This window comes from Neolamprologus brichardi, chromosome 17, assembly GCF_056152115.1.
Source record: "Neolamprologus brichardi isolate AB-2024 chromosome 17, ASM5615211v1, whole genome shotgun sequence".
Lineage (NCBI taxonomy): Eukaryota > Metazoa > Chordata > Actinopteri > Cichliformes > Cichlidae > Neolamprologus > Neolamprologus brichardi.
In genome coordinates, this window is record NC_142120.1 from 38172442 (window position 1) to 38244530 (window position 72089).

The 72089-nt window shown below is 45.6% G+C and overlaps 1 protein-coding gene, 1 long non-coding RNA gene and 1 pseudogene across 4 annotated transcripts; 2 read left to right on the forward strand and 1 right to left on the reverse strand.

Annotated features, from left to right (window-relative positions):
- The first annotated feature begins 13960 nt into the window (after window positions 1-13960).
- On the forward strand, window positions 13961-17921 carry LOC148098042 (uncharacterized). Of its 2 annotated transcripts, XR_015716635.1 has the most exons (3): window positions 13961-14118; window positions 15015-15347; window positions 17390-17921. It is a non-coding gene; the product is annotated as an uncharacterized LOC148098042 (long non-coding RNA). The 2 variants fall into 2 exon arrangements; XR_015716636.1 differs by lacking the exon at window positions 17390-17921 and having other exon boundaries at window positions 15015-16412.
- Window positions 17922-36717: 18796 nt separating this feature from the next.
- Window positions 36718-54086, reverse strand: LOC102779623 (gap junction alpha-6 protein-like). Of its 2 annotated transcripts, none has more exons than XM_035915780.2 (2): window positions 53957-54086; window positions 36718-38453 (listed from the first exon to the last, which is right to left on the reverse strand). In XM_035915780.2, exon 2 carries the CDS (start codon window positions 38435-38437, stop codon window positions 37526-37528), a length of 912 nt encoding a protein of 303 aa, XP_035771673.2. In that variant the 5' UTR covers window positions 38438-38453; window positions 53957-54086; the 3' UTR covers window positions 36718-37525. The 2 variants fall into 2 exon arrangements, with proteins under 2 accessions (XP_035771673.2, XP_006808718.2); XM_006808655.3 differs by having other exon boundaries at window positions 53939-54066.
- LOC148098043 (uncharacterized) lies at window positions 41299-46943 on the forward strand (annotated as a pseudogene).
- Window positions 54087-72089: the final 18003 nt, after the last annotated feature.

Sequence of the window (72089 nt, forward strand, 5' to 3'; positions counted from 1 at the left end):
CCAGGCGTATGAAAGAAAGAAGAAAAAACCCGGACCGGGACGCCTGGCCACCCTTTGTGCGGGTGTCCGCTCCCCAGGCTCCGAAAGCCTTGCCAGCCCTTGTGATCGGGTGGCACCGCCCACCAGGCGTGTGAAAGAAAGAAGAAAAGACGAAAAAACCCGGACCGGGCCGCCAGGCCACCCTTTGTGCGGGTGTCCGCTCCCCAGGCTCCGAAAGCCTTGCCAGCCCTTGTGATCGGGTGGCACCGCCCACCAGGCGTATGAAAGAAAGAAGAAAAAACCCGGACCGGGACGCCTGGCCACCCTTTGTGCGGGTGTCCGCTCCCACGGCTCCGAAAGCCTTGCCAGCCCTTGTGATCGGGTGGCACCGCCCACCAGGCGTGTGAAAGAAAGAAGAAAAAACCCGGACCGGGCCGCCTGGCCACCCTTTGTGCGGGTGTCCGCTCCCCAGGCTCCGAAAGCCTTGCCAGCCCTTGTGATCGGGTGGCACCGCCCACCAGGCGTGTGAAAGAAAGAAGAAAAGACGAAAAAACCCGGACCGGGCCGCCAGGCCACCCTTTGTGCGGGTGTCCGCTCCCCAGGCTCCGAAAGCCTTGCCAGCCCTTGTGATCGGGTGGCACCGCCCACCAGGCGTATGAAAGAAAGAAGAAAAAACCCGGACCGGGACGCCTGGCCACCCTTTGTGCGGGTGTCCGCTCCCCAGGCTCCGAAAGCCTTGCCAGCCCTTGTGATCGGGTGGCACCGCCCACCAGGCGTGTGAAAGAAAGAAGAAAAAACCCGGACCGGGCCGCCTGGCCACCCTTTTTGCGGGTGTCCGCTCCCAAGGCTCCGAAAGCCTTGCCAGTCCTTGTGATCGGGTGGCACCGCCCACCAGGCGTGTGAAAGAAAGAAGAAAAAACCCGGACCGGGCCGCCTGGCCACCTTTTGTGCGGGTGTCCGCTCCCCAGGCTCCGAAAGCCTTGCCATCCCTTGTGATCGGGTGGCACCGCCCACCAGGCGTGTGAAAGAAAGAAGAAAAGACGAAAAAACCCGGACCGGGCCGCCTGGCCACCCTTTGTGCGGGTGTCTGCTCCCCAGGCTCCGAAAGCCTTGCCAGCCCTTGTGATCGGGTGGCACCGCCCACCAGGCGTGTGAAAGAAAGAAGAAAAAACCCGGACCGGGCCGCCTGGCCACCCTTTGTGCGGGTGTCCGCTCCCCAGGCTCCGAAAGCCTTGCCAGCCCTTGTGATCGGGTGGCACCGCCCACCAGGCGTGTGAAAGAAAGAAGAAAAGACGAAAAAACCCGGACCGGGCCGCCAGGCCACCCTTTGTGCGGGTGTCCGCTCCCCAGGCTCCGAAAGCCTTGCCAGCCCTTGTGATCGGGTGGCACCGCCCACCAGGCGTGTGAAAGAAAGAAGAAAAAACCCGGACCGGGCCGCCTGGCCACCCTTTGTGCGGGTGTCCGCTCCCCAGGCTCCGAAAGCCTTGCCAGCCCTTGTGATCGGGTGGCACCGCCCACCAGGCGTGTGAGAGAAAGAAAAAAAACCCCGGACCGGGCCGCCTGGCCACCCTTTGTGCGGGCGTCCGCTCCCAAGAATCCGAAAGCCTTGCCAGCCCTTGTGATCGGGTGGCACCGCCCACCAGGCGTGTGAAAGAAAGAAGAAAAAACCCAGACCGGGCCGCCTGGTCACCCTTTGTGGGGGTGTCCGCTCCCCAGGCTCCGAAAGCCTTGCCAGCCCTTGTGATCGGGTGGCACCGCCCACCAGGCGTGTGAAAGAAAGAAGAAAAAACCCGGACCGGGCCGCCTGGCCACCCTTTGTGCGGGTGTCCGCTCCCCAGGCTCCGAAAGCCTTGCCAGCCCTTGTGATCGGGTGGCACCGCCCACCAGGCGTGTGAAAGAAAGAAGAAAAAACCCGGACCGGGCCGCCTGGCCACCCTTTGTGCGGGTGTCCGCTCCCCAGGCTCCGAAAGCCTTGCCAGCCCTTGTGATCGGGTGGCACCGACCACCAGGCGTGTGAAAGAAAGAAGAAAAGACGAAAAAACCCGGACCGGGCCGCCTGGCCACCCTTTGTGCGGGTGTCCGCTCCCCAGGCTCCGAAAGCCTTGCCAGCCCTTGTGATCGGGTGGCACCGCCCACCAGGCGTGTGAAAGAAAGAAGAAAAAACCCGGACCGGGCCGCCTGGCCACCCTTTGTGCGGGTGTCCGCTCCCCAGGCTCCGAAAGCCTTGCCAGCCCTTGTGATCGGGTGGCACCGCCCACAAGGCGTGTGAAAGAAAGAAGAAAAAACCCGGACCGGGCCGCCTGGCCACCCTTTGTGCGGGTGTCCGCTCCCCAGGCTCCGAAGGCCTTGCCAGCCCTTGTGATCGGGTGGCACCGCCCACCAGGCGTGTGAAAGAAAGAAGAAAAAACCCGGACTGGTCCGCCTGGCCACCCTGTGTGCGGGTGTCCGCTCCCCAGGCTCCGAAAGCCTTGCCAGCCCTTGTGATCGGGTGGCACCGCCCACCAGGCGTGTGAAAGAAAGAAGAAAAGACGAAAAAACCCGGACCGGGCCGCCAGGCCACCCTTTGTGCGGGTGTCCGCTCCCCAGGCTCCGAAAGCCTTGCCAGCCCTCGTGATCGGGTGGCACCGCCCACCAGGCGTGTGAAAGAAAGAAGAAAAAACCCGGACCGGGCCGCCTGGCCACCCTTTGTGCGGGTGTCCGCACCCCAGGCTCCGAAAGCCTTGCCAGCCCTTGTGATCGGGTGGCACCGCCCACCAGGCGTGTGAAAGAAAGAAGAAAAAACCCGGACCGGGCCGCCTGGCCACCCTTTGTGCGGGTGTCCGCTCCCCAGGCTCCGAAAGCCTTGCCAGCCCTTGTGATCGTGTGGCACCGCCCACCAGGCGTGTGAAAGAAAGAAGAAAAAACCCGGACCGGGCCGCCTGGCCACCCTTTGTGCGGGTGTCCGCTCCCCAGGCTCCGAAAGCCTTGCCAGCCCTTGTGATCGGGTGGCACCGCCCACCAGGCGTGTGAAAGAAAGAAGAAAAAACCCGGACCGGGCCGCCTGGCCACCCTTTGTGCGGGTGTCCGCTCCCCAGGCTCCGAAAGCCTTGCCAGCCCTTGTGATCGGGTGGCACCGCCCACCAGGCGTGTGAAAGAAAGAAGAAAAAACCCGGACCGGGCCGCCTGGCCACCCTTTGTGCGGGTGTCCGCTCCCCAGGCTCCGAAAGCCTTGCCAGCCCTTGTGATCGGGTGGCACCGCCCACCAGGCGTGTGAAAGAAAGAAAAAAAACCCCGGACCGGGCCGCCTGGCCACCCTTTGTGCGGGCGTCCGCTCCCAAGAATCCGAAAGCCTTGCCAGCCCTTGTGATCGGGTGGCACCGCCCACCAGGCGTGTGAAAGAAAGAAGAAAAAACCCGGACCGGGCCGCCTGGCCACCCTTTGTGCGGGTGTCCGCTCCCACGGCTCCGAAAGCCTTGCCAGCCCTTGTGATCGGGTGGCACCGCCCACCAGGCGTGTGAAAGAAAGAAGAAAAGACGAAAAAACCCGGACCGGGCCGCCAGGCCACCCTTTGTGCGGGTGTCCGCTCCCCAGGCTCTGAAAGCCTTGCCAGCCCTTGTGATCGGGTGGCACCGCCCACCAGGCGTGTGAAAGAAAGAAGAAAAAACCCGGACCGGGCCGCCTGGCCACCCTTTGTGCGGGTGTCCGCTCCCCAGGCTCCGAAAGCCTTGCCAGCCCTTGTGATCGGGTGGCACCGCCCACCAGGCGTGTGAAAGAAAGAAGAAAAAACCCGGACCGGGCCGCCTGGCCACCCTTTGTGCGGGTGTCCGCTCCCCAGGCTCCGAAAGCCTTGCCAGCCCTTGTGATCGGGTGGCACCGCCCACCAGGCGTGTGAAAGAAAGAAGAAAAAACCCGGACCGGGCCGCCTGGCCACCCTTTGTGCGGGTGTCCGCTCCCCAGGCTCCGAAAGCCTTGCCAGCCCTTGTGATCGGGTGGCACCGCCCACCAGGCGTGTGAAAGAAAGAAGAAAAGACGTAAAAACCCGGACCGGGCCGCCTGGCCACCCTTTGTGCGGGTGTCCGCTCCCACGGCTCCGAAAGCCTTGCCAGCCCTTGTGATCGGGTGGCACCGCCCACCAGGCGTGTGAAAGAAAGAAGAAAAAACCCGGACCGGGCCAACTGGCCACCCTTTGTGCGGGTGTCCGCTCCCCAGGCTCCGAAAGCCTTGCCAGCCCTTGTGATCGGGTGGCACCGCCCACCAGGCGTGTGAAAGAAAGAAGAAAAAACCCGGACCGGGCCGCCTGGCCACCCTTTGTGCGGGTGTCCGCTCCCCAGGTTCCGAAAGCCTTGCCAGCCCTTGTGATCGGGTGGCACCGTCCACCAGGCGTGTGAAAGAAAAGACGAAAAAACCCGGACCGGGCCGCCTGGCCACCCTTTGTGCGGGTGTCCGCTCCCCAGGCTCCGAAAGCCTTGCCAGCCCTTGTGATCGGGTGGCACCGCCCACCAGGCGTGTGAAAGAAAGAAGAAAAAACCCGGACCGGGCCGCCTGGCCACCCTTTGTGCGGGTGTCCGCTCCCACGGCTCCGAAAGCCTTGCCAGCCCTTGTGATCGGGTGGCACCGCCCACCAGGCGTGTGAAAGAAAGAAGAAAAAACCCGGACCGGGCCGCCTGGCCACCCTTTGTGCGGGTGTCCGCTCCCCAGGCTCCGAAAGCCTTGCCAGCCCTTGTGATCGGGTGGCACCGCCCACCAGGCTTGTGAAAGAAAGAAGAAAAAACCCGGACCGGGCCGCCTGGCCACCCTTTGTGCGGGTGTCCGCTCCCCAGGCTCCGAAAGCCTTGCCAGCCCTTGTGATCGGGTGGCACCGCCCACCAGGCGTGTGAAAGAAAGAAGAAAAAACCCGGACCGGGCCGCCTGGCCACCCTTTGTGCGGGTGTCCGCTCCCACGGCTCCGAAAGCCTTGCCAGCCCTTGTGATCGGGTGGCACCGCCCACCAGGCGTGTGAAAGAAAGAAGAAAAAACCCAGACCGGGCCGCCTGGCCACCCTTTGTGCGGGTGTCCGCTCCCCAGGTTCCGAAAGCCTTGCCAGCCCTTGTGATCGGGTGGCACCGACCACCAGGCGTGTGAAAGAAAGAAGAAAAAACCCGGACCAGGCCGCCTTGCCACCCTTTGTGCGGGTGTCCGCTCCCCAGGCTCCGAAAGCCTTGCCAGCCCTTGTGATCGGGTGGCACCGCCCACCAGGCGTGTGAAAGAAAGAAGAAAAAACCCGGACCGGGCCGCCTGGCCACCCTTTGTGCGGGTGTCCGCTCCCCAGGCTCCGAAAGCCTTGCCAGCCCTTGTGATCGGGTGGCACCGCCCACCAGGCGTGTGAAAGAAAGAAGAAAAAACCCGGACCGGGCCGCCTGGCCACCCTTTGTGCGGGTGTCAGCTCCCCAGGCTCCGAAGGCCTTGCCAGCCCTTGTGATCGGGTGGCACCGCCCACCAGGCGTGTGAAAGAAAGAAGAAAAAACCCGGACCGGGCCGCCTGGCCACCCTTTGTGCGGGTGTCCGCTCCCCAGGCTCCGAAAACCTTGCCAGCCCTTGTGATCGGGTGGCACCGCCCACCAGGCGTGTGAAAGAAAGAAAAAAAACCCCGGACCGGGCCGCCTGGCCACCCTTTGTGCGGGCGTCCGCTCCCAAGAATCCGAAAGCCTTGCCAGCCCTTGTGATCGGGTGGCACCGCCCACCAGGCGTGTGAAAGAAAGAAGAAAAAACCCGGACCGGGCCGCCTGGCCACCCTTTGTGCGGGTGTCCGCTCCCACGGCTCCGAAAGCCTTGCCAGCCCTTGTGATCGGGTGGCACCGCCCACCAGGCGTGTGAAAGAAAGAAGAAAAAACCCGGACCGGGCCGCCTGGCCACCCTTTGTGCGGGTGTCCGCTCCCCAGGCTCCGAAAGCCTTGCCAGCCCTTGTGATCGGGTGGCACCGCCCACCAGGCGTGTGAAAGAAAGAAGAAAAAACCCGGACCGGGCCGCCAGGCCACCCTTTGTGCGGGTGTCCGCTCCCCAGGCTCCGAAAGCCTTGCCAGCCCTTGTGATCGGGTGGCACCGCCCACCAGGCGTGTGAAAGAAAGAAGAAAAAACCCGGACCGGGCCGCCTGGCCACCCTTTGTGCGGGTGTCCGCTCCCACGGCTCCGAAAGCCTTGCCAGCCCTTGTGATCGGGTGGCACCGCCCACCAGGCGTGTGAAAGAAAGAAGAAAAAACCCGGACCGGGCCGCCTGGCCACCCTTTGTGCGGGTGTCCGCTCCCCAGGCTCCGAAAGCCTTGCCAGCCCTTGTGATCGGGTGGCACCGCCCACCAGGCGTGTGAAAGAAAGAAGAAAAAACCCGGACCGGGCCGCCTGGCCACCCTTTGTGCGGGTGTCCGCTCCCACGGCTCCGAAAGCCTTGCCAGCCCTTGTGATCGGGTGGCACCGCCCACCAGGCGTGTGAAAGAAAGAAGAAAAAACCCAGACCGGGCCGCCTGGCCACCCTTTGTGCGGGTGTCCGCTCCCCAGGTTCCGAAAGCCTTTCCAGCCCTTGTGATCGGGTGGCACCGACCACCAGGCGTGTGAAAGAAAGAAGAAAAAACCCGGACCAGGCCGCCTTGCCACCCTTTGTGCGGGTGTCCGCTCCCCAGGCTCCGAAAGCCTTGCCAGCCCTTGTGATCGGGTGGCACCGCCCACCAGGCGTGTGAAAGAAAGAAGAAAAAACCCGGACCGGGCCGCCTGGCCACCCTTTGTGCGGGTGTCCGCTCCCCAGGCTCCGAAAGCCTTGCCAGCCCTTGTGATCGGGTGGCACCGCCCACCAGGCGTGTGAAAGAAAGAAGAAAAAACCCGGACCGGGCCGCCTGGCCACCCTTTGTGCGGGTGTCCGCTCCCCAGGCTCCGAAGGCCTTGCCAGCCCTTGTGATCGGGTGGCACCGCCCACCAGGCGTGTGAAAGAAAGAAGAAAAGACGTAAAAACCCGGACCGGGCCGCCTGGCCACCCTTTGTGCGGGTGTCCGCTCCCACGGCTCCGAAAGCCTTGCCAGCCCTTGTGATCGGGTGGCACCGCCCACCAGGCGTGTGAAAGAAAGAAGAAAAAACCCGGACCGGGCCAACTGGCCACCCTTTGTGCGGGTGTCCGCTCCCCAGGCTCCGAAAGCCTTGCCAGCCCTTGTGATCGGGTGGCACCGCCCACCAGGCGTGTGAAAGAAAGAAGAAAAAACCCGGACCGGGCCGCCTGGCCACCCTTTGTGCGGGTGTCCGCTCCCACGGCTCCGAAAGCCTTGCCAGCCCTTGTGATCGGGTGGCACCGCCCACCAGGCGTGTGAAAGAAAGAAGAAAAAACCCGGACCGGGCCGCCTGGCCACCCTTTGTGCGGGTGTCCGCTCCCCAGGCTCCGAAAGCCTTGCCAGCCCTTGTGATCGGGTGGCACCGCCCACCAGGCGTGTGAAAGAAAGAAGAAAAAACCCGGACCGGGCCGCCTGGCCACCCTTTGTGCGGGTGTCCGCTCCCACGGCTCCGAAAGCCTTGCCAGCCCTTGTGATCGGGTGGCACCGCCCACCAGGCGTGTGAAAGAAAGAAGAAAAAACCCGGACCGGGCCGCCTGGCCACCCTTTGTGCGGGTGTCCGCTCCCCAGGCTCCGAAGGCCTTGCCAGCCCTTGTGATCGGGTGGCACCGCCCACCAGGCGTGTGAAAGAAAGAAGAAAAGACGTAAAAACCCGGACCGGGCCGCCTGGCCACCCTTTGTGCGGGTGTCCGCTCCCACGGCTCCGAAAGCCTTGCCAGCCCTTGTGATCGGGTGGCACCGCCCACCAGGCGTGTGAAAGAAAGAAGAAAAAACCCGGACCGGGCCAACTGGCCACCCTTTGTGCGGGTGTCCGCTCCCCAGGCTCCGAAAGCCTTGCCAGCCCTTGTGATCGGGTGGCACCGCCCACCAGGCGTGTGAAAGAAAGAAGAAAAAACCCGGACCGGGCCGCCTGGCCACCCTTTGTGCGGGTGTCCGCTCCCCAGGTTCCGAAAGCCTTGCCAGCCCTTGTGATCGGGTGGCACCGTCCACCAGGCGTGTGAAAGAAAAGACGAAAAAACCCGGACCGGGCCGCCTGGCCACCCTTTGTGCGGGTGTCCGCTCCCCAGGTTCCGAAAGCCTTGCCAGCCCTTGTGATCGGGTGGCACCGTCCACCAGGCGTGTGAAAGAAAAGACGAAAAAACCCGGACCGGGCCGCCTGGCCACCCTTTGTGCGGGTGTCCGCTCCCCAGGCTCCGAAAGCCTTGCCAGCCCTTGTGATCAGGTGGCACCGCCCACCAGGCGTGTGAAAGAAAGAAGAAAAAACCCGGACCGGGCCGCCTGGCCACCCTTTGTGCGGGTGTCCGCTCCCACGGCTCCGAAAGCCTTGCCAGCCCTTGTGATCGGGTGGCACCGCCCACCAGGCGTGTGAAAGAAAGAAGAAAAAACCCGGACCGGGCCGCCTGGCCACCCTTTGTGCGGGTGTCCGCTCCCCAGGCTCCGAAAGCCTTGCCAGCCCTTGTGATCGGGTGGCACCGCCCACCAGGCGTGTGAAAGAAAGAAGAAAAAACCCGGACCGGGCCGCCTGGCCACCCTTTGTGCGGGTGTCCGCTCCCCAGGTTCCGAAAGCCTTGCCAGCCCTTGTGATCGGGTGGCACCGCCCACCAGGCGTGTGAAAGAAAAGACGAAAAAACCCGGACCGGGCCGCCTGGCCACCCTTTGTGCGGGTGTCCGCTCCCCAGGCTCCGAAAGCCTTGCCAGCCCTTGTGATCGGGTGGCACCGCCCACCAGGCGTGTGAAAGAAAGAAGAAAAAACCCGGACCGGGCCGCCTGGCCACCCTTTGTGCGGGTGTCCGCTCCCACGGCTCCGAAAGCCTTGCCAGCCCTTGTGATCGGGTGGCACCGCCCACCAGGCGTGTGAAATAAAGAAGAAAAAACCCGGACCGGGCCGCCTGGCCACCCTTTGTGCGGGTGTCCGCTCCCCAGGCTCCGAAAGCCTTGCCAGCCCTTGTGATCGGGTGGCACCGCCCACCAGGCGTGTGAAAGAAAGAAGAAAAAACCCAGACCGGGCCGCCTGGCCACCCTTTGTGCGGGTGTCCGCTCCCCAGGCTCCGAAAGCCTTGCCAGCCCTTGTGATCGGGTGGCACCGACCACCAGGCGTGTGAAAGAAAGAAGAAAAAACCCGGACCGGGCCGCCTGGCCACCCTTTGTGCGGGTGTCCGCTCCCAAGGCTCCGAAAGCCTTGCCAGCCCTTGTGATCGGGTGGCACCGCCCACCAGGCGTGTGAAAGAAAGAAGAAAAAACCCGGACCGGGCCGCCTGGCCACCCTTTGTGCGGGTGTCCGCTCCCCAGGCTCCGAAAGCCTTGCCAGCCCTTGTGATCGGGTGGCACCGCCCACCAGGCGTGTGAAAGAAAGAAGAAAAAACCCGGACCGGGCCGCCTGGCCACCCTTTGTGCGGGTGTCCGCTCCCCAGGCTCCGAAGGCCTTGCCAGCCCTTGTGATCGGGTGGAACCGCCCACCAGGCGTGTGAAAGAAAGAAGAAAAAACCCGGACCGGTCCGCCTGGCCACCCTGTGTGCTGGTGTCCGCTCCCCAGGCTCCGAAAGCCTTGCCAGCCCTTGTGATCGGGTGGCACCGCCCACCAGGCGTGTGAAAGAAAGAAGAAAAGACGAAAAAACCCGGACCGGGCCGCCAGGCCACCCTTTGTGCGGGTGTCCGCTCCCCAGGCTCCGAAAGCCTTGCCAGCCCTTGTGATCGGGTGGCACCGCCCACCAGGCGTGTGAAAGAAAGAAGAAAAAACCCGGACCGGGCCGCCTGGCCACCCTTTGTGCGGGTGTCCGCTCCCCAGGCTCCGAAAGCCTTGCCAGCCCTTGTGATCGGGTGGCACCGCCCACCAGGCGTGTGAAAGAAAAAAGAAAAAACCCGGACCGGGCCGCCTGGCCACCCTTTGTGCGGGTGTCCGCTCCCCAGGCTCCGAAAGCCTTGCCAGCCCTTGTGATCGGGTGGCACCGCCCACCAGGCGTGTGAAAGAAAGAAGAAAAAACCCGGACCGGGCCGCCTGGCCACCCTTTGTGCGGGTGTCCGCTCCCCAGGCTCCGAAAGCCTTGCCAGCCCTTGTGATCGGGTGGCACCGCCCACCAGGCGTGTGAAAGAAAGAAGAAAAAACCCGGACCGGGCCGCCTGGCCACCCTTTGTGCGGGTGTCTGCTCCCCAGGCTCCGAAAGCCTTGCCAGCCCTTGTGATCGGGTGGCACCGCCCACCAGGCGTGTGAAAGAAAGAAGAAAAAACCCGGACCGGGCCGCCTGGCCACCCTTTGTGCGGGTGTCCGCTCCCCAGGCTCCGAAAGCCTTGCCAGCCCTTGTGATCGGGTGGCACCGCCCACCAGGCGTGTGAAAGAAAGAAGAAAAGACGAAAAAACCCGGACCGGGCCGCCAGGCCACCCTTTGTGCGGGTGTCCGCTCCCCAGGCTCTGAAAGCCTTGCCAGCCCTCATGATGGGGTGGCACCGCCCCCAGGCGTGGAAAAGAATGGTAAAAATATGGTAAATGGCACTTTACTAGTCCCTAAGGACCCCAAAGTGCTTTACACATTCAGTCATCCACCCATTCACACACTGGTGAGGACAAGCTACATTGTAGCCACAGCCACCCTGGGGCGCACTGACAGAGGTGAGGCTGCCTAACACTGGCGCCACCGGGCCCTCTGACCACCACCATTAGGCAACGGGTGAAGTGTCTTGCCCAAGGACACAACAACCGGAACTGTCCGAGCTGGGGCTCGAACTGGCAATCTTCCGATTACAAGGCGAACTCCCAACTCTTGAGCCACGATCGCCACAAAAGAAAGCAGAAAAAACCTGGACCGGGCCTCCTGGCCACGCTTTATATTGGTGGACCTCCCCCAGGCCTCACTGCCTTCCCCTTGCTTCTCAGAGAAACCCTCTACAGAAGAGTTTAGAAAGACAAAACTAGTGAGTTCTGAATGTCCTGGTGAGTCTCCACCTGTTACAGGTGGGTGCAGCCTGCACTGTCTCGAGACAGACCAGACCAGCTGCACCACAGACACTTCAAACATTATCTCAAGACAAACACTGAAAGAACAACATCAAAAAGAAGAAAACAAACCCTAGAAACATGCCGGGTTACAGGAGACGGTAGCCGTGTCGAGATTGAGTCTGTGTGAGTCTTTTTTCTGTTTATGAACAACAGAAAAAAGAAAGAAAACTTACCTTAGAAATCTGTAGGGTTGTTTTCTCTGAGAGATGTTGGAATCTGTAAACAGTTACTCCGAAAAAGATCCAGATGTTTCGAAATACTTCCCTGGCGAATGTTTCAATTCTGCAAGCATAATTGCTGCAATTAATGGACTACAAGTCGTCACTTTTCACCCCTATTTATGGATTTAAGGATCAAAGGATCAAACTGGTGGTAAGATTCTAAATATATGTGATGTCATTATCCCGTAATGACATCACATATATAGGTTGTCACATTTATCAGTAAAGTTTCAATCACTGCCCCGCCACCGCCCCCCAAAAAAAGTGCTTTTGCAATAACCAATGTTTTCTACAGTCATTTGTGCTAACAGATGGCAGCATTTTAAAGCTGGGTCTTACTCTGCCCAGGCTGCTCTACCATAGAAGAAGAAGAATGTTGACCTACAGTACCTTGAAAAACTTTCACACATTTTGTCACTTTACAACAACAAACGTAAATGGAATTTTTCTTAGATCTTCTGTGACAGACCAACACAAGTTACCACATAACTGTAAAGTGGTATGAAAATGATACATGTCAAAGGAGCTTGCAAAGAAAAGCGTCTGGACTTCTTTAAGTTGCTTGAAGACGTTTCACCTCTCATCCGAGAAGCTTCTTCAGTTCTAAGGTCAAATGGTGGGGAGTCCCAGATTTAAACCTAGTGGGAGTACCCCCCCGCAGAGGGACAAAAGGACCCCCTGATGATCCTCTAATCGCCTGATCCAAGTCTGGGAAATCTGGGACTCCCCACCATTTGACCTTAGAACTGAAGAAGCTTCTCGGATGAGAGGTGAAACATCTTCAAGTAACTTAAAGAAGTCCAGACGCTTTTCTTTGCAAGCTCCTTTGACTACGATGACCTGGATGACTGAGAACCTTCACAGACAAAATGATACATGGTTTTCAGAATATCAAGCAAATAAAATCTGAAAAGTGTCATGTTGATTAGCATTCAGTTCCCTGTACTCTGATACCCCTAAACAAAATCCAGTGATATCAATTGCCTTTAGAAGTCAACCAAATTAGACAAGTTTACCTGTGTGTAATTTAGTCTCATTATAAATACAACTGCTCTGTGACGGCCTCAGTAGTTTGTTAAAGAACATTAATGAACAAACAACTTCATGAAAACCAAGGAACTCACCAGGCAGGTCAGTGATAAAGTTGTAGATAAGTTTAAAGCAGGGATAGGTTATAAAAAAATATCCTGAGCTTTGAACATCTCAAGGAGCCCTGTTCAATCCATCATCCAAAAATAGAAAAGGTTTCCTACAACTGCAAACCTACCAAGATATGACCGTCCACCTAAACCGACAGACTGAGCAAGAAGAGCACTGGTCAGAGAAGCTTCCAAGAGGCACCTGGTCACTCTGGAGGAGCTGCAGAATTCCACAGCTCAGGTGGGAGAATCTGTCCACAGGACAACTGTAAGTTGTGTACTCCACAAATCTGGCTTACATGGAAGAGTGGAAGACTGAAGAATCCCATTGAGCATCTATGGCAAGAGTTGAACATTGCTGTTCAGACACGCTTTCTGTCCAATCTGTCTGAGCTTGAGCTGTTTTACAATGAAGAATGGGCAAATATTTCAGTCTCTAGATGTGCAAAGCTGGTAGAGACATACTCCAAAAGACTTGCAGGTGTAACTGTGGCAAAAGGTGGCTCTATGAAGAGCAGGGGTTTGAATAGAAATGCATGCCACACATTTTCCAAATTGTGTGTACATGCAACTTCAAAAGTTAAAGTAGAGAAAGACTGCAAACCTTAGGAACAATATGGAATGAGTGATAATGTCAGCACCATTCCATGATTTGGAAATATTTGTTTCACTTTAAATCTGTTTTTTTTTTTTTTTCTTAATTGCAAAAACTGTAAAATTTGAATGATCTTTTGTGTCACTTCAGTGTTCTGTCACTTCAATGACTCCCTCTTGTATCTTTGTTACACATTGGATATAATTTTTCTTACCACGATGATGCATGATCTTTACTCTCAAATCATTTTAATGGCTTCTGAGGAAGTTGCCCCTCTGCTCCAAATTACTGTTTAATAGGCAATTTGTTCTTTACTCTAGTTTGTTCCTTGATTGTAAAATCTGGTATTTTTGCAAATTTGGCTCAGGGGGACCTGAAAGCCAGGAGACAATTTATTGTATTGGCCACAAACAATCTAATAGAGGCCCATTTCCCATAAATATTAATAAAGATTTCTATCAGAGCAAAAATATCTCTCTCTCTTAAGTATTTGCTCCTAACCACGTCCTAACCTAGCAGTCATATATAGCCTTTAATTAATCCTGCATTTTTTGTCAAAGATATTTGTCACCATGAAATTAATAGCTTAAAACGGCAACATATGAACAGATTCACTGAGTAATCAGAAAAGTTTAGCATGAATCTGGACATTAGATTTAAGCTTGAAGTTTTAACCTTATCAGATATCACTTTGTAGAAGCTCCTTACCGTTTGAAGAAATCTCCTCAATCTGCTGTCCTCTTCTGCTTACATCTTTTTTTTTTCCATCTGAGACTGACGTTATTCCATGTTAATTATTTTTTCTCCGTGAAAAACACAGCAGCTAATCTGATCCCGGGGTGCCAGGGCGTCGAGCTCCGGATCTCAGCAGAAAAGTGCCAATAAAAGTTGCAGGCTGATCCAGGTATCAGTGACATAGGTTCTCCTCCGTGACGTCACAGTTGGAACACTGTTACGCCTCTGCGTAACCATGGTTACAGGGGACGCTTTGGAGCTCTGCTGCTCAGCAGCAAAAGATTTCAGGTTAAACTCTAAAACCAAATAAAATCCATATACTGTATATGTGTATAGTGTACCGCGTAAGCGTTCGTTTTCTGGAAGAGGCTGTAAAACGGACAGTTAAAATGTGACCGATGGCAGCCATACTGAGGTGAGTTGTTGAGGATATGTCGAGCTGTCGATAAGCACGGCTGTTTTTGTGCTGTTATTTACTGTTAGCCTGTTTTGGCTGGCGTTACTGAAGCTGTTTTCAACTGGATGTCACATTGTTGAACTCTGATGATTAATGAATAAACTCTCGATGTGACGATGGTAGAATGTAATTGTAACCCTGTGTTAATTTAGTCGTTTGATACCGTTTAATATCCAGTCCATCTGTTTGGTGTTTTGTTTTTAACATGCCCTGGAATAATTTAAAGTATTACAATGCCGGTGATTTACGACTCTTTCGCGCCAGTCAGCTGGGGAGTAAACTGTGGGGTTCTCAGAGGTAGCTCATGTGAGCCAGCAGTGACATCTGTACATGCAGTAGCCTTAAAATACTGATTATTTATTCTCCTGCTAGGTAAGAATTTGTGTTTTATACGTACATTGTTTCTTTCTATATGTTATCGTTTGGTTATGTTATGATGTGTGGTTAATGATGGTTATTAGTGTGCTAATCGTGAATAAGCTAGTAAGCTTGAAAATTAGCAGCCATGTTAAGATGATTTCGGTGATCAAGTTCGTGTCACTGTTTGGAATATAAACCCATATGGCTGGCACTACTTTCAAGATGTAAGCTAAAGGGGTGTGTTTTAAAAAAGGTGCAAGAATGACCTAACTCAGTGAGCGATGTGTGTTCATTGTAGAGTAAGTTGTAATTTATGTTGTGCATTTGAACTAGCAGACTGCACTGTTGTTTAGGGGCTATGAGTACTCAGGAGCGTGCGGTCGCTGGATTGGGACACAGCCAAAGTCTGTAGCTGTGTCAGAGCAAGCTTGTGTGAGCCAGCGGTGATATCTGTACACGCAGTACCTTTAAAATACTCATGTGTCATTCTCCAGTGGAGGAGACTTCTGCTGAGGAAGAGGCCCTGCTGTCCTGCTGTCCTGCCGTCTTACTGGTGCCATTGAGGGATCAGCGGCTGCTATATATTCTTCTCGACCTCGAGTATTTGGACTGAAGGACTCACAGACACGTTTCATATTTAGCTCTATACATTTTAAAAAGATTATTTACAAATATTTTCTTATTCACAAAGGCTGTATGGAGACATTTTGGTTATTGCCACAGACGCTTTCTCTTACTACGGATGGAGGATGTTGTGGTTTTACAACCCGTGGACTGAGAAAGGACTCAATAAGTAAAATGTTCACATATTCCAGTGTTAAAAACAAGTGAGTCTCAGTTGAGTGAAGTGTTGGTAACTGATGCCAACATTTTTCTTCTTTCTCCCTGTTTAAATCCCATCATATAAGGGACCCTAATGTTATCCTGCTACAAACATATTCAGCCAGTGTTATTTAAGTTTCCTGTAAACTACACATGTAAAGTGGATGTGAGAGAGGCTGTGATGAAGTCCTGGAGTTTTTAACGATGTACGTGCTCCAGTCCAGAAATGTGTATGATATGTTGGACACAGGTGGTAAAGTGCTGCCACACCCTGAATAAACTGTCCTCTGTTCTTTGGTAAGCTGACATATTTGTTACATGATCATGTGGTTTATCAGAGGGGAAGTGCCAGTTTTAGAATACTGGAGCCTAAGGTTAGGTTAATATTCAACCGTAATATTAGCTTTTAACTAGGTCTTGTCAGTTAGCTGGTGTTGTGTCAAAAAGTCATATCTGCCATAAACTCATTTTCGGTATTTGTCAAAAACCAGTTGATCATATTTAACCCTCCTGTTATGTTGGTTTCCAGGACACCAATTATGCTCCTGGGTTCATTTGACCCGGGGCACATTTACTCATCCAAAAGTGTCAGAAACACTGGCATTGATTATTTTACAATTTTCTTTTAGAATTTAGATTTTTTTCGTTTTCTGTAGTGATGCAGATGACATGTGACATCTCTTCTGTTCTGGGTCAATCTGACCGCAACATAACAGGAGGGATAAACTGCTATAGACAACTTTTTGGTCTCTAATATGTGAAACATGTCACATGTATCCCTCATGAGTGATATTGAGTCATCTTGTGCCACAAGATAGTTAGTGTTAGCCCCAGTGTTTTAAGATCCCAGCAGCGCTCGTATTTATGGCCACATTTTTCAAAGAGACGAGCTTTCTGGGTGCTGACTCAGAGGGACCACTTTAGTTCATTGAAGCTTTAATGCCAGTTTAAGACAATAAACTGGACACGTTTGAATCAAATTGATAATAACAGAGCGATGCTGGACATAAGCAGCTGTGTTAGTGTGACGCCCTGCATATTTGAAGGAATAAACTTCTGTTCTTACTGAATCTGTAACATTGCCTTGATCTGCCTGCATCATTTTTTAAATAGTTTATGTTGTTAAATGAGTTTTGTGTCACTGTGCACAGAGAAAAGCTCACCTGATGTAGTGGTAATGCGTTATTCACCACTAGATGGAGACAACCTGGCACAGGTGTTTTCTCTACACACTAAATTTCACACTGAAAAGCCTTGGTGGGAATTTTTGTTTACATAGAAAGCAAAAGAAAAAATGTCTCGAGGTCTTTCCAGTGTTTTCAAAATTGTGTTTTTCAGATACGTCAAAACTTCACACAGACAAACACACAAAACAACAAAATATGTTAAATTACACGTCTCATTCATTTTTGAGAATTTCACCACTTTTCGATTTCATGGAAAATAACTTGTGTTATTCATGACATGATATCATTTAAAATAACTTTGTCAGGCCAGTGAATAGCTGCCACATAAGTATAAATCTAAATCATGCAAGTGTAATATAGAAAAAACCACAAACAGTTGTGCTGTTAGTTCATAATAAATGGGTAGGGGTGTACAGTCAGTAAAAGCCACCAAGGCTCTGCAGAGCTCCAAACCTCCTCTGCCACAGACAGAAGCATCAAAAATGTGCGCTGGGAGCTTCATGGCAGGATTTCTACAGACACACAAATCTATATGTATGTGACCAAGAACCTTAGTCCATGTAGGGCATCTTAGCACAGTTTACTTGTGTCAGTTAGGTCAGCTAGTGGGAGGGCAGAGAGGGCAGCCTTTACATTGTTTTATTGTAGAGTGACAGGAAGTGCCTACGAGCTTCTAACCAGGCAGAAATAAAAAAAAAAAAAAAAAAAAATTAAATTTCAAAGGAAATACATTGATGAAAATCAAAGAAGAGAAAATGTATGTGATGTTCCATTTTCCTGAGAGCTGATTGGCTGTGATGACTCCTTCAAGTACTACATGCTACTTTGTCCTGCTAGTTAAGCCTGCTGTCTGTTCTCAGGCCTCCTCCTGTTTCACTGGCATAAATCCATCACCAGAGGGCTCCACTGACCTGCCTGCTGACATCAGAGCAAACCCCTGTGTCATGTGACCTGGCTGGAGTTGCAAAGCTGGACTCAGACCTGGCCCAGGCAAGTTCAAAGGCAGTTGTGGTAGAGAGAGCAGGGAGTATAGTAGAGCACTGGAAGGATGAGGTGGAAACAGGAAGCGTGTAGATTCAGTGGATTTGGCGTCCTCCATCTGTCTCCATGCTCTCTTTACTGGCCTTCTAGAAATCACTTCTAAAAACTTCTCCTGTAGCTGCTTTTGTTTAAATGTTTAGGATTTAGAATCAACTTTACTGTCATACATGTCTGAATACAGGGTAACAAAATACAGTTTGCATCTTATCAGTAAGTGCAATAAGAGCAAATATACAGATGTGTCGGTGTGAGGTAAACAGATCTACAGAGTGCTATGAATATATCTACAGCAGTGGAAGCGTAGCTCTCTGAACAGACTACAATAGTGAACAGTGTAGGGTGACAGCTGTGGGGGAGGAGCTGTTCCTAAACCTGCTGATTTTAGTCTGAAGGCTCCTGTAGCGCCTTCTGGAGGGGAGGAGCTGGAGGCAGGATGAGAGGAGTCCCTGAGAATGATGCGTGCTCGGCATAGACATCTCTTCTTGTGGACATCCTCAATGGCAGGAAGTGGGAAGGAAGGAAGGAAGCCCAGGATGCGTTGGGCGGCTTTCACCACCCGCTGCAGTTCCCACACCACACTGTGACACAGTTGGTCAGGATGCTCTCTATCACACAGCGGTAGAAGTTACCCAGTATGTCAGCAGACAGGTGGTTCTTCTTCAGGGTCCTAAAGAAAAAAAGGCGCTGATGGGCCTTCTTGACCAGGCTGGAGGTGTTAGTTGACCAGGACAGATTCTCAGAGATGTGGGTCCCCAAGAACTTGAAGCTGGAGACCCGTTCAACAGCTGTGCCATTTATGTAGATGGGGACATGGGGGTCTCTGTTCTCCCTCCTGAAGTCCACAATGAGCTCTTTGGTTTTGCTGGTACTCAGGAGCAGGTTATTGTCAGACCACACAGCTAGGTGCTTTACCTGTAGCAGACTCATCGTTGTCACTGATGAGACAGTCACCGTGGTGTCATCTGCAGACTGGATGATGGAGTTGGATCCATACCCAGGTCTGCAGTCATAGAGGAACTCAGCACACAGCCTGTGGAGCGCCAGTGTTGAGTGTGATGGTGGTAGAGCAGTTATGGCCTGACCTAACATGCTGGGGTCTGTTGGTCAGAAAGTCCATGATCCAGGTACAGATGGAGTTGCTGAGTCTAAGAGCCACAAGTTTGGTGATCAGCTTGGAGGGAATGACTGTACTGAATGCTGAGCTGAAGTCAACAAACAGCATTCTTACATAAGTATTGCATAAATATCTGAGTACACGTTGCAAGAAACTACATTCCCAGATCACATCCAGTGTGTGCTGGAAAATTTGCAACGATTCTACAAAAATGTTCCACGTGGTGTTTTTTTTTTTTTTTCCTTCTGGTGATGATCCAGTGGGGCTCCAGTCACTGCAGGCTCCCATGTGGTGCCACAAAACAAACAAATTTGTGCGTCCATGACTGATCCTGCTGCTTCACTTCTGTATGAATTGATCTTTTCATGACTGTTCACTTTGGACAAGCAGGAAACAGAGGTGACACTGACTTGTGGCTTCGCAGGATGATTCCCTTTAACAACAGGAGCACACAGTTTGTTTAGGCCACCATGAACAGCTCACACTGTAAATGACAAAGAGCCAGTATATGATACTGTAGCTTCCACTCACTGTGACAGGATGGCTCGTAGGAGGTGATCACACTCTGCTTCATTGGGTTCCAGTTCAGATTAAGGGACAACACATGGAAAGAAACTGGGAACAAATGTTTGAAAAATATTTACTGTTAGAAAACATTCAGTGAAAACATCGATTTTTCTGTTTGGCTTCAAATCTGAGTCTCCAAAAGCCAGTCAGACAGTAGAGTTGGTATAAACAGAGAGAGGAGATGAAGCTTCTTTTAGACAGAGGAAGGGAAAGATTTAGATTCACTTAAAAGGATAATTCTCTCTTTTTTTTTAGCACTTTCCACTTTCGCTTTCTTGCCATTAAGCTCTAATTAGCTTTAATTTCACTTCAAATACACGAACACAGAAAAGTAAGAGTGTGATTCTGCCAAAGGTAAAAACTAAAATGTAGCATTGTGAAAGGTCCCTGCTCACTGACCCCTCTGTCTCTTAACTGCTGTATATGTGCTGGATTATTTGGACTACATTGCATTGTACAGTTAGAATATGATTGTATCTGTGGGGCTTAAAACAATGACATGTTCACTCACAGTGGATTCATTTTCACTGCTTTAGGGCTGGTCTGGAGACATTAACTGGCTCTAGGTGACAGAAAGCGCTGTAAGGACTGAGAAAAAACAGGATTAATTTGGTGCACATTATGGGATTTGTGTATATTATGTGTTGAGGTTTTCTCTTTGTGACTGAGGTCCTTACTGGCGGTGAGATTTGTATTGAGTGTGCAGAGTGATCAGACACACATGTGCTGTTCCACAAACGGGATGTTTTTATTGTAGTCACTGCAGCAAGTGAGATCAGTGAGAAATAAACCAGGAGAGGTGGAAGGAAAAGATCAAACAACAGATCCTAAAGTCAATGATACAATCTGAATGATGAGAACGAAAGGCTAGCTGTGTGGAAGGCTGAGATACTCGTCATTTCTGAAGACGAGCAGCAGAGACAGTTCAGAGTATTTTCCCAAAAGTCCCCAAAAGCTAAACTGAGAGCAGCCTTTGTTCCTTTTGCTCAGCAGGGTTTCTGTCTTACAGAGTAATTTAGCAGGTGGGGAACCCTAAAATCAGCTGTAGTGGCTCTTGTAGATTTACACAACTGAAATCAATAATATGTAAGCAGACACCCAGCTGTCCACTAAACCTGATTCTGCTCTCCCCCATCCTCCCTCACCCTCTGCTTAGCTGAACTAAATTCATGGTTCTCTTCTAATTTTCTCAAACTCATTAGTAATAAATCCGAGCTCCTCTTGGTCGGCACTAAACCAACATTATCCAGAACCAACAGTTTCTCTGTTACTATCAATAACTCACCGGTCTTCATTTCTTCCTCTGTGAAAAGTTTGGGTGTCATCCTCAACAGTACTCTATCTTTCAATTCACACATTAATAATGTTACTCGGTCTGCATATTATCATTTACGCAACATTAATCGTCTCCGTCCTTTTCTCTCCCCACATGCCACTGCCCTTCTTGTCCACAGCCTTGTTACTTCCCGGATTGATTATTGTAACTCACTTCTTTTTGGTCTTACTCAAAAATCCATCCACAAGCTCCAACGCGTCCAGAACTCTGCTGCCCGTATCATCCCACTGTATAACTTTGCAAAAACTGCATAAAAAGCACTTGCAGCAACAAAAACATAATATTCCAGAAACACGCTTTGCCGATCCGATCAGCTGTTCATAACACTTCCTACGTCCATCAGCGCGAACTATTGCATGTCCGCCATGACCTGCCCGAAACCGGAAGTGACGTCATTTTCGCGGAAATGTAGTTTTTTTCTACCATCAGGGCCTCATGAGCCTATACTGGTGTTTTTAAAAGTTATGTTTGACTTTCTGACTTTCTGTGTGGTTTCTGGGATGCTTAGGACTCATATTGCACTGCTGGAAATAGTTTATTTTGATGCATATGCTGCTTTTTTTTTGCAAATTTGCATTATAGTATTTATTTTCGTTTTTCCTGCGGTGTATAAAAATTGGTGTATTTCAAAAATAAAACTATGAAGACACATAAAATAAATTTCCTGTGGTGGGAAACTATTTTGTGCAACTTTTTTGTATTTACAGTTTTGAGGGATAAGCCTCTTAAATTTCTCTAACTAGAAATATATGTTAAAAAAAAAAAGATTTTAAATTTTTTTGTAGCTTATTGCACTTTTTTGCAATTTATGTAATTACTATGCACTTAATGCAGACATATTATTAAAATGTGGACTGTAATGGTTGTATTGATGTATATCAACTTGAAATGCTCCCAAAAATGGCTCCACAGCATGTAAAAATATAATATAAGCTCTGGCGGACTTGGTTCTATGGTAGGTCTTAAAGGGTTAAATTTGTAAGGTCTGAGTTCAATCTATAGGATCAAGACATTCCTTTGTCTCTGACCACCTCTCCAGCCACTCTGTGCTGGGGGAGGTTTTATTGCAGATACATTTTATCTGGAAGATCTGATTCTTGTGTGGTAAGCTTCCAGCCCTTTTGTGGCTTCACTGTGTTGTTCATGGTGAACCATTTTATGACTAAGGATGTTGTTAGAAACAGTTGGAAGTCACGCACACAGAGAGACACACATTCTCATTCAAACACACACACACGTTCTTGCTCATGCATACAGGTGCTTACACATACACATACATAGTGTCTTGTCTTAGAACCATTGGGGGGTTTTACGGAGGGAGGTGCTTGTGCTGTGATGTGTACTGTAACTGTCATGTCAATAAAAAGGCTACGAGGACAGCTGCTTTTTGAGGGATTTAGGCTTCAAGAGCTGGTTCTTGACCAAAGCCTCTCCCTCGTTAGCGAGTTAAATAACCGGTTGAAGATGTTCTGTTATGTCTTGCGTTCTTCATAAGGAATAAGTCTCTAAACTAGCGGGGCATGTGGAAACACAGACCCAACAAACCCTGCCCCCAGTTTTATCGGCAATCCCGGGTTATCTGTACCGGGTTCCCATGCTACCTTCCCGGCGAAGGCGTCACCGTTGCCGGGGTAAACAAAGCGGCCGGCTGGTGAAGCTAAAGGTTTATCTAAGGAATTGTTCTGCTGTTTTCTGACCAGCGCATGGATTATTTCCAAGATTTTTTGTGTCTCGGCATTTCCAGGCTAAACCTCCACCGTCAACATGATTGAAACCTGAGATCGCTGTGTCGGGTTTCTCAACTTACTGAAACGGGTGCTCCAGTTCCAGCTTCTGCCAGGATTGCCCTGGTGAACGCCAGATCACTTTTATTCTTCGGGACTTTTTCAGTTCCCGTGATCTGGATTTTCTGTGTGTGACTGAGCTGTGGCTGAGTGTTGGTGAGTCCAGTGCTCTATCTAAACTTTTACCAATGGATTGTTGCTATTTTAATTTGCCATGAACGTCAGGCAGACATGCAGTAATGCAGCCACTGCTTAAGAAACCTGGCCTTGATCACACAGTTTTAGCTAATTATAGGCCTATTTCCAAGCTGCCTTTACTTTCCAAGGTTTTAGAGAAATTTTTTTTTAGTCAACTGAAATATTTTCTAGATGATAATGGCATTCTTGTGGTTTTTCAATCAGGTTTTAAAACCCTTCGTAGCACAGAATCTGCATTATTAAGAGTTAATAATGACATCCTTCTGGCATGTGATTCTGGTAACCATGTTGTTATGGTCTTGCTTGAACTAACTGCTGCCTTTGACACCGTAGACCACAATATTATAATTTCTCGATTAAGTGATGTGGTGGGTATTGGTAGCACTGCACTCAATTGGTTTAAGTCTTAAATGTCAGATAGAACTTAATCTGTCAGCCTTCTCGGTTCCGAATCATCTTCTGCTCCTCTGTCATGCGGCGTCCTACAGGGTTTAATTTTAGGGCCAGTGCTGTTTTTACTGTATTTATTTCCTCTGGGTTCCATCCTCAGAAGGTATGGGATCTCTTTTCATTGTTATGCCAATGACTGCCAAATTTATTTGCCACTGAAGCAGAAGGATGGCATCTGAATAAAACCTCTCTTGACATGCCTAGATGACATTAAAGCTTGGTTGGGTCTGAAATTTTTAAATTTGAATGAAAAGACCCAGTGGCCCCTGTGAGTCCTCCTCTTTTGATTTGGAACCCCTGGAAGTTTATTTTAAACATGTTGTTACTGCCCTTGGTTTTAAGTTGGACCAGTCCAGTTTTTATCATTCAAGGCGACTGGCAAGACTGAAATCTTTTCTTTCTAGGCAGCACTTTGAAACCGTGATCCATGCTTTTATTTCTTCCCCTGTGGACTACTGTAACGCACTTTATGTGGGGGTGAGTCAGTTGTTACTCTGACGTGAGCAGCTGGTTCAAAATGCTGCTGCACGACTCCTAACAGGAACTTGTAAAACAGAGCATATAACCCCTGTGCAGGCCTCACTGCACTGGCTGACTGTGTCTTTTAGAGTTCATTTTAAGATTCTTATGTTTGTCTTTAAATGCTTTCACAGTCTTGCCCCGCTTCACCTCTCTGAGCTTCTTCATCCCCACACACCCTGTCGGTCTCTCAGGTCAGCTGACCAGCTGCTCCTAGAAGTACCAAGATCCAGGAGGTGTCATGGTCCTGGGTCGGTGACCCAGTGTTTTTGGTTATGTACTTTTACTTTTGATAGTTTTGTATTTTCTAGGGTTTAGTGGTGTTCCCTCTGTTTGGTGTCTTCCCTGCTTGTGCATTCCCTTTGTGTAGTAGGTCTCTGTGTTTAGTCCGCGTCTCTGAGTCTGTGTCATTATGTGTATGTGTTTCCTGTTTTACTTTGAAGGTCTCTGTCTTATGTCAGTGTGTCCGTTTACGTTTCCCCTGCCTCGTCAGTTGTGATGTCTTCCAGGTGTGTTCCCCTCCTGCTTCCCGTCCCCTGATTCCTGGCGTGTGTATTTATAGTGTGTGTTACCTCGTCCTCGTTGCTGGTTCGCCTGTGTTTTTCCCCTCGGTTTTCCTGTGCATTCTCCCCGCGTTGATCTCCCTGCAAGGTACCCTCATTTGTGTTCTGGTTTTGTGTTAAGTTCTAGTTTTCCCAGTTTAGAGTGTTTCAGTTGTGCTTCTCGCCACCCTTTCTTTTGTGTTGAACTTCACCCCTTTTGTAAATAAAGCTCACTCACTACTACGCAGTCTGCATCTTGGGTCCGTTACTAATCCACACACGGCCTGCCTCGGCACCCCGTGACAGTACGAACCAGCCACAACATGGATCCAGCACACTTACCCGGGGAGAGCGATCTGATGCGAGTCCAACGTCGAGTGGATAACCCACACCTCAAATATGAGAGCAAGGATCGTGGGGATAAATGCTATGGAGGTGATCCTCAAAGGGAATCCCTATCTCCGCCAGGTCAGAGGATGTTTGGACTTATTGGCTAGGATTCAGTCCCCAGCTGTTTCTGGACCCCTGAAGATTAAGCAGCCCTCAGAGAACTACTCCGTGTCAGCACTGTCTGGGCAGAGCGCCCTTTGCCTTTGTTTCTGCCAGAGGACTCTGTGCCTGCTGGATTTGTGATAGTCTCCGCTGGAGGGTCCGTGGGACCGCTCCGGCCTTTGTCTACTGTCTCCGCTGGAACGCCACCGTCTCCGGCTTCCACGCCGCCGCCTGCAGCGCTGTCATCCTCGTCTGGTCCAGCCTCCGAGTCTTCATCCTCATCTGGCCCAGCTTCGGACTAATCATCCTCGCCAACTGCAGCCTCATCATCCTCGCCAGCTTCAGACTCATCATCCTCGCCAGCTTCAGACTCATCATCCTCGCCAGCTTCAGACTCATCATCCTCGCCAGCTGCAGCCTCATTATCCTCGCCAGCTGCAGCCTCATCATCCTCGCCAGCTGCAGCCTCCGTGTCTTCGCATTCAGCGTCGCCTGGTCCTGCCTTGTCTGGGTCTGCGGTTAATCGGCCACTTTCCAGGCCACTGGCCGGGCGCCATCACTGTCGCGGCCGGCCGCCAGACTCCCTTCGCCTGAGTCGCCGCCATTGCCATCCGCACGGTCGGCCCCCTGAACTGTTCGGACTCCTGTGCTGTCGGCCTTCGGGCTGGCTTCCTGAGTTGTTCTTTTTTGGACTCATGTTTTGTTTTGAGACTTTCTTGTGCTCCGGTGTTATTTTGCTACAGCGTTACTGGAGGCCAAGGTAATGCCATCCAGAGTAAGAATCTGGTTAGATACCATATTTCTAAGCTTTTCAGGGCCGAGTACAATAACCTCAGTTTGATCTGAATTAAGAAGCAGAAAGTTAGTGGACATCCAGGTCTTTATGTCTTTAAGACATTCCTGCAGTTTAACTAATTGGTGTGTGTTATCTGGCTTCATGGACAGATAGAGCTGGGTGTCATCTGCATAGCAGTGTAAATGTATGCTATGTCTTCTAATGATGCTGCCTAGGGGAAGCATGTATAATGTAAACAGAATTGGTCCTAGCACTGAACCCTGTGGAACTCCATAATTAACCTCAGTGTGTGTTAAATGTTAAAGGGATGGTTGGCTCAACAGAGCTCTGACCTTTTGTCAGCCTGGCTACAGTGCTGAAGAGAAACCTGGGGTTGTTCTTCTTTTCTTCAATCAGTGACGAATAGTAAGATGTTCTAACTTTACGGAGGCCTTTCTTTTAAAGCAACAACTGTTTCTCCAGGCTAAATGATGATCTTCTAAATTTGTGACACACCATTTCCTCTCCAAGTAATCTGCTTTAGGCTGCGTGTTTGAGAATTATACCATGGAGTCAAGTACTTCTGGTTTGAGACCTTAGTTTTCACAGGAGCTACAGTATCCAGAGTCGTACGTAGTGAGGAGATAAAATTATTAACAAGATAATTGACCTCTGTTGGAGTAGTGTTCAGGTAGCTGCTCTGCTCTGTGTTGGTACAGGGCAGAGAGAGATATTAGGTCCCTTATGTCAAACAGAGTGATGTATGGCCCCAATAAATTATTCATTGGCTCAGGAAGTAAAGGAAGTAATAAAAATATGATATTCATAAAAAGTATGATTTTCATACAATTATGATTTTCATCCAAAATATGCTAGTTCCATTGCTTTTTTCCCCCAAAAAGAACTAATTGATTATTTTAAAAATGTTTTTATATCTAATAGCATTCTTTTATTTTTAAGCCATTAAAAAAAGTTTTTACTTTTTATGCTTAAAAAGCGCCATCAGGTGGTGGGTCAGCACGCGCGTGAGCGCACCCGAGGCTGTGTGTCTGTGCACGCTCGTGGGCGCACCTGTCTCGGGCCGTGCTTGTGTCTCGGGGTCCGTGTTTATGGGTGAAAATGTGTTAAACCATAGTAAAAGTGCTTAGTTAAACTTGTGCTTTTGTAACGTTCAGTATGGCGAGACATACAGGTTGCATGCCTCAGGGAAAACTTTATTTCAATTTATATGCATTTGTTTAATCCGAACAAGGAGATTTAGAATCAAAGTCCGAGTCGCAAAAAACTCTCGTGATCCCCCAAGCATAAGCTCACCGCGGCTCCCAGCAAAAACCCTAGGCAAACAAGCAGGGAAACCTCCTGAAAAAACCCTCCGTATATTTATCCAAAACACGCGCAACAAAAACCCCCTAGAATAACTTGTTAGGGACCCCTCTATTCCCAAAACCTTATATTCGATAACAGGGGAAAACTCCTGAAAAAATCCTTAGTCTTTTTTCTCAAATTCAGCGCCCCGCGGCTCCCAGCAAAAACCCTAGGCCAGGAGTCAGCAATCTTTAACACCCAAAGAGCCACTTGGACTCGGTTTCCACGCAAAAGAAAGCACTGGGAGCCGCAAATACTTTTTGACATCTAAAATGAAGATAACACTGTATATATTGTTTTTTACTTTTATGCTTTTTGTGAACAACTAAGGTGTGCTGCTTATGAAATCCTTGAAGTGCTACAGAGAAAGTTACATTTTATTTATGTAATTAACACATTTTGAACTCTTAAAGAAATATAACAAAAGGAAAGGTCTAAAATTTGACATCAAGGACAGATTTCTTAACTAAGGGATGTATGACTGCATGTTTAAACCCACTAGGAACTTGGCTGGATAACAGACTAGTATTGATAATACTCCAATGGTATGGTAAGGTCCAATGGTAGGAAATACGTTTTGGAGAAAGCGGGGAGTAACAACATCGTTCGGGGAACCACCGGGCTTAGCATGTAGCACCAACTACTCTAAATCAAGCAGAGAAATTGGTGCAAAGGCAGAGAACAGGCTTGAGCAAGGAGCATGCATGGGCGGATCAACAATAGATGGGATCGGAGGCCTCAGGCTAGCAATCTACAAAAAAGGTAATAAAGTTATTGCACATAGCCTCAGAGGACGACAAAGGGTCGTAACTCTCCATGCTAAGTACAGACCGCCTTTGGCGAGTGCTTATTGTCTTTGATTTCTCTCTGTTCAAAGGGAGCAAAACAAAAAAAACTTTTCCCAGTCTATGTCATCATCCAAAAGGGAGACTCCAACAGTGTCTGGGGTGAGTTTATTGTCCTTTTCGGCTTCAGGTGTAATGTTTGAAAGGCAGCCATTATAAGTCGCCACTGGGAGTCGCTCGTGACGGCGTGAGCGTTGCTTCCCCTGAGGTGAGGAATCTGACGGGGTGTACAGCTGAGCCTCTGACGTGCGAGACGGCAATGCAGAGGCTGGAGCGTGAGCATCAGAAGAAAAACGGAGCACTCCCAGCTGAAGCGGCCGAGGCTTGGGTGTAAGCGGGGCAACAGGCGGAGGCTTTTGACAACTTCGGGGACAAAAGCCAGCCGAGTTCCATAGAATATGTGCTCAAAATCCGGAGTGCGCCACGGCTTCCAGCGGAGCTCCTCCTCCAGCTGGGCGATGGCTGCCTCCTGGCGCTCATACAGCTCACTGTCTGCTGGGTCCATGTAATGGTCGGATCGTTCTGTCACATTTTGCCGAGGCAAACAGCGTGGAGTGTGAGGAGTGGACCAGGTGCAGACATTCTCAAACTCAAACTTGATGAGCTGTTTATTAATGCAGACAGAGCAGTACAAAATAAAAGGGCAAAAACAAAGCAAACTAAGCAATAACCTAAACTGGGTAAACTAGAAAGGAAACACGAACTATGAAAAACCCTGGTAAACAGAAAAACAAACAAAACTCTAAACATGATGATGATGATGATGATGATGAGCATATATGAAAACCTGAACGCAGGACATGGCATGGGAACAACGCAGACGATCCGACAAAGACTGAATGAGAACGCACAGACTAAATACACACAGGAAGCTAATGAGAGAAGTGGAAACACATGGGGAACAACTGACACACATGAACATAACGACGTCACAGTGGAAGAGTAAAACTAAACACGATGAACACAGGAACACCAGACCTCTTCAAAATAAAACAGGAAACATAGGACGCAGACATGAAACACATGAAGGGCAAGGGAGACTTAACGGGGGTGGAGGACACAAGGGGAATCTAATAACAAAGAACTATAACAACCTAGGCATGATAAAAAATGAACTTAGAAAACCTGAAGGGCTTAAACATAAACTAAAACTCAAAACGCTGGGTCAAAAGACCCAGGATCTTTTTCATCTGGGTTCATCTGAAAGCATGATACCAAACCTGGATGTGCTTTATTACCAGTGTGCAGAATTAATAACAACAATAATAATAGATGATAAAAATAACCTTTCAGATGACACATATTAAACCGACTCCTATATGATCTCCAAACATCTTGTGGAAAAGAAAAGCAACTGGACTTCTATGAGTTTATTGAAGAGACTTTAACGTCTTAAAGAAACTCAAAGAAGTTTATTTTCAAGCTCAGATTACCACGACCTGGATTACTGAGAACCTTCACAGACATACAGTGGTCCTTCGTTTATCGTGGGCATTACGTTCAAAATATAACCTGCGATAGGTGAAATCCGTGAAGTAGCCAACTTTATTTTTTATATTATTACAGATGTTTTAATCATCACCATCACCATCATCATCATCCTCGTTTATTTGTATAGCACTTTAAGAAAAGACTAGGCAGACCAAAGTGCTGAACAACACAGATCAAACCAACTAGCAAAATTAAAAATACAATAAAGTTATTATAAATACAATAAAATTAATAAGAAAGGTGTCAGTTTCCTACAGAGTTAAAAGCCAGAGAATAAAAATAGGTTTTCAATCTGGACTTAAAGACCTGCTGATGATGCTTGTCTAATATGGAGGGGAGGGTTATTCCAAAGCATCGGAGCCACAATTGAGAGCGCTTGGTCTCCTCTGCATTTCAGCCGCGACTTAGTAACCGACAGCAACAGCTGTTAGGTCTATACTTGTAGACCTCGCTGCCTCAGAGACTTATTCCCGTGAACAAAGCAAGACGAACAGAGATCAATCGGTTTTAACTTGCGACTCCAACTTTGCCCCCTTCTCGCAGATCTTTTATTAACTCAGTGTTTACACAAACATCTCATTAATCATGCGACAGATAAAACACTCACATGTGTCGTGTGTGTGAGCATCTCTGTGAGCATGTGATGTGATCAGAGATATGTGAGTCTGTGTCTGTGTAGAAAACAGAGGTGAGCGTTCATGCTGAAGATCTAATCATCTTGCATAATGACAACCATATTGATCCACAATTCTCTAACAGCTTACGTTTTGCGATCATTAAAATTTAGAAAGTTATTTGCCATCCATGATTTGACATCACTAAGACAGTTAAGCAGAGATTGACATGTGGAAGTATCCAAATGACTGTAAATAAAAGGTAAATAAAGCTGAAAGTCATCGACATACAAATGAAATGACACTCTGTGATTACAAAAAAGCTGCACCAAGAGGGAGTAAATACAGCGAGACAAATAACGGCCCGAGGATAGATCCCTGGGGCACACCCCAAAGCAGAGGGGCCACAGAGGCCACGGCCAACCCCACCTCAACACAAAAACTCCTTTCAGGAAGATATGATTTTAGCCACGACAATGCCAGATCAGAAATTCCCACACAGTGGTGTAAGCGGGAGATCAGCAGGTCGTGGTCCACTGTGTCAAATGCAGCTGTCATGTCCAATAAGACAGGCACAGCATATTTACCAGGATCAGTCGCAGCTGCGAGACATTCAAGTAGTCTAACAGCTGGGTATGTACAATCCTCTCCAAGATCTTGCTTAAAAAGGGAAGCTTGGAGATAAGTCTAAAATTTGACATCAAGGACAGGTTTCTTAACTAAGGGATGTATGACTGCATGTTTAAACCCACTAGGAACTTGACTGGATAACAGACTAGAATTGATAATACTCTAGATGTAAGGTCAAATGGTAGGAAATACTTTTTGGAGAAAGCGGGGAGTAACAACATCGTTCGGGGAACCACAGGGCTTAGCGTGTAGCACCAACTACTCTAAATCAAGCAGAGAAATTGGTGCAAAGGCAGAGAACAGGCTCGAGCAAGGAACATGCATGGGCGGATCAACAATAGATGGGATCGGAGGCCTCAGGCTAGCAATCTACAAAAAAGGTAATAAAGTTATTGCACATAGCCTCAGAGGACGACAAAAGGTCGTAACTCTCCAACTCTCAAAACACGAGGATTATGCGAGTTGGCTGAAATAAGTTCAAAACTGGTGTAACGAGACGAAGGGAAAAGCTGCTTCAAGTCCAAATGAGCCTTAAAAACAGCAGCAAGCCCTCCTCCGCGACCAGAAGCTTTCAGAACATTAAAAAAAGTACAGCCAGCCGGTACTAGTTCAATGAAGGAGCTTAACTCACCCGGGGAAATCCAGGCTTCAGTCAGGAAGAGCAAATTCAGAACACGAGAAAGAAAAAATTCCTTCAATATGAAGGTCTTGTTTGCCATCGACCTGGTATTTATTAGACCCAGCCTGAGAGGAACTGGATCCAAAACTTCAGAGGCATTAGCAACAAGATCCACTGGTCGAAGGTTTTTCTTGTCAACTCTGCGCCAGCGCAAATGTTGCAGAGGAGAGAGTTTTGCAGGACTATTTCCAAGAGACCCAACAACAGGAACCAACCAGGAGTCCACCGGGTCCAAGGCACGCAATGGCATCAAAAGTCACGGACAGAAATCGGCGGATGGAGCAGAGCTCATAGGGAAAATGAGAAATCCAGGATTTCAGCTCGACAAGACGACCTCCACGGTGACCCCGTCTCCTGCGACGCTTCTGCAAATCCGGTGACAGTGTTAGGGAACACCGGTACGGTGGTATTGGTTCCAGATAGGGAGGCAAAAAGCCTTGGTTGTCATATCCAGGCTGGTCAGACATCCGGATGGATAAACAAATTTTCCAATAATGTCTGGCGATCATAAAACAATGTAGGACAGACATGTAGCGCAAAGTTTAGTAAAAACAATAAAACAAAACAAATAAAGGAGAGCGATGGATGGCGTGCCGAACACATAGACACCATCTGGCTGTAAAACCCCTCACTACACACTTTATACACTTTTGTCAGACGGGCATGAACATTTTCACACTTTTCTCTCTTGTTTAAACTCTCAAAGTTCAAACCTTGTAGAAAAATGAGTCCAGTATTATAGAAAGAAACCAAAGGAACCCGCAGGTGATGACGTTTCGTCAACACTGTTGTTTGTTGGGGAGAAAACTTACAAACATACAGTGCAGCACTTCAGAGTCACACTGCTAGGATCAAAGATTTATGTAAATTAGACAAGCTGAGCAGATTACACATTCTTGCACAAAAAAAAAATCCACGAAACAGTGAAGCCGTGAAATGTGAACTGCATTATAGCGAGGGAGCGCTGTATACACTGTTTGTACTCAGACAAGTACTTGAAGTGTTTTTCAGACAACACAACTGGAAAGTGTGTTGTTGCGACATCACGAGTTCCCAAAATATTGCAATAAATAAAATCAAATCTGATTAGGTTAAAAAATATTCCAAATATATAGCTACCAATAACTTTCTTAAGGTTCAAGTTTCAAGTTTCAAGTTTTATTTATTTGTCATATGCAAGTTAGCACAGGGTCAACATTGCAATGAAATGTGTTTGACGAGCAGCAGTCACTCAGCAGCATGATACAGTACAGAAAATATAATTAAATATAATAAAATAAAATATAAAAATATAAAAATAGTAAGGAGCTAAATATTAGAGAGACATGGTAAAAGAGAAAAGATGACTAAATATATATGTATCTATAAATATAAATATATGTACACTAGTGATTAAATAAGAAAATCTTGAAAAGAAATATGACGGGAGGGCAGATGGGATATTGCACAGGAATGAGCAGCAGAAAATTACAGTATTGCACTTTAAATATAAATATCAATGACAATAAAGTGAAGTGACCAGTGCAGATTAAACAGAGTACTTGTGAAGCTGCAGGGTAGCTTCTGAGTGCTGTGTTGTGTGTGTTTAAGTGTTGTGGTTGAGGTGTCGTACGGCTTGGTGGTAAAAACTGTTTTTAAGTCTTGTAGTCCGAGCAGACAGACTCCTGTAACGTCTGCCAGATGGTAACAAGGAGAACAGCTGATGTGATGGGTGGCTGTGGTCCTTGATGATGCTGTGTGCTTTACGGAGGCATCGCTGGAGATAAATGTCCTGAATGGCAGGAAGCCTCGTGCCAGTGATGTGCTCTGCTGCCTTCACCACCCTCTGTAGTGCTTTACGGCTGCTGGCAGAGCAGCTTCCGTACCAAACTGTGATGCAGCTCGTCAGCAAGCTCTCAATCGCACACCTGTAAAAATTTGAGGTGATGTTGGCGTTCATGCTAAACTTCCTAAGCCTCCTCAGGAAGTAAAGCCGCTGGCGAGCTTTCCTGATAGCAGTGTCTGTGTGAAGGGTCCAGGAGAAGTCCTCAGTGATGTTGACTCCAAGGAACTTGAAGCTGCTGACCCTTTCGACCTTGACACCGTTGATGTGGATGGGCTGGTGTTCTCTGATTGGTCGTTTCCGGTAGTCCACTATCATCTCTCTAGTTTTGCTGATGTTGAGAGTCAGGTTATTTTCCAGGCACCACTCGTACAGCGCCATCACCTCCTCTCTATAGGCCGTCTCATCATTGCCTGTGATGAGGCCTATGATGGTTGTGTCATCAGCAAACTTGATGATGATGTTGGACTCGTGTTTAGCAACACAGTCGTGTGTGAACAGGGAATATAGGAGGGGGCTAAGCACACAACCCTGTGGCGTACCTGTGTTTAGGATGAGTGATGAGGAGGTGTACTTACCAACTCTCACCACCTGGGGCCTGTTTGTGAGGAAGTTTAGAATCCATCTGCAGATTGGTGTTCCCAGCCCAAGGTCGACGAGCTTCGTGGCAAGTTTCGAGGGGATGATGGTGTTAAATGCCGAGCTGTAGTCGATGAAGAGCATCCTTGCATATGTATTCCCTTTCTCCAGGTGAGTGAGGGTGGTGTGCGTTGTCAGGGCGATGGCATCCTCTGTGGCTCTGTTTGTCCGATAGGCAAACTGAAGAGGGTCCAGTGTGTCAGGGAGGGAGGAGCAGATGTGACCTTTGACCAGCCGCTCCAGGCACTTCATGATGACGGATGTCAGTGCAACAGGACGGTAGTCATTCAGACAGGAGACCACTGATTTTTTGGGAACGGGAATGATGGTGGATGCTTTGAGGGCCGTGGGGACCACTGACTGCCTCAGGGAGAGGTTGAAGATGTTGGTGAACACCTCTGCCAGCTCGTCTGCACACACTCTGAGTAGCCGGCCTGGGATGCCGTCTGGTCCTGGAGCTTTGTGAGGATTTACCTTTTTAAAGGTCCATCTCACAGCTTCTGTTCTCAGAGTTAAAGTTGCAGCGTCACTGTCCTCCTGAGGGTAGAGGATCTGCTCTCTGTTGTCCGCATCAAAACGAGCATAGAAGTTGTTGAGCTCGTCTGCGAGAGATGCAGTGGGCTGAACACTGACTGTGTTGACCTTCTTGTAGTCAGTGATGCAGCGCAGTCCATTCCACAGTCGCCTGGTGTCAAAGCTGTGGTAGCTGGACTCCATTTTGTCCCTGTAGTCCTTTCTGGCCTTTTTTATGGACTTTCGGAGGTCATACCTGGCTGCTTTATAAGCATCAGCATCCCCGGAGTTAAAGGCAGAGGTCCGCACTTTTAGCTTGGCGCGAACGTCTTTATTTACCCAGGGTTTCTGATTTGGATATATGCGGACAGTGGTTTTTGTGATGATATCATCCATGCACTTTCCAATATATCCAATGACAGAGTCTGTGAGTTCATTGATGTTGCCATCAGCTGCATCCACAAATATCTGCCAGTCAGTTGTCTCAAAGCAGTCCTGCAGGACCTCCTCAGCCTCACTGTCCCATTTGTGAATAACCCTGGAAGCTGGTTTTTCCTGTTTCAGTCTTTGTCTGTATGCAGGCAGCAGCAGTATGGAACAATGGTCTGCCTTACCAAAAGCTGGGCGGGGGAGGGGTTTGTAGCACTCTACAGGTGGCAGCATAACCTCCACATTGGTCAGTCACTTTATGCTTGCCGTAAAGGTGTGGGAAGCTTTTTTTCCTAAACAGCAGGTGTTGCCACTCAAAACTTTGCAACATCTCATGTTTTTAAACTGTTACAACATCTCCAAATTTATATCTGGATATCCCAGAGCTTCTCTACTGATACTAGTGCCAAAGCACCAAAACAGTGGCACATGCCAGCCAATGCAACATCATTTGGGTTGGCAACAAAGGTGTCTGTTGTAAGGCCACTTCACCCATCCAAAAATGTCTCTGCATTTACACATCTCAAAGGAAACTGGAACAGCAGGGAATTTTCACTCTATATGTTTCAGTGTCTTGTGGGGATCAATAATCCCACACAGTATTTGTACTGTGTTTCAGACACAATGATTGGAAAGTGTGTTGTGGGGACATGGTGAGTGTACAAAACACTGCAATAATTAAGAAGGAAAACAATCTGTGTGCAGATTAAAAAGCTCTCTGCACATAGAGGAGGGCTATCACTGCTGGGTTGAAGTGTACAGTTTGTATCACTGTTTAATGATGCATCAGTACTGAAGCTCAATCCTGCACCCAACCCTTCCATTCCTGCCACCATGTGGCTGCAGGGTGCTTGGTTATGGATAACTGAAAATCTGCAGCACATCTTGATTTCTCTGGCATGTCTGAGTACTCTTAACAATAGCTGGAGCTTGTCAAGCTCAGAGCCGAACATCCTTTTCTGCTTTCTGTTTGTTCTGTTGTGGATAAACCTCGGCTCTTTGACAGGAAACTGGTAGGAGACCAACCACCCAGACAAACTGCCACTGCTTCTGTTTTTTGAGATCATTTTACATCTACACTTTGCCTGGATCCAGAGCTAGCATTAGCAAGTAAATGAGCCTCTCGTGCCTCAATACCATAATAGACGAGTTGCCTCTGTGTAATAACTTTCTTAATAAAATATCAAGGACAGCGCTGATATTAGAGAGTAGATTCCAACTCCATGCCAGGTTTAATATAAAAACACGATCTTCTAGATTTATTTATGGTCCTCACAGGACAGCCACTGCACACATGATTTCATAGATTATGATGCATTACAACAGATTAAACTCATTTGAAATGAGCATTAACATCTGCAGCTGTGATATTGACCCATGTAACGCTAATGAGGAACATTTTTCAACAGAATAAATATTTTCCTTTTTATACTATAACGAATTACAAATTTAGAATCAGGCAGCATGTAACAAGTTTAAGAACGTTAGTGATAACAAAATAAATGAATAATAAAAGACTGAATGTGAGCTGGCACTAAATTCGATGACAAAGTCAGTGCAGAGGCAGTGTGGGCAGGTAGCCCACAATATGCTCTTTGTAGGTTGTGAGTTTGAAAGCTTTACTTGAGCTTTGGATAATGATGGGCCGTACTGTGCCAAGGCTTCGGAGCATGTGTCGAGAAAGCAGGAGCGTGTAACGAGGCTTGCTTCTTTATGGAGATCAGTGATGACGTGTTTCAGAACTTTCATGAACTGACATGGTCCTGGGTCATTGTGAGCGCTCTCAGTTTTCTTGTGTTTCTCTATCATGTTAAGTTCATTTGTTATTCTAAGGAGTTATTCTATGGGCCCTAAGTTGTTCAGTTTAGTTATGGGATTTCCTCTCGTATCTTTACCCCTGTGTCTGCCTCTCTGTATGTGAGTTCTGGTGCCTTGTTTTCCACTCGTGTTTTATTCCATGTTTCCCCAGCCCGTCATGTCGTTGCTCTCCCTCGTGATCCTCAGTGTTCTCTTTTCCCCTCCAGTCTGCATTTTACTTTGAAGGTCTGTGGCTGTGTCCCAATTCAGGGACTGCACGCTTTGGAGTGCGTATTTGTAGACTGATTACGTCACAGCGACGCAACGAAGGGTGTCCCAATTCGAAGTGTACTCCAAATGTGGTTGACAAATGCACCCTTCATTTCCCCAAATTTGAAGGCTGGGTCCAGTGTCCACAAAATCTACATCAAAGCTCAAAAAAACACAGTATTATCTTTTAGTATTATCTGTATTGGTTCATACATTTCACACATACAAGTAAAACCTGTCTTCATGTACACTCTTACTGCTTACACTAAACAGCAAAACAACAACAAATAATTATTTTTGTAAAAACCACAGACACATCCTGCTGTTAAGCGATATACCCACAACTGTTTATTCAAACACATTACAAAACTCTTTTCACATATATCCATCACCGAGTTCTCAGTGCAAATGATCAGTGTACCCAAAAGATCCATTACACATGTAAGTACCCACAAAATAATTATGAACTGACAGTTTGAGCAAACCTACAGTAAAGAGAATTGATTGTGCTCTTTCAGATTTCAATAATCTGACTGTTTATGGACTTTAGATGTACAGATATGATGCAGCTTCCTCAGATTAATTAGAACGTGACATTGCACTGCATGACTGAACATAAAGAAAACATTTGATCTTACACACTGATTTGTTTCTGGTGTAAAGAAAACAAAGACACTCTCAGACATCGTGCAAAATCTGTCCAGCTGGAAGAACAGGAGGAACTGTGACCGAAACCAGAACAATAAATATTCCTTTGTTTTGTTTTGTAAAACTTGATGTGTCACAGTGTGTCTGTGTTCTTGAACAGATGTTTCTTTGAGACTCAGAACTCTCATAACTGTTGGGTTTACAACACTAACAACACCTCTAAAACTCAAACCTTTGACACTTTCACACAACAAGATCTGATGGTCAGTCAGTCTCACATAAACCTGTGAGATCAAATGTGTCCTGATGTTTCTGGCTGAAGACACAAGTTCTGTCAGTCAGTCTGAGGTGGAAACCACAGTTTAAACATGCTCCTTTTGGACCAGTTGTTCACTCTCCTGCTGTTATGGCATCGAATACTGTAGTTCATCACAGCTCAGCAATTCACGTACTCTCTTGGTGAGAGGTAGATGTAGGTATCAGGAGCATTTTGGGGATATTGTGAATGACCTTTTGATGGAGGGTTTGTGCCATCGTTCTGATCAAACTGGTCCGGCTCTAAGGAATGGTTGGCCTCATTCTGCTCCCTCTCACATGACTCAGTTTCCTGGTTGTTTTTTTTGCAGAGTACTCTGCAGAGCTCAATGATGCTGACCACCAATGACACCAGTGAGACCACCAGCATGAAAATTAGGAAAATGGTCTTCTCTGTGGGACGGGACAAAAAACAGTCCACCCGGTGTGGACATGGGGCCCTCTCACAGATGTAGACTGGATTTAGAGTGAAGCCATAAATGCACCACTGAATAACCAGGAAGGCCACTTCTAACAGAAACTTGAAGAAAATACTGACTGCATAGATTTTAAACAGTTCTTTACTCATCTCACTTTTCCTGTCTTCTTCCATAATTACATAGTGTTTATTTATGAATTCTATTATCTGTAAAGATTTTTCAATAACATTTTTATCAAATTTATTATAATAAGAATTTTCTGGAATTGGCTCACATGCTCTCTTAAGATCTATGTTTTTCTTGTTTTTCCAAACTTTCCTCCTACTATAAACACGAGTAAGGAACAGAAGTGTGGGCATTGACACAAAGACGATCTGAAGGACCCAAAGGTGCATGTGGGAGATGGGGAAGGATTTATCGTAACACACGTTCTGGCAGCCGGGCTGCTGGGTGTTACACGTGAAGGCAGACTGCTCGTCCCCCCAGGCAGATTCCACCGCAGTGCCTAGAAGCAGGATCCTGAAGATGAGGAGTGCCAGCCAGAACTTCCCCCACCTACTGGATGAGGCCTGGACCTTTTCCAGGACTCCATACAGTTTGCTCCAGTCACCCATTCAGAAGGAGTTTCAGCTGGTGGGAAAAGGGGACAAAGGTCACCTGACTGTAGGACACCAACCTTTAATAGTTTATTGTAAAGAATTGAAACACGTTTCGTCAGAAATTTTGTGTAAAATATTTCCTCAAATAACAAACTAGAAATACTGTAGTGGACATGAAGCAATGATGAGCTGGTGCTGATCTTCCTAAACAAGAACAGGAACAAACTGAGATTCTGGGTTCATCTAGTTCTCAGCAGCAGGGAGAATACTATAGTTTGGTCCAGGAGTTGAAGCTTTATCGCAGCTGCTTTTGTCCATATTTCAGGATGTCAGTGGGAAGTTTAACTCTCGTTAGCAGAGTTGGAATCACATATGAGGAGGTAGAGAAATCATTTCAGAGAAACGAGTGAGCTGGAGTCGTGTTCAGCTGTGTTTCTGAGGTAAAATTCTCAAAAGATGAGTTTTTAGATGTTTTTTTTAAAAGATCTTAAGCTCAGTGGGAGAGAGTTCCACAGTCTGGGGGCCACAGTGGTAAAAGCTCTGTCTCCCTTAGTTCTCAGCTTTGTGTGCTGTATAACAAGTAGGCCCTGATCACATGACCTCAGGGACCTGCTAGGGACATAGGGCTGTAGAAGTCCAATGATGTAAGCTGGTGCTTGTCCATAACGAGTTCTAAAGGTCAGAACCAGAATCTTAAAATGGACTCTGAATTCAATGGGGAGCCAATGCAGATGTATTAGCAACGGTGTCACATGTGAGTACTTGGATGATTTGGTCAGAAGCCTTGATGCAGCATCTTGAACAACCTGCAGACGCTCCAGGGAGTTTTTGCTTAGACATGTAAACAGTCAATTACTGTAGTCCAATCGTGATGAATAAATGCATGAATAACAATCTCCAGTTCAGTACGAGATACAATAGGACTTAATTTAGCAATGTTTCTTAAGTGATAAAAGCAGGACTGAACCAGAGATTTTATGTGAACATCCAATGTGAGAGCCGGGTCAAAGGTTACCCCTAGGTTCCTGATGGACGATTTCACAAACGCCGAAAGGGGACCAAAAGGATTCATTATCTTATGTACATATCTGTCAGGAGCACATATAATGGCTTCAGTCTTTCCTTCATTAAGTTGGAGGAAGATGTCAGCCATTCAACCTTTAATGGAGTCTAAGCTAGGGCTGGGCCATATCATACCTTTCACGGTAATACCAGTATAATGTTAGGCAATGATATGAAAATGAAATATCGCAATAGAATATGGGTCGGACGGAGAATGAGAAGGGCGAAAGCAGATTGTTAAATGAAACAAATGAACCAGAATAGGTTTGGAAAAGTGGTGCAACTTCAGTGGTGTGGAACTTGTTTGGTTTTTGTTTTTCAGATACCCACCAAAACACAATTTTGTGTAGAACATGCAAGCAGGCCGTTGTGGCAAAGGGAGAAAACACTACAAACCTATTTCATCGTTTGAAACAGAAGCCCTTGTTGGAGTACAACAAAGCTGTTAAAGCACGTGAAGAGGAGTCTGCTTCAACTAGCGTGGTGGTGAGACAAAAGAAACAAACAATCGGCCTACCTTTAAATAGCTGCACGCTTAATGACAAAAGTAGCAAACGCTGGGGAGAACTAAGAGTGTGGAAAGAGAAAGGTTTCACAAAGATGCATTTGCGCTGTTAAATTTTTATATAGCTTTAGTGCACCTAAAAAACAACTGCTTGTTTAAGTGAAAATACATTGATGGGTTTTTTTTGTTGCACTAATAAAGTTGTGGAGTTGTGAAGTATTTTGTCTCTTGAGAGCCCACAAAGAGGCTCAAAAGTTGGCAGTTCGTCTTGTAATCGAAAGGTTGCCGGTTCGAGCCCCAACTCCAACAGTCTCGGTCACCCGTTGCCTACTGGTGGTGGTCAGAGGGCCCAGTGGCGCCAGTGTCCGGCAGCCTCGCCTCTGTCAGTGCGCCCCAGGGCAGCTGTGGCTACAATGTAGCTTGCCATCGTGGATGGGTGGATGACTGGATGACTGGATGTAGTGTAAAGCGCTTTGGGGTCCATAGGGACTAAGTAAAGCGCTATACAAATGCAGGCCATTTACCATGTCAAATATATCTTCGGTTATATCGTTATTGTAAGTTTTTGAATATATATTGTGATAAATATTTTTGGCCATATTGCCCTCCCCTAGTCTAAGCACTCATTCAGAATCTGCAGCTTATAAAATCTTGGGACTTAAAAGAAATGTATAACTGGATGTCATCTGCATAGCAGTGGTAGCAAATGTCCTCAAAGGGACTCAAATAAGCGCCCCAATACAGAACCTTGGGGCACACCATAGGTGAGGGAAGTGGAAGATGACTTGTACTTAGAAACAGCCACAGAAAAATATTGTTCATACAAAAATGACGAGAACCAGTCTAAGGCAGATCCAGATACACCGAACCCATACTTCAGCCTTTCAAGCAGAATGTGGTGGTCAACCGTATCAAAAGCCTGACGCGAGGTCCAACATCAGCAGAACAGAACATTTTCCTTTGTTTTCCTCGTTTTTCATCAAAATGTCACTGGTTACTAAGAAGGGCTGTTTCAATAGAATGGGTTCTACGAAAGCCAGACTGAAACATGTGCAGAATGCTGTGTTTGTCTAAAACTGCTGTGAGGTGCTTAGCCACAACCCTTTCTACAATCTTAGCAATAAACGGTAGTTTTGAGATTGGTCTGCAACTGCTAGTAAGAGAAGGGTCTAACTTGTTTTTTTTAAAGAGGTTGTATGGCAGCATTTTAAAAATAAGCATGAACTTTACCAGACACCAGGGTTAATTGTAGTGTTAATTATGGCAAGCACGCAGGGACCAATAGACTGGAACACATTTTTGAATAACGATGCCAGTAAAATGTCAAGTGAACAGGAGGATGCTTTCATTGCATTAACTAATTTTACCAGCTCGGGTTGTGAAACAGGTGAAAAACTTTCTAAAATAACAGGCCGAGCTGGAGTAGGAACTGACAATGCAGATGCTGATGGGGAAAAAGTTTCTTACATTACTGATTTTTTCTAGAAAGAAAGAAAGGAAATTTTCACAGTCTTCATTTGAAGAAATAGGGGCAGCAGGTGGAGCAATTCAATTCAATTCAATTATATTTATATAGCGCCAAATCACAACAAAAGTCGCCTCAAGGCGCTTCATAGATACAGAGAAAAACCCAACAATCATATGACCCCCTATGAGCAAGCACTTTGGCGACAGTGGGAAGGAAAAACTCCCTTTTAACAGGAAGAAACCTCCAGCAGAACCAGGCTCAGGGAGGGGCGGGACCATCTGCTGCGACCGGTTGGGGTGAGAGAAGGAAGACAGGATAAAGACATGCTGTGGAAGAGAGACAGAGGTTAATAACAGATCAGGAGTAATAATATCACTAATGGTGTCAAATAGGATTATTAGCATTACATCTGCTCTTTAACCTCCTAGGATCTGGCGTCCACATATGTGGACATCACATTTTGGGTTGTATAGACCAAACTACTAAATTTTGCTCTACAAGGAGCCAGATATCCACTTACGAGGACATTATACTGCCACCGTTCTATCGAAATTTAAAACAAATGTCCTCATATGTGGATCTCATTTTTCTCAGAAACAGAAATCAGGTTAAAAAAATGACATAATTCTTTCTTTTTACATTCATGCGGTCTCAAACAGCCCAAATAGCAAAGAGAAATTAAAAATGCATGCCATGAAAGAGTTCAGGTCTTAGGAGGTTAAAATTAGATGTGAAAAATAGGCAGCCTTCGCATCTCATAGGCCAGTGGTTCCCCAACTTTTTTTGCTAGGCCCCCCTTTGTTTTACAAGAAAAATGTTCGCGCCTCCTCCCCCCCTTCTCACGCGCGCACGCACATGCACAAACACATCCTCCAACCACTCACACCCATATTTTGCTCCATTGCGGTTTCTTTTACACCTCAAACATTTAGTAAACAATTAAGCAAATACAAGTGATCTGCAATAAATGACAGGTAGTAAGAAAATAAAGTACTAACTCTTTTACGCTGCGTCCACACTTACACGGGTATTTCTGAAAACGCAGCTGTTTCGTCCACACGTAAACGACGCTTCGAATCACCGAAAAAAAATTTTTAAAACTCATTTTTTTGCGTTTACGTGTGGGCGAGGAATACAGAGTTCGTCGCGCAACGTCAAAGGTATGTGCCATTTTTTACATCACGCTGTGACCACGTTATTGTTTACATGAGATGAATTGCAGAATGGCAGATAGAGACAAAATACTGTTAATCTGACTGTCTGCAGGTTTTACACGCTTACATATACACACGCAGTTACTGTCCCTCCATTTACAAAGGCAGAGGCGTCACGGTGTCATTATTTTACTGTAGTTTTTTTTTTTTTCATGTGTAATAATATTCAACATTGCTATTAATACATTTTTCAAAAAATGCCTCTCTGTGCAAAATGGGTTTAAAAACATAAGAAACTGTGGGATCCTGTTCGTCCGTGATTTGAACAGCCCAGTGCTGCTCCCGACAAAGGGAAAACCAATCTTGCAGGGAGACCTACCTCGGCACTTGTGCAGGTGAAGCCAAAGGGAAGATTTGCTTCATCATATTTTCTAGTCTTTGGCTTAGAATGAAGTTGGTTTGGAAACATAATCAGCGATGCTTCATCACCTGCTTTGCGTTTCAGTGTCTAGCAGTGTACAAGCATTTTGTTCCCCCCCTCCTTTTCATACCGCGCCCCACTGCAATGGCTCTGCGCCCCCCCTAGGGGGCGGGCCCCACACTTTGGGAAGGTCTGTCTTAGGCAACGTTCACACTGCAGGTCTTAATGCTCAATTCCGATTTTTTGTTTAAATCCAATTTTTTTTTCATCTGGTTGTTCAGACTACAAATAAAATGTGACAGCGCTCTAGTGTGAACGGTTCACGGCCCTAAAAGCGGCCCGCATGCGCAAAAGAAGACATCACACACAACGCGCTCTGTTTACGTAAGTAAAAATGGCGGCTACAGAGCTACAGTAGTAGGTGTTGTTGCAGCAGTCTACCAATTTCTGCACAGTCATAACCAACAGAATTTTGACAAATTAATTAGAGAACGAAGGACACTGAGAAAAAAAGAGAGCCCATGCTTTAACAATGGCCTTGTTTGGAGCAGTGGCTACTACCTCCGTGCAGAGGTACAGTGGGGCAAAAAAGTATTTAGTCAGCCACCGATTGTGCAAGTTCCCCCACTTAAAATGATGACAGAGGTCAGTCATTTGCACCAGAGGTACACTTCAACTGTGAGAGACAAAATGTGAAAAAAAAATCCATGAATTCACATGGTAGGATTTGTAAAGAATTTATTCGTAAATCAGGGTGGAAAATAAGTATTTGGTCACCTCAAACAAGGAAAATCCCTGGCTCTCACAGACCTGTAACGTCTTCTGTAAGAAGCTTTTCTGTCCCCCACTCGTTACCTGTATGAATGGCACCTGTTTGACCTCATCATCTGTATAAAAGACACCTGTCCACAGCCTCAACCAGTCAGACTCCAAACTCCGCCATGGCCAAGACCAAAGAGCTTTCGAAGGACACCAGGAAAAGAATTGTAGACCTGCACCAGACTGGGAAGAGTGAATCTACAATAGGCAAGCAGCTTGGTGTGAAAAAATCAACTGTGGGAGCAATCATCAGAAAATGGAAGACATACAAGACCACTGATAATCTCCCTCGATCTGGGGCTCCACGCAAGATCTCATCCCGTGGGGTCAAAATGATCATGAGAACGGTGAGCAAAGATCCCAGAACCACACGGGGGGACCTGGTGAATGACCTGCAGAGAGCTGGGACCAAAGTAACAAAGGTCACCATCAGTAACACACTACAACGGCAGGGAATCAAATCCCGCAGTGCCAGACGTGTTCCGCTGCTGAAGCCAGTGCATGTCCAGGCCCGTCTGAAGTTTGCCAGAGAGCACATGGATGATACAGCAGAGGATTGGGAGAATGTCATGTGGTCAGATGAAACCAAAGTAGAACTTTTTGGTATAAACTCAACTCGTCGTGTTTGGAGGAAGAAGAATACTGAGTTGCATCCCAAGAACACCATACCTACTGTGAAGCATGGGGGTGGAAACATCATGCTATGGGGCTGTTTTTCTGCCAAGGGGACAGGACGACTGATCCGTGTTAAGGACAGAATGAATGGGGCCAAGTATCGTGAGATTTTGAGCCAAAACCTCCTTCCATCAGTGAGAACTTTGAAGATGAAACGAGGCTGGGTCTTCCAACATGACAATGATCCAAAACACACCGCCCGGGCAACAAAGGAGTGGCTCCGTAAGAAGCATTTGAAAGTCCTGGAGTGGCCTAGCCAGTCTCCAGACCTCAACCCCATAGAAAATCTGTGGCGGGAGTTGAAAGTCCGTGTTGCTCGGCGACAGCCCCAAAACATCACTGCTCTTGAGAAGATCTGCATGGAGGAATGGGCCAAAATACCAGCTACTGTGTGTGCAAACCTGGTAAAGACCTATAGTAAACGTTTGACCTCTGTTATTGCCAACAAAGGTTATGTTACAAAGTATTGAGTTGTATTTTTGTTATTGACCAAATACTTATTTTCCACCCTGATTTACGAATAAATTCTTTACAAATCCTACCATGTGAATTCATGGATTTTTTTTTTCACATTCTGTCTCTCACAGTTGAAGTGTACCTCTGGTGCAAATTACTGACCTCTGTCATCATTTTAAGTGGGGGAACTTGCACAATCGGTGGCTGACTAAATACTTTTTTGCCCCACTGTATATATTAGTGATGGGAATTCTGGCTCTTTTTAGATAACCGGCTCTTTCAGGTTGTTTTATTGCTTTACTTAATTTATTATCAACAGCAATGGAAAATTAGGCACAAAAAATGTTTTTTATTTATATGTTTATCATATAAATATGCTTTTATTTATTCACTCCGCATAAAATATAAAAAAATAACTCAATTCTTACAATTCTACTTTTAACTATTTAAATTTTCAGCTTTTTCCTTTTAAACAAATTTAAAGTGAAACAACACAAAACACTGCAAACCACAACACAATAAAATATACATGTTAAAAAAAAAAAAGAAAAAAAAAAAGAAGACGCACGTTCTCTGTCATATAGGCCTGGGATGATTTTTGGGAGAGTTTTTTCCTGCTTGGAATTGCATACATAGGATTCGCTGCATGAATAAACCTTCTGAATCCACAACTGAAAATAGTTGGAAATCAAGTGCAATCATTTTCAATTGAGTTCTGTCTTGCTGGCATCACAGACTTCTGCTAAAACTGTCTCATAGAGCTCTGGGTTGGTTTAGGTGGTTGTGGTGGTATACTGCAAGATGCTGTAGATCAAATCAAATCAAAATCAAATCACTTTTATTGTCACATCACATGTGGAGGTACACTGGTACAGTACATGGGAGTGAAATTCTTGTGTGCGAGCTTCACAAGCAACAGAGGTTTCACAGATGCAGCAGCAACAGTTGCAGTGGATACACTGGCAGTATACCACCACAACCACCTAAACCAACCCAGAGCTCTATGAGACAGTGCAAATAAGATGGCGCTGGAGTGACGGCAGCCTTTCCAAGTAGCTCTGCAACACCTTCCTCTAGTTACTCTACTTATACCTCTTAGATATAGCGATACAAGATGGATAATGCACTTTTTAAAACTTCTGGAACCAGCTCCTTCATCTATTCGAGAGCGGAGCTGCTGGCTCTAAGAACAAAGGGACAGACCGGCATGCGACACAACATCCCGGCTGAGATAAAGAGGAGCTACAGAGGCTGCAAGGCTGGAGCGAGGAAAGCGGATCACCGGAGGCGATTCAAACCATCAATCCCGACAGTGATAATGGGCAACGTGAACTCGCTACAGAATAAAATGGACGAACTGTGTGCTCTGAACAACCACAGACTATACCGTGAGTGCAGTTCGTTTATCTTCACGGAGACGTGGCTAACCGAGCTAACGCCACAGGCTAACGTAGACCTATGCGGTTTCACATCCGTGAGAGCCGATAGGGACACGCAGGCCAGCGGGAAAAGCAGAGGTGGGGGACTCATTGTCTACGTTAACAACAGATACTGCAACCCTGGACACGTCTCCGTTAAAGTTTCGGTATGCCGTCCGGACCTGGAGCTGCTAGCTGTTAGCTTGCGGCCATACTATCTACCTCGGGAGTTCAGTCATGTGATCTTTGTGTGTGTTTACATCCCTCCGGGGGCCGACGCAGCAGCTGCCTGTTAGCAAATACACACAGTCACAGCAAGACTTCAGACACAACACCCCGAGGCTTTCATCATTATATCTGGAGACTTTAATCATGCCACACTGGATTCTACTCTGGCTGCTTTTCACCAGTTTGTGAATTGTCCCACAAGCAGCAACAGGACAATTGACCTACTGTATGCTAATGTGAGAGATGCATACAGAGCCACCCCCCTCCCCCCACTAGGGAAGTCAGACCACAACCTGGTTTACCTACAGCCACAATACACACCCCTCGTCCAGAGGCAGCCTGTCACAATGCGCTCCATCAGGAGATGGACCCCAGAAAAGGAGGATGCTCTGAGAGACTGCTATGACACCACAGACTGGGATGTGCTTCTGAGCCCACATGGCGAGGACATAGAGGGGGCGACACACCATCTGACAGACTACCTCAACTTTTGTGTGGACACGGTCGCCCCTGCTAAGACGGTACGGTGTTATCCTAATAACAAACCGTGGGTAACACAGGAAGTCAAAGCTGTCCTCAACATGAAGAAGAAGGCTTTCAGGAGCATAGTGAAGGAGGAGATGAAAGCAGCACAGCGGGAGGTGAAACGCTGCCTGAGGGAAGCAAAGGACACAGTGGTGTTGGGTGCCATCTCCAACAACAATGAGGCGGCCTACATGGACGAAGTGAAGAATCTGGCATCATGGTGCCAGGACAACCACCTCCAGCTGAACGTCGGCAAGACCAAGGAGCTGGTGGTGGACTATCAGAAGGAGTCAGCACAGAGACTACAAGCCCATTATCATCAATGGTGCTCCAGTGGAGAGGGTGCAGTCCTTCAAGTATCTTGGTGTCCACATCTCCTCAGACCTGACATGGTCTGCCCACATTCAGGTCCAGACCAAAAAGGCTAGGCAGCGCCTGTACCACCTACGACAACTGAGGAAGTTCAGGGTCTCTCCAAAGATCCTCAGGATTTTCTATACAGGCGCTGTGGAGAGCATCCTCACACAGAACATCACATCCTGGTTTGGAAACAGCTGTGTGAAGGACCAAAAAGCTCTCCAGAGAGTGATCCGTACAGCAGAACGCTGCTGCAGGATTGCTCTCCCCCCGCTTCAGGACACCTACACCAGGAGATGCCAGACTAGAGCAGATACTGAAGGACCCGTCCCATCCTGGCAACAAACTGTTCCAACTTCTGCAATCTGGTAGAAGGTTCCTCATCATCCGGGCAAGGACAGAGAGACTCAAGAGGAGCTTCTATCCCCAAGCCATCCAGCCCTAAACACACACACCCGCCCTCTCACATCATCTATAACTGACTGAGACAGGACTCTCTTCCAGACACTCTAAACCCAGGCACAATGTACATTTCAAAGTCCTTTAATTTTAAATTTGTTTATATTGTCTATTCTGTAAAATAGATGTTTATTCTTATTAATGTACAGAATTCACCTGCTTGCTGCTACTACTGCACATTCACCCAACGTATATACTATATATATATATATATATATATATATATATATATATATATAATGTTCTTCCCCCCCCCCCCATTTTTGCACATGTGGAGGAGCGTATCAGGCTACATTTCACTGTGTGTTATACTTGTATAACTATGCATGTGACAAATAAAGAACCTTGAACCTACAGGAGGAAGGTGGAGCAGAAGTCTGGAATGGTGTGAAAACCGTCACAGGCCACAACACCAAGAACAGCACAGTGGGGGGACTGTGGAGAAGGCAAACGAACTCAACAACTTCTTCAACAGGTTTGACCAGCACACAACCCCCCCACCCTCACCTTTACTACAGAGCCCTCTCCCCACTCTCCTACCTCCCTCGCTTCTCCCCCTTCCTGACGCTATGACACCCCCGTCCTCCAATCCCTCTCTCAGCAGCAAGACATCTTCTCCCCCCCCCTCCTCCCAATCATCTCCCAGTGTCACAGTGGATCAGGTCAGGAGACAAATGAGGAAGCTTTGCCCTAGAAAGGCAGCAGGTCCAGACAAGGTGTGTCCTAGGATGCTAAAGGCGTGTGCTGCTGAACTTGGGGAGCCGCTACAACGAGTCTTTAATCTCAGTCTGCGACTGGGGAGAGTGCCCGCCCTCTGGAAGACATCCTGCATCGTCCCGGTCCCCAAAAGGAACCGGCCCAATGAGCTGAATGACTTCCGACCGGTGGCACTGACGTCACATCTTATGAAGACTCTAGAGCGGCTCTTCCTCAACCTCCTCCGACCACAGGTACAACATGCCCAGGACCCACTACAGTTCGCATACAATGGGGATGTCGGAGTGGAGGATGCCATCCTGTACCTCCTGCATAGAGCCCACTCACACCTGGATGGGGGAAAAGGCACGGTCAGGATCCTGTTTCTGGACTTTTCCAGTGCCTTTAATACCATCCGGCCCTGTCTGCTTCAGGAGAAACTGAACAGGATGGAGGTGGACCCCTGCCTGGTCGCTTGGATCTCCGACTACCTCACCGACAGGCCACGGTACGTCAGGCTGAAGGACATCACGTCTGACACTGTGGTCAGCAGCACAGGAGCACCACAGGGAGCTGTGCCGTCCCCTCTTCTCTTCACCCTGTACACCTCTGACTACAACTCTGAATTATGCCACATTCAGAAGTTTGCAGACGACATCATGGGGTGTATCTGGGATGATCAGGAAGAGGAGACAGGAGTCTGGTGAAGAACTTTGTCGCATGGAGTCACACAAACCACCTGCAACTCAACACCTCAAACACTAAGGAACTGGTTGTGGTCTTCGGGAGGTCCAGAGCAGGTCCACTGCCGGTTCAGATAGAGGGGGAGGAGGTGGAGGTGGTCAACAAGTACACGTACCTCGGGCTGTGGGTGGACAATAAACTGGACTGCTCATGCAACACAGAGCACCTGTGTAAAAAAGCCCAAAGCCGACTGTACTTCCTCAGGAGGCTGAGGTCTTTTAACATCTGCAGGAAGCTCCTGAGGATGTTTTACCAGTCAGTGGTTGCTGGACTACTTTTCTATGCTGTGGTGTGCTGGGGGAGCAGCACAGCAAAGAAGGACTCATCCAGGCTGGAGAAACTGATCAGGAAGGCTGGCTCTGTGGTCGGCATGAAGCTGGACACTCTGGTGTCAGTGGCAGAGAAAAGGACACTAAAGAAACTGCTGGACATTATGGACAATGCTGGGCATCCTCTGCACACGGCCATAAACAACCAGAAGAGTCTGTTCAGTGACAGGTTGCTTCTCCCCAAGACAAGAACCAACAGACTTAAAAACTCCTTTGTCCCACACGCCATCAGACTGTTTAACTCCTCTCTGGAGGGGAGACAGGAGGACAAAGGAGGGGGGAACAACTAAGCTGTAGTGCCTCTTCACTTCACTGTGCAATACTTTTTGTTAATAGTCAACGGTGCAATAGACATGTGCAATTTCACTTGTATTTTTATTTTTATTCCTATTTATTCTATTTATCCCCTTCGTATATTTTATTTATATATGTCTCTGTATTTATATATGTGTGTGTGTATATATAATATTCTGCTCACACTCTGTAACTTCTGTCGGTGCTGTGCTTTTGGAAACCGAATTTCCCAGAGGAACCCACCTGAGGGATTAATAAAGTTTTATCTTATCTTATCTTATCTTATCTTATCTGGCACCTTCATTAATATCACACTCAACTGACTGTGCTTTATCTTTCCATTGCACTGATGGGTGGACAGTTCTCAGCTGCCTGTGCAGGTTGTTTGTGGAGCTGGCTCTATATGATATCCTTTTCTTGCAGACTCTACACTCTGCCTTTGTATTGTCAATAAAATTGAAATGGTTCTAGATTTTGCTTCTGTCACGGAGTAGAGTGAGCCGTGTGGAAATATTAAAGGAGGATCCAGTCGCAGGCACTCGTGAAGGTGAGGTGGTTTATTGAACACAAAACGCAAATGGAGAAACAGCAAATGGGATGGGAAACTATCCAAACTGGGAACAACTAAACTACTGAACATAAACCAGGACCTGAACATGAAGGAGGATGAGCAGACACAGATGGCGGTTGACAGCAGGGTGGATACACAGACGGACCAGAAACTACAAAGACAGAAGACGCGACTTAAATACACACAGGGAAACACAGGGAGATTACAAACAGGTGGGGAACACAGCTGGGAGTTATCAACAAGACGAGACAGAGGTAAAACTGAACACGCTCACATGAGACGCAGACCTTCACAATAAAACAGGAAACAAGAACACTACACAAAGACGCAGACTCGACACTGAGAGACAGACAGAAAATGACACATGGAACTAAACCCACACAAAACATGAGAACACAAATCCTAAACACAAATAAACAGAAACATAGAACTCTAATAATCATCATCATCATAATAATAATAATACTCATAGCACCCAAAACCACAACAATCATTCAAAAATAAACTAACAATCAAAACTCAAAATACTGGGTCGAAACTGGGTCGTGACAGCTTCTTTTCTTGGTGTCACTCATTTTTATTACTATACCTTTCAAATATGATGATGTTGTCTCTTGCTGTTGCCCCTGGCTCTCTTTCTCTCCCTTTCCCTCCTGCTCTGTTCCTGTGCTACTGTGAGTGTAACTACAACCTAGTGATTTGCAAATCATGAACGAATCGTTCAATACTTTCTGATTCACAAGCCCAACTGACTCACTGACTCATCCCTGCTGCTGTTAGCAAACTATTTCATTATTAGAAATATATCTAGCTTAAAATTAAAATTGTGGAGAAAAACACAACATCCAGTATATTAACAGAAACATTTCTGCTCTTAACTGGAAGAAAAAAACCCTGAGTAGAAGCTCACATCAAGACAATAGCTCCTCAGTTCAGAGTAGCGTCGCTCTGCTAACATGCTAACAGCACATTTGAGCTACTCACCCCCTCCCTTCCTGTGCTGAATCGCAGCACGAACTAATCACTCAGAACTCACTAACCCCCTCCCTTCCTGTGCTGAATCATAGCGCCAAAGAATCACTCAGGACTCACTAACCCCCTCCCTTCCTGTGCTGAATCATAGCGCCAAAGAATCACTCAGGACTCACTAACCCCCTCCCTTCCTGTGCTGAATCATAGCGCCAAAGAATCACTCAGGACTCACTAACCCCCTCCCTTCCTGTGCTGAATCATAGCGCCAACGAATCACTCAGGACTCACTCGCTGTGTCCCATTTCAGGGTCTGCACGCTTGAAGTACACATTTTAAGTGCGGTTACGTCACCGCCACGCGACGACGGCTGTCCCAATTCGAAGTGTACTTCAAATGCATACTCCAAATGCGCCGTCGATTTCCCCAAATATAAAGCATGGTCCGGTGCACGCTTCGTGGTCCCATATATTCCACAATTCATAGCGCGGCAGTGGGTGTGGATAATTTTGCCGCAAAATACGGCAGAAGGGAGCGGCCGAAAAGTGAACTGTCAGAAGTAAGTACTGAATATGACGTCACTTATTCATGTGCGAATGTTTAATAATGAAGAACATTAAAACATTGCTGTTGCCACATGTCGGCAAAGTTATGTGACACTAGTGATGTTTGTACTTTCAGCATTAACTTGGTTTTAAAGCCTCTACTTCTAAATATACATATAGTCGACTTTAATCTTACAGAGAATCTGATGATTTTATGGATAATTAAAGTCAGTCATATATCCACAAACACAACAAGCTGACAGTCAGTGATATAGATTATATATATATATATATATATATCAATCATAATAATCTGACAATACTATAATATTGGCCATATTATATTTACATTACCATAGTGAGATGACTTTAGTCTCATGAACAACATTAACTAATTATTATTTACTAGCTAATCTTAAATGACTGTTCAGTACAGAAATGAAGCCCTTGAATCATGTTTTACAGTCCTGTGGTCTCAGCCTCAGATACTCAACTAATTAAAGTGATGTCAGAACAAAAATGAATGGCCAACAAAACATTTTTCTTCTTCATTTCTGTCATACAAAGCTGTATGTAACGTGTCTCGCGGTTAGTATCATGCTTGCTAGGCAACCTGAACAGCGCGACGAAGCATATACCGTCCCATTTCACAAGCCTCTCACTTCCGCACTTCTCGTACTTATAGTACGCACCGTACGTAGTACGCGTAGTGCGCGTACTTCAAGCGTGCAGACCCTGAAATGGGACACAGCCATTAACCCCCTCCCTTCCTGTGCTGAATCGTAGCGCCAAAGAATCACTCAGGACTCACTAACCCCCTCCCTCTTGTGCTGAATTCTAGCAAAAATTAATCACTCACTCACACACTCCCTCCCTCCTGGCTCACAGCTTCTTCTTCTTCTTGGTTGGCAACTTACCTACTACCTACTACCTACTACCGCCCCTCCCCCCTCTGCTCGGCAAACATAAGGCTGTGTTTACGCCCCTCCCCCCTATGCTCAGCACAAACACAAGGCTCACGTGTGGCATGGGAAAAAAAGTGAGCGAGAGAGGGTGAGAGAAAGAAAAAAAGAAAGACGGTTCCAAATAAGTAGTCGGATCCTGTCGTTCACTTCAAAGATCCGGCTCTAAGAGCCATTTCGTTCGTGACCAACACATCACAAGTATATATGGACACGGAGTCGGAACCAGGAGTGGTGGGATTGGGCGGCGCTGATATTTGGCGTCTGTCTTGTGTCAGTGACGTAAAAGACGGATTTAATGCAACATGACCATTCAAACAGCAGTCGCTTTCTAAAACATCAGATATGTATCGGATTCAGTACCACATACGAACGAGACCTAGGCTAGATTTGAAAATATCAGATTTGTGCTGTTCAAACTGTCATACCACGATCGGATATGGGGCGCATAGGGTCAAAAAAGTCAGATTTGATGCGCTTTCACCTGCAGAGTGAGCATAGCCTAATTACATTATTAAAGAAATTAAAAGATCCCTTACGTAAAAGGGATGAACATTTAAATGAATTTTAGCTTTACGAAAGTCACATTTTAAGCAGTGAATGCTGCCATTTAGCCAAGGTGAGGACTTAACTTAACCGGACGGATTTCATGTAAAATGGAAAGACAATGATTATTAAAAAGATGTGTTAAGAAATCAACACCGTTATAAGGAGATAAAAATAAATAAAAAGCTTTAGAGAATTTCTCTACTGTGGAGGAATTTAAGATGCGAGACTGACAATCCGGCGAACAGAGGCTCGTGAGGAGTGTAGAAAAACTCCGTCTTTCAATCATTCCAACAACAATAACAGTCCTCACCTGTCGTGTTTCACTTACACAAAGCAACAGTGATTCGCCCGCTGCTCTGGAGCTGTGGGAGCGCTGTCTTGTGCAAAGTCCCTGCCTTTACCTGCACACACCTGCAGACACCCAGAAAGCAGGAGGACGAGCTTTTTCTGACTCAATAAATCTGTTGAGACACCTGGAGCCCTCCTCCACCTGTGGAACAGAGGAGGAGACAGTGTACTTTGTGTTTGAGGAGGCAGAAAACTTCCTGAAAAACAGGAAGTTTTAGTGCACTGCCATATTAATAGATAAGACACAGAAAAGAGGAACTTTCCATATAAGCAATGTTTGAAACTGTGTGACGTGTAAAGTACCAAAATAACACCTGTATGAAGCACAGTTTATAATTCTAATGTTAGAGCTCTTGCAACTGGCGTTTGAGCTGTGCAGGGGTCTCTCTCTTCCGGAAGATGATTGAATAAAAAGAAATATCAATATTTTAACACACTGTGAGTCGGTTTTCTCCGTTCTGTCATGGGGACAAAAGAATCAGGGTTTAATAAAGTGATTGTCTGCCAGAAAGTGATTGCCGTCCAAGGGAGCGCACGCAGTTGCTTAAAGCTGCAGGGCTCAGATTACTTATGTAGAATCATAAGAATCGTAATTGACAGGAACTCTAAGAATGAGGTTATTCTCACAATTTGGAATGTTCTTGGAATGAGGATGCTCACAGAACATCCTCGTTTGTACCTGACATGTCATTTAGTTTGAAGAATGTCAAAGCTCTTAATAAAAATAAACACGGTGGGGAAAAGATAAGATTGTGTTAAGGGTTCAAATATTGAGGAAGGATACAGGAGGTAATCCAATAACCACACTGATCCGGCCGGGTGAAGTCAAACGATGATTTTAATGACACGCGTGGAGAGATCACTGTGCGCAGACAGCATTGATCTCTGCTTTAACAATACACAATCAGTTATTTATATAATCAGGGTATTATAACGCCCCTTCATGCGTTAAGCAATACAATATATGCATACGTCAAATCAAAACCACAATGACTTTTAACAAAGTTCAAAAGAGCATCTTCTTCGCCTCCGCGTCAGGTGTCTTCCGGTGGCTCATCTCCCCTCGCTTCTCCAAAACCTCGAACCCTGCTTCCGCAACAAACTTAACAATTCTGCACGCACAAAAATGCAGTGACCAGCAAATATCTGAACTCTCACCTAGAACATAGCCTACGTACAATGTGTGCAGGTCTGTGTGTGTGTGTCCTGACTTCAATTGACACTCTGTGTCACCTCTCACTTCACCCACTAATGCTCACAGTCAAACAGAGGCCACCCTCAAATGTGTTAGCAGTTTACTAAAACTATATATATATATAATATATGGAATAAATGCTGTAAATGAATGCCACTACTTCAAAGCTTAATAAAAAGATATAAATGAATAAAAGATAACAATGAATCATCTGGAATAAAAGGTTAATATGATATCAGTATGCATAAACATTTTAAGGCCATCTTAAAGCTATCTGTTACATTGTTAAAGCAATGATTATACCGCAGATTATATTGTACTGATAAAATACTTTTGTTCAATCCCACAATTGCAACACAAGGGTGTGACACATCCTTGATTGTCCTCACATATTTAAGGTATTTATCTCTTTCAAAGTTGTTTCAAAGTTGGATTCAACTGAATTCACTGGACAAAAAGAGAACTTACAGATTTTATCTGCCTCTGGTCACCCTCAAATGGTTGTGGCTGATGAAGCTTCCCTTGCTGTTAAAAGGGAGATTGTGCAACTTCCACCAAGCAGTCCGGCTCCTGGATACTTGAGTGTATATTGTTGAGTTGTGTTAAGAAAAAGAAATATTTTTAATGTGTATCTGCTGTTACGGATTCAAATATTGGGGATGGATACAAGAGGAAAACCAAAAATAACAACACTGGTCCGGCCGGGTCAAGTCAAACGATGATTTAATGAACACACGCGTGGGAGATGGACACCATACAGCAGACAGCATCAGATCTCAAAATGGTGGAGCCTTGATCAAACTCTTATAGCCTCTAGTGGCCCCCACCTAATCATAAAAGCCTAAACATTCACATTCTTTCTCTCACACAGCGCCTAAGCTACGACCTTTGCTCCCTGTTTATCTGCTCCTGCTGAGATGGGGCAGTATGCTCTGTTCTCTTCCAACCAGACAAATGAAACGATGATTTTCTGTGAACAGTATTTCTTATAGCTCAGCAGTATAATGCATCATAAAACAATATCATTCATTCACAATAAATCAGCAGTCTAATGTAATGCAGATCAGTTTACCAAATGTAATAGTTATCACCTTCTTCTAATTCAGGAGAATAATGCAAACTAAAACTACATAATAATTCACAATCTTTAATTAGGGGTCTAACATGGCATAAATAATATTATAATCCCACAATTCCCCCTGATGAGCTCTTTAGACTTAAAGAGCTCACTTACACCCTGCAATCCAGTGTTGCCGGGTTCATTTCTTCTTACTCCTGAGGCCCTTTGTCCCCCTGTTGGGTAAACCATATGTGAGATGACCTCTGTGTTTGCGCAGTTCAGATGCAAGAAAAACTTTTATTACAACAACAATAGTAGGTACAGATGACACTCCCATCACTCCCCAGTTCTCCCACAGCTTTATTTCGGTGCTACCTTATACCCTCCAAACGTACTCGGACTAGAACCTCTGTCCGAGGAGCTTTTAACCTTTATTTTATGGCTGTAGGCACCAGTGTCTTCCAGTCGGGTGATCCTCTGCTCTTGTTTCCTTCAACCTCAGGGGTTAGACAACCCTTCAGTCGTTGCACAGATCAGGGGATTATTCTGCCCCGATTTCAAACAATGATCTGTGTATTCTGGGGTCACCGCTGTGTTCCCCAGCAAAAGGAACAGAAACGAAGAGCCAAGAGCCTCTCGAACGTCGTTGGTCTGGTGTTCCTGGATTTCCACCAACCCCTTCATGGTTATTGCTGTGTTTATGGGATCCATCCTTTTGAGGTGACTAGCTGGAGCCCAAGATGCCATGACACTTGAACCCAGTTGATGTTTCCCCAGTCACCGTGTCTGTCTCTGCTGCCAAGGATCCTCGTATATCTGTGACCTCGTCTGGTGTCTGTTCCTTTCTCTGTAAGAGACAGAAAACCAAAACACCTCTCTTCCTAGCTCTAACAATCTAATGTTGCTGTCTACTGATCTTTTGGTGGTTCAGAATTGGTTTAGAACATTCAGAATGTCCCAAGGACTTATCCTAATTTAGTGTATGTGTGTGTAAGCGTGTTTGCATGTAGCCCGCTGCACTGGCATTTACTACACTTTATCAGTCCGGACTATCGCCGAACGAAGCTTATGACCTTCAAAAGACCGAGTGCCAACTCATTATAAGCACATTTGCAAGGTATGTATAAAAATGATTAAAACCACTCATTCTAATAAAAGACATCAAAAACAAATTAGCCATTTCTAATTCTAACATGTGTCAATTCAACGAAGCTAGAAAATTAAAAGAAAAGGTTAGTGACCTCATATCTTAGAAAGTATCAGACTTTCTTCTATCCAGTGTCGTTGCTCCAATCTTGTTATCCTGTGTTAGGGAATGAAATCAATTTAATTGTCATGTTAGATCTGTTCAACACCTGGCTCCGCCCAGAGCCTGCATCTTCACAATTGTCTACAAACAAAACCTGTATTATTATGAACTTCACTTCAACATAAACTTGTTGACTACTTTTGACACCTGTAACTAGAAGATTAACATGAGGTTATAACAATCACTGTAATACAAATATTAATATGTCAATAGCTTCAATAAATGTTCAATGCAATGCTTGTTATATGATTCTGATGTAACAATAATGCTGATGCTACAATAACAGTAAAACACACCCTTTTTATCCCTTACTGACCACAGCAGGGGCCTCTATGTTTTAATTCAGCCATAAATCCAGCTCACCTGATTCATCACTGAGCCCCACCGTCACTGGTATCTGACAGGGTGGTGCTGCATATTCTTCCTTTAATGTCACTATTTTCAATCTGTTAATTAGAGTGCTTAAACCTGAAGTAGACTACGTCCACAACAAGTCAATACAGCTGTAAATGTGGCCAATTATCAATCTATTACCAATCAATAACAAACGACAGCTTTTATTTTATGCATGCTTTTAGTCAACCACTCACCCAGAGGATCTTCAACCCCAGAAAATTCCTTCTCCTCATTTAATGAGTCTGTCCTCCTTCCATGCCCTGGTAACTGGTCCATCCAGAGCCATAAGATCTTGAAATATACATACAACAAGCCAAACCACACCTTGGTCACACCAACTTTTTTCCGCCCTGAAGATGTCCAACGCCATCTTAGTCTGGACTGTCAAAGGTGACTTTAACGCTGACTGTTCCGACAATCCATTTTATAACATTTCCTGGTCAGATTAGCCAATCTCTGCACACTGGAATAAACATAATCAACATGATCAACATTTTTCCTGCATGTTATTTCACCATCTTATTGATTCCAACGCTCCATCCTTATGTGGTTTGCTACATTATGTTTATCTAGAACTCCACTCTGTCTCTAAATGTTTGAAGAATTTTTCATGTTTGGGGTCAAGTTTTAAGAATTTGACCATACGTGCAATTAATGATGTTATCACCCCCATCGGGGCTTACCTTTCCCACTTCTGATGATATTCCTCCCTATTCTTTGCAAGTACCCGCTTTTGGTGGCGAGAAACTGTTGGTGTGGTCAAGTGGGTGCTGTAAAAACAAAAGCTCAGGACAGAACAGTTATCAGTCATGTACTTCATACAAAATTAGCATATATTGAATTTCATATTGATCCTCTGAGTGTAATGGTACATTTTAATTTTAATTTATCAAAGCTAAACACAATAATTTTTCTTTATTTTGCTCTTGTTCTTGTGCAGCACCACATCTCAGCACATGCCCCTGTCGGTTCTATCTTACTTTTCTAAATTATTGACTATTTCAATGGAGAACCTAAATGACGTGGAGCAGTGTTTGTCATTACATATCTCTATTTTGAATGTGACAAGTCTATCATTCCCTTGTTATTCATAGACATCAATAGAGTTTTTTTTGCTTTTTTTCTACCAAAATTAATTGGCTTTTTACAGTGGCCTGCTATGGTTAATAATAACATGTTCAGTCATGAGTGAAATCAAAGCTTCTCTTGACTTTAGCATTTAACATTCCCAACAATATAATGTGGTACATTAATCGAAACACAGCTAATAAAACACAATTTTCTTGATGGAAACATCAGTACTCAAAATTAGCAACCAAAGGGTTAAGTCTGCAGTTCACACTCATGTGAAGCTACAGCCTCCCCCTTTAGTCTCTGTCATCCTTCTGTTCCTGCAAAAACAAAACAAAGCAAGACAAAACATCCACCCTTCTTTTACAGGCTGGGTGAATTGTTTGTGGGCATTTACTAATCCTAAAGTCGGTACCGTTTTTGTCTCAGTATCAAATCAGTTAAAACTTTTAGTCGTCAGTCCATCACAGTCCAGTCACATGCATACATTCACACACATTCATACCAGATATTGCTGATAATGGAGTCTCACGCAGAACCTATTCAAGCCTCCATCACCAGCAAGATGACGTCATCATTTTAAAGGAAAACAGTTCCTTGTTTTTTAGACTGGATTGACTTGCTGCAATCCTTTTAGGCTCAGGACTTCTCATGCATGTGATCAATGTCCCATACAAGTGAATTTCTCCCAAGCCCATTATAATCATGGAGAAAAATACTTTGCGACTGTTTCTAGTAATCATGTTTTATAGCGCTTTAAAGTTCAATCTCTCAGGCCTGGATTAAAGAGCTGATTTGTTAAATCAGGAACTCACAAAATACCAAAATATCACCACCGGTGGATCACTCCTCTCAGATGTTCTTATTTCAGTGCACTGTAACAAAAGCAAAAACAAACGTAACCAATAAAATACTCATATAATAACAAATACTGGGGCCCGTTGGAAACATGTCCAAGCATAAAACCACCTTTCTCTCTCTTAGAGAAAGAAAACAATCCAAACCTCACTGATAAAATCAACCTAGTGTTAAGCAAAACCCAAAATCAACCAAAACTTCACCAGAAAGTTTTCTCTGTCCCGGGACAATATTGTGTAAGCATACAGGTACCGTAACTTGTTTTTGCACTGACAAAAAACATGTTGGACTTATTTGATTCAATAGTGGACACTAGTTGCACACAAATGTTTTGCTTTGATAAAAACTTAAACAACTGAGTTAAATCAACCCAACCTTTTCATATTCAGTAAACCTGTGCATTTTGGGTTCATAAAACACGTTTGAAACATGTTCTGATGGAGTAAGTTGAGCTCCTGGAATATTTTAATCCTTCACAATTCTGTCATTTTATTCCAACACTATTCAATAACTTTTATCCAAATTCTCCTTGGTCCCTTAAATACTACATGTTGTCTTCATATTGCCTACGGTTCAACAAAGTCTAAATTCTGGTTACCATAAAAATTGAATGGGTCTACAACAACTACCATCCTCCTATCTTTATCCTGATTGCAGGAGGGCTGGGAAATAACCTTGAAGTGATCGGTTACGAGGCAGGGTGCACCACGAACAGGTCACCAGTCTATCACCTAGAAACAAACAACCATTTACACTTACATTCACGGATAATTTAGAATCATCAATTAACCTAGCTCTAACAGCTGCATGACTTTTCACTGTGGCAGGAAACCAGAATACCCAGAGAGAAACCACTGCAAACTAGCCAGACTGTGGACTTGCACCCAGGACCTTCTTACTATGGAGCAACCGCACTCACCAGCATGCCAACAATGTAGGAAATACAGGGAAGCTATGATTTCCTGTTGAATTTTGTACAGATCTTTAAAGCCTGAGGCAATTGTGTTAACTACATGTGGGATGCTTACGTGAATCCAAGGCTGGCCCCCTTTTCTTTTTTTTACTTATTTATTTTTTCAGTGTGTTCCTCCTTCAATTAAATCTCAATCACAAAATTGTGGCACTCCGAAATAAGGCTCACACCGTTAATTCATCATTTTCACTCTGTACCACTGCTCCTTATCAGGCTGTGCGAAGCACAGTAAACAATTCAGTCGAGGCCTTGAGCCATAAACAGACATCACTCACAGACATTGTTTTCATAACCAAACTGCTTTAGACCCTGTCCCCTAAATCTACACAAATGCCCTCTGGGTGACATGAAATGCATTTAACCAATTAAACAATCAATGGCTTCTTGTTGTTGTAACAAATTCTGTATTTGTAGGTCTGTGTGCAGCATTTTGCGTATCAGCATAGCATTTGTTAGTAAAGCATTCTTCATTGCATCAGCGTGTGTGTATCACTCTTCATTGCACAAACATGTGTATGTGTGTGTGTGTGTGGATCACTTCTCAGTGAATTGAATCAGCATTTCGATTTGTGTGCGTGTGTGTGTGTCATTTCTCAGTCAATCAACGAGTGGATATGTGTTCATATGTATGTTTCTCTTGATTCTAAGTCAGTGTATGTAGATGTGTGTGTTTTTGTGTGTTTGTGTGTGTGTTTGTGTTCATCACTTTCCTGTTCCGGTGTTCTGGGTAAACCAGGGCCTGAAGCTTGTGCCCTGGGGTCCTGCCCTCCCCCTTTTCAGTCCGTTTGGGTCCATTAGTGCTGCTGCCCAAAGTTCTGTCCATACTGGTTCTGACCCCAATTGAGGCAGTCCTTTTCTCCAGTGTCCTGCATCTTCTCCTTGTCTAGCTCCTCCTTAACTTGACCCTTTTGCTTCTGTAGCTCCTTCAGGGTTTGCTCCTGCTGTTGGAGCTTCTCGTCAGGTTTGTCGACCTCCTGCTCCAGCAAGCTCCAGCCTGATTTCAAGTCCTGTATCTGGGACTCCAAGCCTGACAGATGGATTCGATTAGCAGCCAGCTCCTCCTGAGCCATGCTCAGTTTCTGCTCTGATGTCTCGAGCTCTCACTGAGGGCAGAAACCTCAGAGTCTTTTCCATACACGTCAGATTGAAGTTTATTGATGTTTTCCTTGCTTTGCTCCATGGCCTTCTGCAGCTCTGCTGTTCGGCTCTTCTCAGAGGTCAGCTCCTGGCTGAGCCCCGACACCTGTGCCTTCAGCTTATTTTCTTCTGGTGCTTTTGTCCAATCTGAGGTGCCTCCTGACCTCTGTTACTCCTCATGTCTCTGGCACGCCCTTTTTGCTGCCCGATCATCCATGTTGGTCCGTCACTGTCCTGCACAGTTTTAATGCAGAATTGTTAAGGTCAGCATTCTTTTGCTCGGCCTCACTTTCCATCCGGGCTTAATAGGCGTCTCGTCACAGCTCTGTCAGCTGAAGCTGTCTGGAAATCTCCCCCGTGTAGTGAAACGGGCCTTGGATTTAACGTTCTCCATCTCCGCTGCATGAGATCGTTTTCCTGCAGCACTGTTGACATTTTCAGGTTGTTGTTGTGGGTCCAGCTGCTGTAGCATTTGGTCAGGGTCACATCAAAGATGGTAGAAGGGAGAGCAAAGATGGTAGAGGGGAGAGCAGGAGTCCAGGTCAGCCTCGGCTTTCCAGGCCGACAAAGCAGCCTGTAATTAAGCATAAAGAGAAAAAACAAAAACAAAACAAAAACAGACGAACAGGAAAATGATGTTGTTTTGGCTGTGTTGTTCAGAGAGGGGCCAGGCCCTGTGTTAGCCTTCTCCCCCCCTTTTTTTTTGTTTTTTCTCACTATATAATCAAGTCATAACCCACCAAGTTGACAGGACAACACAGGTACATGTTAAAATTCTTAAGATCATGTTTAATAACTCAAAAAAAGAATTTTATTTCATTCAGTAATCACTTGTATTAATCAATCAGAAGAAAACATGTCACAATTTGACTCTTTTAACCACTAAATTTGTTGTTTCATCACTGGTTTGTGATTTACCAGTGTCTATCTTTTTGAAGTCAAGTTGTTGTCCTGTAACCCAGAGAGTTTATTTGTTAGTAGTGGATAGACTTTATCATTTAACAACAGGTGTATGTTAAGTTTCGCTGCTTTAACCTTGCTGGAAACTCTTCACGTGTTCATGAATGTAAGCTGTTTCTTCATTGCGTGTGTGTGCGTTTGTGGGTGGGTTATTTTAACTTTTTTTTTTTTTCTCAAACAAGGCATTTCTCTAATTGTGTGTGTTTTTAATTTTGTTTCCCAAATTTTGATTTCCCACCTTAAATAACAGCATTCCATGTCTTCAGCCAGGAATTAGAGCTTGCTTGTGAGGTTCAGGGACACATGGTGCCAAAAACAATTCAGTGAAAAACTTGCCTGAAAATTTCCAGTGATGGTAACCGATAACTGAAGGAGAAGATGTCCTTTAAGCTTCTTTTTCAGGTAGGGACAAAGTGAGAGGTCAAGCTGTAAAATTTTGAGCCACAGCTTGGCCTGTCTGTCGTCCCAATTTTGTTAATCTATCCTTTTGCTGCTGTACTCAGGTTTCCAGGTTGAGAGAAATCCACCTGTATTAAGAGACTAAAACATTCATTTACTATTTTTCTTACAGCATCCATTTGGTTCATCTGCCTAGATTTTACTCTCTCTCTTGGTGCATAGTTCACATAGTCAGGCAGTTGCCTTTTATGGGCATGCAAGTTTCCGGTCACTTACCCCCAGCAGCTGCAAAGCCGTCTCTCCCATATCAAAACCCAGCCAAACATTAAACATTCACCGTAGTCATTCAAAACTTTATTTGTAATATTGTAATCAGCAAAATCAGTGTTTTAATTACAGGCATGTATCATTGTTTGCAAATCATACTTATAAAACTCAATAACACGCTAAACAGGAAGTCCTCTATGGGCTTCAAAGCAGCCACCTCATTTGCATGTTCACACATTATCTAAAAATAGCTCGCAGCGCTGCAGCGCGCTGTCATCACACACAGCCTCGTTTCACACTCAACTTTCTATTATATTACAAAGACGTCTTATATTTACAATCACTCTCAGGCCTGAAAGTTTTAGCGCCTACACAATTTTGACAAATTTAAGATAACGGGTCCAACCGAAGAAAGTCCAACTTTTATGTAATCAATTAACCAGTATCAGACTCTAACTGTATCTGGCCTCATCTCTAAAATCCCTAACTCAATTTAGAGTGTCCAAAAAAGCGCAGATACCGTTCAACACGGTAAGTGGTGCAACCACTAGTTATTCTGGAGTGCCCCAAGTTCCACAGTGACCAACTGACTATCCCTCAAAGAGGACAAGGCCTAGGCGTCCCCGGCCTTGGCAAGCGTTACCTCTGAGCACTGCGCTTCCTAGTGGACTCTAACCACCGTTCTTAAATAATTTATAATACTTTTAAACCGCCGTCAACCCTCTAAAACAAGAGTATGACTGACGCAGATGCAACGTTATGGACAATGGAGACTCTAACTCGCAACATGGCCAACACAGATGCAATCCTTAGACCAATGGAGACTCTAACTCACAAAATGACCAATTCCCTATCAAACTACCTGGGACTCTAACCCAGTATTATTTTCCTTTATCTTGGGACTCTAACCCAGTATTATTACTTTATCTTGGGACTCTAACCCAGTATTATTACTTATAAGCTTACTTCAAGTTTCAACACTCATGAGATTTTTCAGCAAAATCAAAACAGACACTCACCGGCAACTTTTACTGAATAGACATTTAATTTTATCGTCCAATTCAGCACACTTCGGATAAAATCAACAGGCCTGTGCCTACCTCTTTTATAAAGGCGCCTGTCCACTCAGTTCGATTGCCGGTTAATGTCTGCCCGTCTGACCACCTCGGACCGTCCAAGCCTCCAAAACTTCCATCCCAATACCACAGGACGAGCCCCCAAAACTGTTACGGATTCAAATATTGGGGATGGATACAAGAGGAAAACCAAAAATAACAACACTGGTCCGGCCGGGTCAAGCCAAACGATGATTTAATGAACACACGCATGGGAGATGGACACCATACAGCAGACAGCATCAGATCTCAAAATGGTGGAGCCTTGATCAAACTCTTATAGCCTCTAGTGGCCCCCACCTAATCATAAGAGCCTAAACATTCACATTCTTTCTCACACAGCGCCTAAGCTACGACCTTGGCTCCCTGTTTATCTGCTCCTGCTGAGATGGGGCAGTATGCTCTGTTCTCTTCTAACCAGACAAATGAAACGATGATTTTCTGTGAACAGTATTTCTTATAACTCAGCAGTATAATGCATCATAAAACAATATCATTCATTCACAATAAATCAGCAGTCTAATGTAATGCAGATCAGTTTACCAAATGTAATAGTTATCACCTTCTTCTAATTCAGGAGAATAATGCAAACTAAAACTACATAATGATTCACAATCTTTAATTAGGGGTCTAACATGGCATAAATAATATTATAATCCGACACTGCTCATTAGATTGTTTTATGTACTTTAATAATGAAGGCTTGTTGAGCAAGGCCACTTTTGACTCACAAACTAAGTGCTCAGCCAGACTGAAAAACAGGAAGTTTTAGTGCACAGCCATATTAATAGATAAGACACTGAAAAGAGGAACTTTCCATATAAGCAATGTTTGAAACTGTGTGACGTGTAAAGTACCAAAATAACACCTATATGAAGCACAGTTTATGATTCTAATGTTAGAGCTCTTGCAACTGGCGTCTGAGCTGTGCAGGGGTCTCTCTCTTCCGGAAGATGATTGAATAAAAAGAAATATCAATATTTTAACACACTGTGACTCGGTTTTCTCTGTTCTGTCATTCAATTCAATTCAATTCAATTTTATTTATATAGCGCCAAATCACCACAAAAGTCGCCTCAAGGCGCTTCATAGATACAGAGAAAATCCCAACAATCATATGACCCCCTATGAGTAAGCACTTTGGCGACAGTGGGAAGGAAAAACACCCTTTTAACAGGAAGAAACCTCCGGCAGAACCAGGCTCAGGGAGGGGCGGCCATCTGCTGCGACCGGTTGGGGTGAGAGAAAGAAGACAGGATAAAAGACATGCTGTGGAAGAGAGACAGAGGTTAATAACAGATATGATTCAATACAGAGAGGTCTGTTAATACATAGAGAGCGAGAAAGGTGACTGGAAAGGAAAAACTCAGTGCATCATGGGAATCCCCCGGCAGCCTACATCTATTGCAGCATAACTAAGGGAGGATTCAGGGTCACCTGGTCCAGCCCTAACTATATGCTTTAGCAAAAAGGAAAGTTTGAAGCCTAATCTTGAGAGTAGAGATAGTGTCTGTCTCCCGAATCCAAACTGGAAGCTGGTTCCACAGAAGAGGGGCCTGAAAACTGAAGGCTCTCCCTCCCATTCTACTTTTAAATACTCTAGGAACAACAAGTAGGCCTGCAGAGCGGGAGCGAAGTGCTCTAATAGGGTGATATGGTACTACAAGGTCATTAAGATAAGATGGGGCCTGATTATTTAAGACCTTGTATGTGAGGAGCAGGATTTTGAATTCAATTCTGGATTTAACAGGAAGCCAATGAAGGGAAGCCAAAACAGGAGAAATCTGCTCTCTCTTTCTAGTCCCTGTCAGGACTCTTGCTGCAGCATTTTGGATTAGCTGAAGGCTTTTCAGTGAGTTTTTTGGACATCCTGATAATAATGAATTGCAGTAGTCCAGCCTGGAAGTAATAAATGCACGAACTAGTTTTTCAGCGTCACTCTGAGACAGGATATTTCTAATTTTAGAGATGTTGCGCAAATGGAAGAACGCAGTCTTACATATTTGTTTAATATGTGCGTTGAAGGACATATCCTGGTCAAAAATGACTCCAAGGTTCCTCACAGTGTTACTGGAGGCCAAGGTAATGCCATCCAGAGTAAGAATCTGGTTAGATACCATATTTCTAAGCTTTTCAGCGCCGAGTACAATGACCTCAGTTTTATCTGAGTTAAGAAGCAGAAAGTTAGTGGCCATCCAGGTCTTTATGTCTTAAAGACATTCCTGCAGTTTAACTAATTGGTGTGTGTTATCTGGCTTCATGGACAGATAGAGCTGGGTGTCATCTGCATAGCAGTGAAAATGTATGCTATGTCTTCTAATGATGCTGCCTAGGGGAAGCATGTATAATGTAAACAGAATTGGTCCTAGCACTGAACCCTGTGGAACTCCATAATTAACCTCAGTGTGTGAAGAGGACTCTCCATTTACATGCACAAACTGGAGTCTATTAGATAGATATGATACAAACCACTGCAGCACAGTACCTGTAATACCTACAGCATGTTCTAATCGCTCTAATAGGATATTATGGTCAACAGTATCGAATGCTGCACCAAGGTCAAGAAGGACAAGCACAGAGATGAGTCCACTGTCAGAGGCCATAAGAAGATCATTTGTAACCTTCACTAAAGCTGTTTCTGTGCTGTGATGAACTCTGAAACCTGACTGAAACTCTTCAAATAAACCATTCCTCTGCAGATGATCTGTTAGCTGTTTGACAACTACTCTTTCAAGGATTTTTGATATGAAAGGAAGGTTGGAGATTGGCCTATAATTAGCTAAGACTGCTGAGAGATGGCTTTTTGAGTAAAGGTTTAACTGCAGCCAGCTTGAAGGCCTGTGGTACATAGCCGATTATTAGAGATAGGTTGATCATATATAAGATCGAAGAATTAATTAATGGCAGGACTTCTTTGAGCAGTTTTGTAGGAATGGGGTCTAAAAGACACGTTGATGGTTTGGAGGAAGTAATTATTGAAGTTAACTCAGAAAGATCGATTGGAGAAAAAGAGTCTAACTTAACATCAATGGTACTAAGAGTAGCTGTAGATAATATTACATCTGTGGGATGATTATTGGTAATTTTTTCTCTAATGATAAAAATTTTATTTGTGAAGAAGTTCATGAAGTCATCACTAGTTAACGTTAAAGGGATGGTTGGCTCAAAAGAGCTCTGACTTTTTGTCAGCCTGGCTACAGTGCTGAAGAGAAACCTGGGGTTGTTCTTATTTTCTTCAATCAGTGATGAGTAGTAAGCTGTTCTGGCTTTGCGGAGGGCTTTCTTATAAAGCAACAAACTATTTCTCCAGGCTAAATGATGATCCTCTAAATTTGTGACACGCCATTTCCTCTCCAGATTACGAGATTCATCTGCTTTAGGGTACGTGTTTGAGAATTATACCACGGAGTCAGGTACTTCTGATTAGAGACCTTAGTTTTCACTGGAGCTACAGTATCCAGAGTCGTACGTAGTGAGGAGGTGAAATTATTAACAAGATAATCGACCTCTGTTGGGGTAGCGTTCAGATAGCTGCTCTGCTCTATGTTGGTACAGGGCATTGACGATGATAACAGTGGCTGGATTATATTCTTAAACTTAGTTACAGGGCTTTCAGAAAGACATCTACTTTGTCATGGGGACAAAAGAATCAGGGTTTAATAAAGAGATTGTCTGCCAGAAAGTGATTGCCATCCAAGGGAGCGCACGCAGTTGCTTAAAGCTGCAGGGCTCAGATTACTTACGTAGAATCATGAGAATCGTAATTGACAGGAACTCTAAGAATGAGGTTATTCTCACAATTTGGAATGTTCTTGGAATGAGGATGCTCACAGAACATCCTCGTTTGTACCTGACATGTCATTTTGTTTGAAGAATGTCAAAGCTCTTAATAAAAATAAACACGGTGGGGAAAAGATAAGATCTGTAGAGCACTCTCTCAGCTAAAAATTCCCATTGTGTTAAAGAACCAGTTAAATAGTACAACATATTACAAAATTAGAATAAGAAGCAGCAGCTCTCAGTCACATAGAATATTAAACACCTTCTTATAAAGACACTTTATGCTTTCACTTGATTTGTTACCTGTTGAAGTTCAGGGTCTAATTGCTGGGCTGATGTCTGCATTCACTCACCTTTAACTCCTGACTAGCCTGTCGTTAGCATGCTGTCTGTGCATATGCTTACAGCCTTGTGTTGCATAATGCAGCTGTTTCTGTCCTGGATTTTACCGTCACACTCTCTTTTGTGCAATAAACAAAGTAACACAGCATGCATAGCACATAGCACGCTGCTGCTGCTAGACTGAAATCTGCTCTCCACTCTGGGATTTTAATGTTCAGTGCTTATTCTGCACAATAAAGAGAGGCTTTGTATGAATTAATAATCTTTAATGTAAAGCAGCCCTCTTGATTTGGTGGTTTGGTGAGTCTTAGACAACGCGCAGCCTACTGAAGCTGTGTAAAGAAGAGCTGATCTGGGTCTACACGATCTCAACATCCGTGTCAGAGGTCGAGAGTCTCAGGTCTGGGCTTGTGATTTAGCGCGAGAACTCACACCGAGTTTAAAATCAGCCTGTGTTGTGCCAAAAAGTGATTGCCATCCGCTGGTGCACGCGCAGCTCCTAAAAGCTGCAGTGCCCAGATTACTTATGTAGACAGTAGGGGTGGAGCCGAACCCGAATACAGTATTCGGAAAGGCACAAATAACGTGTTTTTTTACGAATACTTTTTTCGAACAAATGCTTTAAAAAATATTTGCATTCGGGAACAAGGAAAAACTTTATATCAAAAAGCTGAGTTTCCTTATGAGACCAATAAAAATAAATATAATAAATAAAAATCAATGAAAAATCATTGAAAAGAAAATAACATAACAGCCATTGGTTAAACAACAACTAATAAAATACCATTGTGAACATTAGGACAGGGCAATTTGGTCAAATACGAAATACAAATACACGATATATATTTGAAAATATGCCGTAATGCTCCAACAATTCATCAAGCGGTGTGCCTTCTAGCTTACCAAAGTCGTATTAAAACTAGTGTTGTCAGCGTTAATCTCGTTAAAATTGACATTAACGCAATAACCACATTAACGAGGCAAATCTCCGTTAGCGATCGCTCCGTGCATGGGGCTGAACAGTGCTGACACGTTGACGCCGTGCAGCCACAGGTTTTTCGGCCAGCTTGCATGTTCTACCAAAAATTGTGCTTTGGTGGATGTCTGACGGACAAAAACCAAACCAGTTCCACATCACTGAAGTTGGCACTATTTTTACAAACCAATTCTGGTTCATCTGGTACATTCAACGATCCGCTTTCGCCCTTCTCATTCTCCGTCGCCGCCATGTGCGTATGAAAACAAAGGCACTGCGCATGCACTGCCCATATTCTATCACAATATTTCATTTTCTTATCATTGCCTCACATTATACCAGTATTTCCAGTATAATGTGAGGTGCAATATGGACATTATGGACCATGCTGGGCATCCTCTGCACACGGCCATAAACAACCAGAGGAGTCTGTTCAGTGAGAGGTTGCTTCTCCCAAAGTCAAGGACCAGCAGACTTAAAAAGACCTTTGTCCCACACGCCATCAAACTGTGTAACTCCTCACTGGAGGGGAGAGGGAGGGGAAATGGGGACGAAGGAGGGGGGAACAAGTAAGCTCTAGTGCCTTTTCACTGTGCAATAGTTTTTGTTAATATCCAACGGTGTAATAGACTCACAATACTTGAAATGTGCCGTTCCCTTGTATTCTTATTCCTATTTATTCTATTTATTCCTTTTGTATACTCTGTATTTATATATGTGTATATATGGTATATTTCTGCTCACATTCTGCAACTTGTGTCGGTGCTGTGCTACTGGAAATATATATATGTTATATATAAATATATTATTATTTTCTTTGTTTATATTACATATATATATATATATATACTTTTTTATGTGACTGAGAGCAGCTGCTTCTTATTCTAATTTTGTAATATATTGTACTATTTAACTGGTTCTTTAACACAATGGGAATTTTTAGCTGAGAGAGTGCTCTACAGATCTTATCTTTTCCCCGCGGCGTTTATTTTTATTAAGAGCTTTGACATTCTTCAAACTAAATGACATGTCAGGTACAAACGAGGATGTTCTGTGAGCATCCTCATTCCAAGAACATTCCAAATTGTGAGAATAACCTCATTCTTAGAGTTCCTGTCAATTACGATTCTCATGATTCTACGTAAGTAATCTGAGCCCTGCAGCTTTAAGCAACTGCGTGCGCTCCCTTGGACGGCAATCACTTTCTGGCAGACAATCACTTTATTAAACCCTGATTCTTTTGTCCCCATGACAGAACAGAGAAAACCGACTCACAGTGTGTTAAAATATTGATATTTCTTTTTATTCAATCATCTTCCGGAAGAGAGAGACCCCTGCACAGCTCAGACGCCAGTTGCAAGAGCTCTAACATTAGAATCATAAACTGTGCTTCATATAGGTGTTATTTTGGTACTTTACACGTCACACAGTTTCAAACATTGCTTATATGGAAAGTTCCTCTTTTCTGTGTCTTATCTATTAATATGGCTGTGCACTAAAACTTCCTTTTTATCAACCTCTTCCTCAGGTTTAGGGAAGTCTTTATGGGGTCACACTCTGACCACACACACACACACAATCCTTTGTTCACATGTATACCTATGTAAGATGTTATATGTTAATGACCCAATGCATATTCATGTAACCTCAATAAAAGGAGTGCTATGGGGAACCTGGCTGAGAGTCTGACGGAGGTCAAGTGGGTGGAACGACACTTGGCTCCAGGCAGCCCTCCCTCATGCATGAGTAACACGAAGAACTTTGCCTACTTGGTGTTCAATGCTTTTGCTGTGTTTTTAAATTGTCTCGGTCCAGCGGTGGGCCTGTGCTTGACAGACCCAACAGGGGGCTTTAGAGCTTCTTTCTTTGGTTTCATTGGGAACCACGGTCCATCCTCCTGGAACTCGATTTCATCTACATCCGAGCAGTCATTCAGGATCTCCAAGAATAAACTTTTATTGGAAAATAAAGACACCAAGAGAGAGAAAAGTAAAATTCAAGTAAAATTCAACCCTAACCCTAAGCCTTATATTTCAAAACAGCAATATAAAGTAACTTGACACTAACTACACAGGCTGGCAATATTCTTGTGTTAGTATTCGAGATGTTCAGTCATCCTTCATGGCAGGTTCAAATTGATTTCTTCAGTGTTGATTAAATATGCATCTATGCATGCACAGTGAAAATGACATGAATAGTCATTATATGTGAAATACAGTGCTGTGCAAAAGGTTTAAGACCATTTTTTTATATTTTGCTTGGAAAATGGGCAATG

Bases quoted from the DNA above. Each gene is read 5' to 3' on its own strand.
- LOC102779623 (XM_035915780.2), bottom strand. From the start codon at position 38,437: ATGGGTGACTGGAGCAAACTGTATGGAGTCCTGGAAAAGGTCCAGGCC.